General features: G+C 40.4%; 2 protein-coding genes across 8 annotated transcripts; both read left to right on the top strand.

Annotated features, from left to right (window-relative positions):
• Positions 1-29,270: 29,270 nt before the first annotated feature.
• Positions 29,271-30,326, top strand: LOC110007560 (uncharacterized). Its single transcript, XM_020669123.1, has one exon. It carries the CDS (start codon positions 29,271-29,273, stop codon positions 30,324-30,326), a length of 1,056 nt encoding a protein of 351 aa, XP_020524782.1.
• A 21,146-nt stretch (positions 30,327-51,472) lies between these two features.
• Positions 51,473-62,520, top strand: LOC18437359 (uncharacterized). Of its 7 annotated transcripts, none has more exons than XM_011626225.3 (4): positions 51,473-51,791; positions 52,380-53,438; positions 61,056-61,099; positions 61,594-62,520. In XM_011626225.3, exons 2-4 carry the CDS (start codon positions 53,084-53,086, stop codon positions 62,389-62,391), a joined length of 1,197 nt encoding a protein of 398 aa, XP_011624527.1. In that variant the 5' UTR covers positions 51,473-51,791; positions 52,380-53,083; the 3' UTR covers positions 62,392-62,520. The 7 variants fall into 7 exon arrangements, with proteins under 7 accessions (XP_011624527.1, XP_088718447.1, XP_088718445.1 ...); XM_088862321.1 differs by having other exon boundaries at positions 51,478-51,791; positions 61,056-61,122; XM_011626226.3 differs by lacking the exon at positions 51,473-51,791 and adding an exon at positions 51,817-52,029.
• Positions 62,521-72,089: the final 9,569 nt, after the last annotated feature.

The following is a 72,089-nucleotide window of genomic DNA, read 5'->3' as shown; positions in this document are numbered from 1 at the left end:
TAGTTGAAAACTGATATTTTTGCACTTGTAGTTTTGCCTATGAAATGATTATTTGTGAATTGGCAATTCCGTAAATTGTGACAATTCCGTATTTAATTTTGGATTCCCATAAATGGTTCTTCTATTGATATTAGACTGTTATCATGTTAGATTTCAAGAATGTCCTTCAGAACTGTTACCTTTCATAAATTATTGTCAAAATGTTTGACTGATTACTTACAAATATTTTAATGAAAGTGATTGTTTAAATTGCTTCAAGTGAAGTTCTATTAATGATTTCAATGATACTTTACATATATGATGTTGCAGCTTTATGATGTTTAAAGAATTTCAGAGATAATTTGAGTATAAGTGGACCTGCAGGGATCGTTAGGACCTATCCGATTATGCTGGTAGGGACTATTTGGACTCATCCGAGAGGCCGGTGAGGTATGATCGGACATGTAGGGATTGTTAAGACCTATCTGGTTACGCCGGTAGGGACTATTTGGACTCATCCGGGATGCCGGTTAGGTATGTTTGGACCTGCAGGGATTGTTTAGACCTATCCATTAGGGACTATTTGGACTCATCTGGTATGCCAGTGAGGTATGTTTGGACCTGCAGGGATTGTTTGCACCCATCAGGACGTTGTTGGGGTCTATATGTGACCTACTTGGGACGCTAGTAGGGTATTTTGTGAAATCCTTTGAGTTATGCATTTCTGTTAAAATGTTTACATGCATTTCAATCATTTGGATTATGTTTAAATGTGTATTTGTGAAAGAGAAATTGTTATCCATAAATGCTTTTGCTTGCATCATTGTTTTAATAGATATTTTTTCGAAAGTATTGATATCTTCCAACCATGATTATTTTTTAGGACTGTGATGATCACTTACTGAGTAGCCAAACTCACCAAACTATGGTAAATATTTTTCAGGGTAATTGCAGTCTCATAGTTAAATGCACAACAGGACCAGCTTGTGAAGAAGATGCAGTCATGTCATAACTAAACTCTCCTTCGTAACATTTGTTTTACTTCACCATTGTAAATTTTTGTTCTATCAACAGATGTATATTTAAACTTTCATGTTAATATTAGTCATGAGTAGACTTTGTAGACTCATAGAAATGGAAAACTGTTTTAGCGCAATAAATGGTAAAGTTTAAGAATTTTTTTTTGTTATCAAGGATTCTAGTATCTTAAAACTTGTGGTGTGACATATACCCTCCTCGAAGGTGATGTTCACTTTAGACGGTCATTTGATGACATTCTTTTGAGATGTGTCGACATCCAAGAGGCAAATAAGGTGTTAGAAGAAGTCCACTCAGGCATTTGTAGGCTGCACCAGTCCGGTCCTAAGTTCTATGAACGAATATGCAGGTTGTGATACTATTGGCCTTCTATGATTGTCGATTCCTTAAGCTACGATAAAAAGTGCTAGGTATGCCAAATACACTTCAGCCTGGTTCACCAACCTCTAGAGCCCTTGCACCCTACGGTTGAATCATGGCCCTTCTCGTAATGGGGTATGGATATCGTAGGGCCCATTGACCCCCCTTCTGTAATGGGCCATGTTTTCATCCTAGCTGCAACAGATTATTTCTCTAAGTGGGCTGAAGCTGTCCCCCTTAAGCAAGTTCTTGGGACAGTGGTGGCCTACTTTGTTCGACATCATATCATATACCGCTTCGGAGCGCCCGACCAGATCATATCTGACAATGGCCCTCAATTTAGAAGTCATCACATCGATCGCCTAGTTAATCATTTCGGCTTCGTATGGAGGTACTCAACTATGTACCACCCTCGAGCGAATGGATTAGCTGAGGCTTTCAATAAGACTCTATGCAATGTTCTAAGAAAGTCAGTATCAAAAAAAAGGAAGAAATGGCATGAGAGGCTTCCCGAAGTACTGTGGGCTTATTGCATTAATATACGAAATGCTACTGATTCCACTCCTTATTCTCTGGTTTATGGGGGTGAAGCAGTTTTACCTCTTGAAATACAAATCCCTTCATTGCGAGTAGTTATTCACCAGGGAATAATCGAAGATGAGAAAGTCAAGCTCCGGTATTAAGAACTGGATGGACTCGATCGAAAAAGGCTAGAGGTTAGCAGAACGTTGAACTCAACCAAGGGAGAATGAAGAGGGCTATTGACAAATCTGTCAAGATCCGCTCATTCACCCGTGGTGATTTAGTCTTAGCCATCAAGAGGCCTATTGTTATGCATGGCCGGTGTAAAGGGAAGTTTGAGCCTAAGAGGGAAGGTCCCTTTCGCCCAATGGGGCCTACATACTAGCACATCCTAGTGGAGAAGAGGCGATGCCCCCTATCAACGAACAATACCTAAAGAAGTACTACCCGTAATGCGTAAGGACTCAATGCGAGAACAAGCAAGATAGTCCAAACAAAATGCTAACCTTTTTCTTTTATATTGTAGTAAAAATGAGTTACAAGTTACAAGAACCCATTACTAAGGAGGTTACAAGTCTCTTGCGTTTGAGGATAAGAAGACGGTTACAAACCAAAACTTGTGCTTTTTCTCTTGCATCTGAGAGTAAGAGGACGGTTACAGGCCAAAACAAATGCATGTCCCATGAGGAAGAAGCAAACCCACAAAAGGAAGGACCTCCTCATAAAGAAGAAGTGAAACCACTTAGAGAGTTCGCTTTAATTCATCTAATGAGTTAGAGGATGGTTATAGGCCAGAAGACAAAGTAGAGCCACTTCAAGAAGTTAGCCTTAGTCCATCCGATGTGCATGTCAAACATACAGGCCAGATACCTCGTCTGATGTGTATGTCAAACATACGATGTAGGATCCATTCGACTTGTATATCAAACATACAAGAGGGCCTGCCCTGGCAAGGACTTGGCCTATGATGAGAAACACATCCTATTCACAGTGGATGCCCTTCCACAGAAAAACGAAGACCTCACTGCTGTCCTAGAGGGTTTGGCTTCTTTGGCTTCCAACAGATACCACAAACCATGCCTCATCCTTTGTCACTTTTTGCTAGCCCATGGACATCGACGTATGTAGCTTATCACCGAGTGCCACGAATCTCGCACATGACTTACTGACACATGCGAACATCTTTCTTTGCACCGTGATAAGCCACATGTGCTGACGAGCGCCGACTGACGTCAGCGCCGATTGCGTTCTCCAAAGGCCAGCACCAATTGTACTCCAAACCCTTAGCGCTGGCTATTTTGCTTGAGGGTCGGCACCAGTTGTATTAGCACTCCAAATCACCAGTGCCGGCTACCTTAGCGCCAATTGGACTTCTGTTAATGTCGACCCTGTCAGGACTGCTTCGCCTCCCAAGACTCCTCGTTTTCACACCTCCTTAAAAGGTCATAGGATTTCCAAGGATAACGGTTCACCTCCAGCAACCAAACGCCTTCCTCGCGACGGTTCACCTCTAGCAACTGTACACCTTCCTCACAACGATTCACCTCCAGAATCCGTACGCCTTCCCCACGACGTTTCACCTCCTACAACCGTACAACCCACCTTTGGACCAGAATTTCTCTCACACGGCTGGAAACTCATAGAAAACTTTCCCGCCTATCGTTTTAGCCTGAACTTCACCAGAACCTCACCGGGAAACCTTTGCGACACCATGAAAGTGCCGAAAAACTTCCACAACAGCTGGGAAGCCCTTAAAAGCCCCCGGAAAGCCCTCAAGACATGCGAAAATACTCTCAAATGTGTTTTGCTCCTCTTCCCGAAAGAAAAACAATAGCTGGAACCTGCTCTGCTTCCCGAAAAGATCCTAAAAAAGCTCTCCTTTCCCTGCTACTCTTTGTACAACTTCAACAAATTCTAGACAAAGTACGCACGCCGAAGGTCTTCTCGACAAAACCCTTGCCGGAATCCTACTGCCTACCAAAGAACCTTCCCTACGGAGGCTATTGCTGAAGTCCTACTGCCCGCTGTAAACTTCAAATGAGCACTCTCTCCTCGCAGTTAAAGAAAACTTGCTTATGTTTTTACCCTTGGTGGAAAATAAGGGAGAAAGGGGTTTTACCCCCTTATATAGACTACACTGCCCTCAAAAGCCCTTCACAAACTTGGAATACCAGTTGCGTCCAAGGGAAGCCAAGCGACAACAAGATGGGTCGGGTTTCGACACGAGGCCCGAGGAACTCTCATCAATCCATCCCTAGTTCCAGTTTATGAAGTGCCAGGTAAATTTCTAAACAAACCTAGCGCTAGTTGACGTAGCATCGGGTGTGTTTTCAAATACAGCCTAGCACCAATTGACTTAGCACCGGGTGTGTTTTCAAATACAACTTAGCGTCAGTTGACTTAGCGCTAGGTGTGTTTTCAAATACAACCTTAGCGTCGGTTGACGTAGTGCTAGGTGTGTCTCGAAATAACCCCAGCATCAGTTAACTCAGCACCAGTTGACTTCAGATGATATCCCCGGTCATTCACAATGCCAGCTGAACACGCCGATTGTGTTACAACGCAGCGCCGATTGTGTTGTGAGAACTCAGCGCCGGTTGCATTGTGAGAACTTAACGCCAGTTGTGTTGTGAGAACTCAGCACTGGTTGAAAATTCACAACAAACCATCAGCGTTACACATGGCGCCGGTCGTATTTCAAGTAGTATATGCCCTACCACTATCCCTAGTGGACGTGCGCCCAGGCCATTGCACCTAAACTGTGACCTTCCCAATGGAGTCATGAGTTGTCCCTCATCCCCCACTAGAAGTCATACCCATACTGCGACCCATCGTCCTCAATGAAGATAGGGTCATTCTTGCCTCCCCAATCCCCAGGGAGTCGGGTTACCAGTCATAAAGTCTCATCTCTCACCCCAGAGAGTGCCTTACCCCTTTAAAAACCACAACAAGGTCCACTTCTATTGGTCATCCTTCATCAGGTCACCATTCCACCTTGCCCTCAATTTGTGAATGGTCTCATGTTATCCCCATGGAGTCAGATTACCGTCCACAGGCCTATTCCCCATGGAGCTCCACCTACATGGAGACCCACACCACGGTCCGTGCTACATGACCCTAAACTGCACAGCCTTGGTCTAGACGCACGACCTTGAAGTCCACAATCTAAACTATATGACCTTAAACTGTAGCAGAGATCTTGCACGACCTTAAACTGCATGGTCCAAACTATATGACCTTAAACTATAGTCTACATCCCGGTCGCACGACGTTAAAATGCATAACACCACGGTCCAAACTATACGACCTTAAACTGTAGTGGAGGTCAAGTTGCACGATCTTAAATTGCATGGTCCTAATTGTATGACTGTAAACGCATAACTATGGTCCAAACTATACGACCTTAAATTGTAGCGGAGCATGGTCCAAACTATATGACCTTAAAACATAGTCTATGTCCCGGTGACACGACATTAAACTGCACAACACCATGGTCCGAACCATATGACTTTAAACTGTAGAAAAGGTCAAGTTGCACGAGCTTAAACTGCATAGTCCTAGTTGTACGACTTTAAAACTGCATAACCACGGTCCCACTATATGACCTTAAACCATAGTACACGTCCTAGCCGCATGACGATAAATTGCTTTGCCCAGGTCAATGAGGCATGACTATAAACTTGCCCCCACATACACACACACGCCTTTATGTGCACTTTCACGCACACCTTTCCTAACCTACCTGTTAATGTGTGCATATCACCTTCATTACCTCCCTGTGAGTTCATCACCCTACATCATTCCTCAGTAAGTCTCACCCATGCTCACAAAACGGTGAACCATCCCATCATCCATACTCATTGTAAGTTAGTGGGTGACCATCGTCCACTCACCTTTCATTCATCACCCATATCTCATGAGTAGCCTCGAGCCATCTCCCCAAGAGAGCCAAACCACCACCATACTCATTCCATAGCTTTCATAAACTGCCATCCATCACCATTGCAATCCAGCTATATGACCTTAAAACCATAGCGCACGTCGCATGACGTTAAACTCCTTCGCACGGGTCAAGTAAGCATGACCATAAACTCGCCCTCACAAAAAAAAATTAAATAAATAAATAAATAAATAATGGCCATGGTGTATACTTGAACAAGGGAATGCTATGAGTAAAAATGACGGACGGGCATGGTCACGAAACCATGGGTAAAAGAGTTTTGTGAATAAAAATTAGGCACGGTGAAAACCCGAAAGGGCATTGTGAGTAAAAATGGACAAAAAGGGTGGACATGGCCAAAAGGTCATGGGTAAAAGAGCCCCAAATAAAAAGAAGTTGGTGAAAACCATCTCTACAGTGCCGCTTCCCCAGTCTAAGTGAAAAACCGCAAGGGACGCTTGGACCAATAAACAGGCAACTTCAGCCAGCACTCCCTTCATCGTCAAGACATCGAATAGGGTGTAGACGTTAAAATCATCTCTGGACATTTCTTCTTTAGTCCTGGGTGAATAGGTAGCCCAGTCGACACCCCTCTTCAGTCTGGGTGAACAGGTAGCCCTGTTGACGTCCTTTTCCAGTCCTGGGTGAACAGGTAGCCCAGTCAATGTCCTTCTCCAACCTTGAGTGAACAGGTAGCACAGCCGATGTCCTTCTTCAGACCTGGGTGAATAGGTAGCCCAGTCGATGGCCCTCTTAAGTTCTGGGTGAATAGGTATCCCAGTCGATGTCTTTCTCCAGTCTTAGGTGAACAGGTAGACGAGTCGACATCCTTCTCTAGTCCTGAGTGAATAGGTAGCCCAGTAGACATCCTTCTTCAGGGCTGGGTAACGACGTAGCTCAGCCATTGTCCCTTCTCTTACAAGAAGTCCTCCCCATGCATGGAGTGTGCATGCCTTCGCCTTCTCTTACAAGACCTCCTCCTCATGGATGGAGTGTGCATGCCTTCTCCATCTCTTACAAGACCTCCTCCCCATGCACAGAGTCTGCATGCCTTCTCCTTCTCTTACAAGACGTCCTCCCCATGCACGGAGTCTGCATGCCTTCTCCTTCTCTTATAAGACCTCCTCACCATGCACGGAGTGTGCATGGCATCTCCTTCTCTTACAAGACCACCTCCCCATGCACGGAGTGTGCATGCCTTCTCCTTCTCTTACAATACCTCCCCAAGCACGGAGTGTGCATGCCTTCTCCTTCTCTTACAATACCTCCTTCCCATGCATGGAGTGTGCATGCCTTCTCCTTCTCTTACAAGACCCCCTCCCCATGCACGGAGTGTGCATGCCTTCTTCTTCTCTTATAGACCTCCCCCCATGCATGGAGTGTGCATGCCTTCTCCTTCTCTTATAGACCCCCCTCTCCATGAGGCTAACTGATAAAGTAGCCCAGTCATCATCCCTTCAAGGCAGAAATTGACAAAGTCAGGGCACAACCTGCTAGATACTTCAGCTCGCCTAGCTGGCACGATCAGACCTCAAGGATCGGCTAATAGAACCTACCCCTGACCGGACTCGATAGACGAGACCAATAGTGGTACTCTGATCGTCAAAAGCAAACCTGGTGTAGCAACAAACAAACAGAGCCAAAAATTCTCCTCTCCCCCTAAAGTCTCCATGGATGGACCCGTGAACAATGCATCCCTACGTATGAGCAGCCTAGTTACACCATTATGTAAATCTCCTCGACGTTCACGTGGTCTTATGGCTAGGAAAGAAAAAATTAAAAGCTAAAGGAAACTCTCCGAATGATTGTCCTAGTCTCTTCTCTTGAAGATCAACTTTCGACGAGGCAAGCTGTTTGAACGAATTTTTCATCGCCTTGGTCCCTAGTATGAAGCAGATTAATAAAGCCTATGAAACAGTGGAAAATTCTCGACAGTCTCAGAATGGCCCCAGAATTGTTCAAGATTGTCATTAGAACTTCAAAAGACCACCTGCCAAGTTTCGTCACTATCAGACATGTCTCAGGCAGTGACCACAAGGAAACAGTTTTCGAAAAATTGGCCTCTAACGCCTTGAAACGGACCCTACAACTGGAGCTACATTTTTGGTATCTTAAATTACTGTTGGATCACTGCCATTGGATCAAGCACAGTTGGAAACCCCTATGGGCTAAGTTTCGGCTTGATCAGATACTTCAGAACAAAGATATGAGCAAACCATTGAAACAAGAGAGGTGGCACACTATTCCCGTATGGCCTCACTGCACCAAAACACCATTAAAGGTGGTTGTTTTTACAGTCAAGGGCAGTCAATTTCAGGGCCCGTAACTTACTCGTTTCAAGTCGGATCGCTCCCAAATTTGATGAGCATATTCGTCTCATCAAGACGAACAATTCGATATGTGGCACGCCCCTAGACGATATCCAAGCAAGGAGAAAAGCTCGAGAGAAGTTGACGATCCATGAAGAAATTGCAGAAAATTCAATAGGGACATTCCTCGCTCGATGAACCAAATCACGACTCCTGCTTAACAGATCGACATAAAACTAATTCCATTGTTTGTGTAAGGTTCAGAGCTACCATTGGACCGAACCACACACGTTATGGACGGTCATATTTCATGCATGAAGCCGACGAAGTTACTGAAATTCCAACATCCAAGATTCTAGATTCCGGCCAAAACTCAAAAGTTGTGAAATCTTTGTTCGACATCCAAATCGCGTTTCGATTGTTGCCAAGCGATCATGATGACATGCTTAGTGCGCTACGATGAAGAAATCATATAAAAAAATTAAGGAAAGACCGCACTATCGATTCGAAGTTTCTAAGATTCAAACAAATTTCAAGTCTCGTGATCATGACTCAAAAACATGATTTATGGCTTGAAGTTGATATCAAAACAATCACCATGTCGAGCCCTACAAGAAAACAATAATCTTTCGATTAAACGGGCATCAGAACAACCCCGAGTCAGCTACGAAAGATCACGCAAGTTCTCGAGTAGTCACAGGGACTATTCTGAAATTCTACACATTATTAGGTAGGGGTAAAACAGTCTTTTTGTACCCATTTTTAGAATTTCTTTTACTCAATTAAATCTTAATTTTCAGTAATTAGGTTTAATTTTGATCAATCTACCCATGTTTGTGCACAACTCTATATAAACAGGCACTGCCTCATTGTTAAAGGATAGCACGCAAACCCCCCACCACCTCTCGATCTTGAGTGGATTCTTTAAAGATTCAATAAAAATTTTGATTCCTTCCTTGAGCCTGTGAGTACGTCTTGAAGAAAGAGAGAGGAGAGAGAAGAAAAGGGCTAGTACCCTTCGGGCAGGTAACTTTCTCTCTCCTTCCCTCTTTCTCTTCTCTCTCTTCTCTCTCTCTATTCTCTCTCTATCAACTGGAGAGACCCAACACCAGTTGGCCTTCTCTCTCTTCTTCTGTCAACTGGCGAGACCTAGTGTCGGTTGGTTTCCTCTCTCTTTGTCTATCAGTCGGCGAGACCTAGCACCGGTTGGTCCCTCTCTCTTCGTCTATCAGTCAGCGATATCTAATGTCAGTTGGTCCCCTCTCTCTTCTTCTATCAGTCGGCGAGACCTAGCGTCGGTTGGTGCCCTCTCTCTTCGTCTATCAGTTGGCAAGACCTAGCGTCTGTTGGTTTCCTCTCTCTTCTTCTACCAAACGGTGAGATCTAGCAACAATTGGTCTCCTCTCTCGCCTTTTATCAATTGGCGAGACCTAGCGTCGATTGGTCTCCTCTCTCTTCGTCTATCAGTCGGCAAGGCCTAGAGCCAACTGGTTTTCCCCCTCTTCTTCTTTCAGTTGGCGAGACTAAGTGTCAGTTGGCTCCGTTTCCCTTTTCTCATCTGACACAGTCGGTGAAGCTTAGCGCCGACTGCTTCCTCTCTTTCCTATCTCCTAAAATACTCGGCGATGTCTAGCGCCGACTGCATCTCCTCTTCCTTCTTCTCTCTTCTTTCGTCTATCCCCTTCCTATCTTTAACCATTCCTCTGCTGCTCTCTCATTCGACGAAGGGAGATTGAGGTTAGCATCTCATGGCAGTCCTGTCATCTAGTTGTAATGTTGTCGCGTCAGGTTCGCTTGGCCCGCTTTACTGCCACGACAGACTAACCATCCTGCCTAGCTAGTCGATATCAGTAGTAACGTCTAGCAGCGATCTTGTGAGCCTGTCTCAGTTACGGAGCCCATTTCACCACCATGCTATGTCAATTATCCACTAGTCTAGTGCCTGCCTTAACCTTCTTGCCTGGTTGAACTCTTCTCTCCCCCCCTCTTTCTTTCTTCTTCTTGAATGCGCATGCTTGTGTATGCTCATCAAAGAGGAAAAAGGTGACGTCTGACCCACCTGTCCCATAACTTTTGTCATATATGTGTGTGATTGCAAAAAGTAGAAAATAAGAAGAATACGAGCCAAGGGACGCGATTCCGAACCAATTTCATTACTGGGGACTTTCTTAGTGATCTAAGAGGGCGCCCACGCGCGTCAGCCCAAGTAAGTCCCGAACCCACCTTTTAAAATTCCTCTCTTACCGATTAGTAACACCTGCCCCCGTTTTCGAACGAGGTTCCCGAGAGAGCAATCTCATGAACGTCATGGTCTTCCCCGAAACCCGAGACGTGAGCCGCCCGATTCCCCAGGGATCTGGAGGGCGAGATCCAGGTCCCTAACCAAGGACCGCTCTTGCCTCAGAGCTAAGCTGCTCCAGTCTGCAAGAATTCATGACCATCACCTCTCGATATCGCTGTCAACGGTCTTTCAAATCAGCCGCATAGGCTTGCAATAAATCAAACTCATCTTCTGCATTCAGAATCTCTCAAGAAATGGTCGCTTCTTCCTACACGAGGCAAGCTTGGTAAGAAGCGAGCCGCTCTTGCCTTTTCTCGTGCCTGTTCATGAGAGCTTGCTGGTTAGCCAGCCTCGCGCTCATAGAAGCCAAGCGTGTCTCATAAGCTGCCTGCACTGAAGTCTCGTATAGAAGAGCCTCGGCTCCCCAACTTGAGAGATTCTGCAGCAACTCTTTCAAGCGAACATAGGTCCCTTCATCATCATACATGGTTTGTAATCTTGCCACGCAATCCTCAACAGCCTCGATATCCCCTTTGAGATCAGAAAGAGGATACTCCCTAACCCCTTGGAGTCCAAACCGAAGCATGCACTTCATGATGAGCACCTTAAAATTTGATGCTGATGAAGACTGGGTCGAAGAACCAATAGAAGCAAGCGGCAGAATATCAAGCGTTGAATCCCCCTACACGAGGCCCAAGGATTCGAGGAGGACGGTACGATGACCAGCCGAGGGCTCTCCAGCCTCCATCCATGGAGCAGATATCTCCGGACCCAATGGCGTTACTGACATCAAAGAAGGCGCCTCCGAGCTAAGCCTCCCCTCAGCTCCGTTTCTAAAGCAACTAGGGCAGGAGCTGCTAAAGTTGTTGCACCAACACTCGGGACCCCATCCACGGTTTCGACATCAATCAGTATCGACATCGCGGGGGGTGAAGCTAAAATCACAACAGCCTCCACTTTCACGCGTTTGGTGGAAGAAGCTGTCAGCAACGCACCCATAGCAAACGAACCCCTCCTTTTTGATTGGGCGCTCTTCTTCAAAACTAAGGGGACCGACTGGGGACCCTTAGTTCCTTTATTCCTTTCTCCCTCTCTCCTCTTCTCCCCCCCTTTCAAGGGAACACTCCTCGACCCTGCACTCGCAAAAGTCCTCTGGCCATGCTCGAGCCTAACATCTGCACCCTAGATCGATCTTCCCTCATGGCCCGAGGCCGCTTCCTCCCTGACACATTCGGAGATGGACCTGACATCATAAGAAAGGGACGTTGCCTTGCCCTAAAGAGACAAGTGTCCCAGGCCAGCACCTACACGACTACTAGGCTGAGCAGGTCCTCCAGCATGAGTAGTGCTCAAGAGCAGCGCTATCTCACAAGAGGGTGAGAGGGCCTCAAGAGAAGTCCCACCGACAAAAGAAATGTCAATGTTAGGATCAGCTCTCAATTCCTTTTCACGAGGTAGACAACCCACGTCCAGGATTTCCACTGCAAAGAAGAGCCAGAAAGAGCGAGAGGAAAAGTTAATCTCAAAAGGAAACAATGCCATGGTCAGACCAAAAGCAAGCTAGATAAAGTGAGTGAACAAGTAAACACTACCTGGAGTAGGAATCGAACTGGTGCCAGCCATTGTCGTCAATGAAAGCACTGGAAGGTAGCAAGAGACTCTACTCAAAAGAGCGATGACGTAGTAGGGCGCAGGCAGAAGACAGAAATAAAATTAAGGCTTTCACTCTGGATAAAAATCCCCGTTAAAAATAAAAAACTATTCCTGTGTACCCTTTTTATGGGCCCAAAAAGATGATGGCTTGTCGCGTAAAATCGGTAGAGTGATGCGTGGCCCAATCAAGAGGGAGCGCGAGAGGCACGCGAAGCGAAACGTTGTGTAAAAATAGGAGCACGGGAGCGCAACGGACATGCGAACTGAAGCACTGCACAAGCGACATGTCACATGAATTAGAGGTACGGAAGTACAAACGGCACGAGAAAGTGACTTGTCACACGTGTAAAAGAGCATGCTCCATCTCGAGGAGGCATAGAGGACAAATAATCAAGACGTCATGCAATGCCGACACAATCCCCTCATTCAGCATTTAGTTCCCCACATGTGTGACTCTGTTCAACAAGGACAATGCACCCACTGCAGGCAAAATGCCACTCGGGTACGTAATACTTCCCCTCAGCCCACACATGCCTCGAGCACACTCAAGAGCTCAACGTACACTCACGCACCACTACACTGGGTAGGCAAGAGAACCATGTTCCTTGCGCCATCCTCACACAGTGCTCCAAAACAAAGAAAAAAGAAAAAAAAAAAGGTTCCTTGCAAAAATCAGAAATGACGCATACCCCAAGGGTTAGGATGAAAACCCGAAAGAGCATCCCAACCATCCAAACAAAGGCGAGCGAAAGTTGTGCCATGGGCAAAATGAACATCCTATATACCATTTCTTATCCTCACCATCAGTGGGGACAAGAACGAAACCAAGGAAAGAAAAGGCGAGCAGGCAGACCATGGACGACAAAAGAAAGGCAAATACATGGTGTAATAAGGAGAATTCAAATCAAATGAGGATTTATTTCATGAACAAAAAAGGATTACAAGATTGTTGTTTTAATGAAATATGTAACTCCCAAAAATACATCCATTCTGGAAGAAGTCTCTCAACGAGAGATACCGCCTCCAAACGCATCGCCGCCTTCTAAGGTAGCAATATTCTCCTAGAGGCATTCTCATTCCCTTCAAAGGGAACTTGAAAATAATGAGAATGACCTCTCGCTCTTTCTCGTGCCCCCCCCCCACAAAGGTGAAGAGTCAGATGCTAGTTAAAAGGAGCAAACGTGAGTGAAAGCTTGACCAAAGCGCTTCTACTAGCCAAACCAACAGTTCACCCTAGTATTGAACAGTGAAACTGACTAAATCACCCGATTGGTCAACCGGCACGATGAGGATGTTGGGCCAGCAAAGGCCATCACAATCTGTCATCATGGCTAGATGAACGAGATTGGGTTCAGGCCTGACAAAAACATCACGCACAACCTTGGACCTTACGCTCTAGAGCCCAAGCAAGCAGAAGGGACTAGAAGGCATGGACCCTCCATCTAGCATGGGTCCGTCAGCACTCTCGCACGATTGAACACCTTCGCCCAGAAGCTCAATGGTCAGACTCACTCCTGGATCCAGGACTCAAGAGCCCGCGTCAACAAAGGACATGGCCTCTCAGATAGATGCCTCAGGAAAGCGATTCTCTCTTCACTCACTACAAAGAAAGCGGAAAGAAGAAGTTTCTTAAAACAACAGGGGAAATTGCCTTCCCACTCACTCTGCCTGACCTTCTTATAGGCTCGCCATCAAAGAACTTCGCTTCCCGAGCACCACCTCGTCCAACCACATGGACACATGTCATTGCAACGACACCTCGTTTGACCGCCATTCAAGTCTTCTGCTGCCTCAGCTTCCAGGCGTCATTTTTTAAGAATCACCTGTCAAATCTTCAGCCAGTTCACCTCCCAAGCGTCATCATCAACAGATCACAACACAGATCTCTCGTCGCTTTGCCTTCCAAGCGTCAATTTCTCTGACGACGTGTCAGTCTCTAGACGCCTCATCTTCCAAGTGCCATCTTCCCATCCATGCATTAATCCCTAGGCAATCCCACCATTCGAGCGACATTCCCCATGTACGCATGCCAGTCATCAGAACGACCCACCTTCCCAGTGTCAAGGGACCTCCCTGCAGATCCATTCCACCTCCACCAAAGGCCGTCTTCAGCAGTCAGTGGGTAACAAAGACATGCACTATGCGCGCCCGCACGGTAGTGTGACCAAGTTGCTTTCACCTCCCCCATTGCCAAACAAAAATCTCCGGCCCCAACGCCAACTTCAAAACTTTGACCCCATCACCAAAACCCAAAAATTTCTGGACCTAGCGCCAATAAAACATTTTCAGCCCCAGCGCAAACACAAAAATCTCTAGCCCTAGCTCCAACATAAAAATGTCAAGCCCTAGTGCCAACACAAAAGTTTATGGCCCTATCGCCAATACAAAAATCTCTGGCCCCAGCGCCAACACAAAAATCTCTGGCCCCAGCGTCAAACAAAAATCTTCGACCCCAACACCAACTTCAAATCTCTGGCCCCCGTGCCAAAACACAAAAATCTCTCACCCTAGTGCTAAAACATAAAAATCACTGGCCCTAGCGCCAACAAAACATTTTGGCCCCAACGTCAACATAAAAATCTCTGACCTCAGTGCCAACAAAAAAAATCTCTAGCCCCAGTGCCAAAACAAATTTCTAGCCCCAGCGCCAACACAAAAATTTCTGACCTCAACACCAAAAATAAATAAAAAAAAATCTCTGGCCCTAGCGCCAACATAAAAATCTTCAGCCCCAACACCAACACAAAATCTTCGACCCCAATGCCAACACAAAAATCCTTGGCCCCAATGCCAATAAAAAAATATCTCACCCCAGCACCAACACAAAAATCTCTGGCCCCAGCACCAACACAAAAATATCCAGCTCCAATGCCAACACAAAAATCTTTGGCCCAGTGCCAACAAAAAGTCTCTGGCCTCATCACCAAAACACAAAAATCTCCAGCCTCAGTACCAACTTCAAATCTCCGGCCTCAGTGCCAAACAAAAATCTCCGGCTCTAGTGCCAACTTCAAATCTCCGACTTCAGTGCCAACAAAAAATTTATGGCCCCAGCACCAACAAAACATTTTCAGCCTCAGCGCCAAAAAACAAAAAAAAATCTCTGACCCCAGCACCAACAAAACATTTCAGCCCCAGCATCAGAACAAAAAATTTTCGGGCCCAACGCCAACACAAAAATCTCCGCCCCCAGCGCCAACTTCAATTCTCTAGCCCCAGTGCCAAAACACAAAACTCTCTAGCCCTAGCGCCAACAAAATATTTCTGGCCCCAATGCCAATCCAAAAATCTCCATCCTCAATCCCAACAAAAAGAAAATCTCTGGCCCCAATGCTAAACAAAAATCTTCAGCCCCAGCGTCAAACACAAATCTCCGGCCCAATGGCCAAAACAAATTATCTTTTCATACCAACTAGATTGAACTCCAGCAGAATTTGAAAAGAGCCCCTAAGAGCAGCTCCAAGCCGCTAGAGACCACTTTGATCATCCCTCAGGGAAAAGCTCAGCAAGGTCTACCCCTCAAAGATTGTGCGGATACCAGTGATCAAGAAGAAAAACATCTATTGAGAGGCAATAAACATGTCTTAGTGAGGATTCAAAAGATGAACTTTGACGATACAGTTTTCATTTCGAATGTTGCACTTCTCGCTTCTCTCGAAGTGCAACATCTGTTAGGGCAAGTTGTTGTACGTCATTTTTTACGTACTTATGTTCCTCACATGAATAAGGAGAGATCCAGTGATAACTCGGACCTACTAGTATTCGAAACACTAACATACCAAAATTGTACTATGAAATAGGCTTCAAACTAGACAACTTGGGAGGAGTACTATAGTACCAAGGAAATATTGTACAAATGTAGCCCTGTGCTAGCAGCTTCATAGCAGCACCAGACCACCGCCATCGCATTCAGAACATCAAAAACCCTCTAATGACCAATTTTGGGCTCAATCGGACCACCCAAAAGGGATCTACACTTGAATTGCCTCAAAATCGGTAGGTTTTACACTATCGCGGTACCGCTTCACTGAATCAGTTTCCAATCATGGAGACTGCAATGTTACATCTCGAGAGGGAGGACAAACAAAACCTTCATCTGGAATCAGAAAAAGCTAAAACTTGGACATGTTCTAGATCACGGCAACCACGTCATTTTTACCTAGAGCATGCACCATACTGCGACCCAGAGTCAAACTTCTTCTAATTAGAAGATGAGCGGAAAACCAGAAAAATCAGGCTTTTAACAAGAAGGCATCTCGAACGTCATGAAGCACAGCTCGAAATCACGCATCGGATCATCACGAAACCGAGTTCAATGCAACCACCTTACGAAGAGGTACAAACTGGTATAACTGTTGTTTAATCCAAGATCGGATAAGCACAAATCCCAAGGTTACAGAAGAAGTACGACTGCTCGATTGCCGAAATCCCTTTTTCGGTGACCTCCCAAATTAGGAAATGTTGCAGATATAGACTAAAATAGACCAAACTTGGCGCAAAACGACTGTGACAGTTTCCTCTTTCATCTACAAACAAAATAAAGACTCAGGGCATCACTGGTCGAATAACATTGGTGACCAAAGTTCACGAATCTAGCTGGACTTCTGCCTCATTGAAAAAGGCTACCTCAGCACGATTAAAGGGCATAAAAATGCTCTGAATCGAGCAAACATTGAATATATAATAGAAAATCATCTGAACCATCGCTACAAGTTTCCAAAACCAAGCCCAACTCAATGCATATGCACCAAAACTCAGGAGTGCGTAAGATGCCTCGTGTAGTCATTTCTGGCTAAGAACGAGGTCTGCTCATCGCTAATCTCGTTGAACCAAGGCAAGACTTGACTGGAAAGCCCACAACACACGAATACAGGTATAACCACACCCGAACATTATCAATGAGGACACACATGGCCGCAACAATAGGCAGTGAAGGGCTTTGGGTGAAGGGACTCATGCTTGCAGAACTCAACAGACAATGAGAATGGCTCCAAAAGAAGCAATGACATAGTTGACCAAGCACTCGAAACTCAATAGAAGAATTGGAGAAAAATAGAGATTTATGGCTGAGAGGAAAATGAAGCAAAGAGATGAGTAAGACCAAATTGAAGAGAAAAGACTATACCTTGAGGTGGGGCAGAGCTTGTACTAGCCATTGCTATCAATGACACTCTATGGTGAGAGATTTTAGTCGAGGATGGTGGTGAAAAGGGGCGCAAAAAGAAAAAAAAAATTAGGGCTTTTTATCTTGGGTAAGAACTTAAGTTAAAAATGAGGAAAAGGAACCTCTACGCATCATTTTATATGGATGGGGGGAATGACGTGTCATGCAAGCAAACGAAACATCACACGACCATGTCGCAGGAAAACGTGGGTAACGTGCAAGCGAAGCATCACGCGAAATGATGTGTGGCCCCATTCCAAAGAAATGCAGATACCGTGCAAGTGAATCATCACGCAGTTCTGACCCAGGGAAAAGCAAACACCGCGTGGTTTCGTCACTTCGATGCGAAGGCCACGCCGCTTCGTCACTCTGCGCACACAACTTTGTTCTCCTAACAGTACGCGTGTCTCCAGCAAAATACCACTCATTTTAAGTGCACAATACTCCCTCATGAGTTCATTGTCACTGCCACCCTCAGGCATGCAAACATATGGGTTCAATCATAGACCCACACAAACCCCCCAGCCTAGGCAGGGGCTTAGCACACACTTGTGCACAATCCCACTCAGTAGTCAAGTTAGCCATATTCCTTTCCCTATCTACATACACTAGGCCATCAACTAGGAAGCCTCGAAAAAAAAAAACCCGGGGTCTTGTGAAAACCTGAAAAAGGCGCACACCCCAAAGGCTTGGATGAAAACCCGAAAGGGCATTCAAACCATTCAAGCCAGACAGCAGGCATGTCCCCCCGGCAAAACGAGTCTCCTGGCCCATTTCTTATCCCCACGATCAAGAGGGATAAGAACTGAACACAGGAAGAAGAAAGGCGAGCAAAACATGAAAAAGAAGAGACACAAACCACAAAGCAAGAAGGATGATTCAAACTAAAAAAAGATTTATTTCATGAAAAAAAAGGATTACAAAACCGTGGTTACAACTATCGATAGCTATAAAAAGATAGATCCATTCTGAAATAAGTTTCCCATTCAGAGGTACAAGCTCCAAATGCATCGCTTAAAGCAACGATCATTTCAAAGGGGCATTATCATTGTCTTCAAAGGGAACTTGAAAAGAATGAAAATGACCCCTTTCTTCTTCTCACCATCGACTAAAGGCAAAGAACCAAATGGTGGTTAAGGGAGCAGCAATGAGCACAGATCCGAGTAGAAGATCATCTGCTCGACATGTTGGTAGTTCGCCCAAACACTAAACATTGAAGTCGACCAAATCATTCAAGAGGACAACAACCATGAAAGGGATTACAGGCCAGCAAGAATCACCATAAGCCGTCATCATTTTTTGATGGACGAGATCGGGTTCAGGCCTGATGACCTTCAAGATCTTGTGCACAACCTTGAGCTTTGTTTTCATAATCTCAAACAAACCCTACAGATCTTGGCACACAAGCTCACCATTGATTACAAGATCCTCATGAGAAACTTTTAAGGCTCGAACACTGGCACTAAAAATCATGGTATCACAAAGGAATTCTTCAAGAGGGAAAGCTCTCTTTCTCTCTCTATAAAAGGAAGAAGGTCGAAAAAGAAGGGCATGGAAAATACCCCACTCTCCCTTTAGCCCCGCTCTTATATACGCATATCCATGTGATATATGAAGGAACAGATATGGCTTAATACTGGCATTCACTGTTAGTTATGCGCATACGCTATAACTAATGGTCTATGATAAGAGATCATGAAGATATTTCTATTTGAGACAGAACTCTGGAATGCATATATTCCTTGGCACATAAATGTCTCTCCACTAGATACCGGAGGAGTTCTGGGTGAGATATGATATGACTCTTTAGAAGATCCATCATATGTTGAAATAATGAGGTTTTAACTGATGGAGCTTAAGGGAGACCTCGACATAAATTGAGGTGAATTCCTCAAATATATATATTAATGCCTCAGATACCTTAAAGTCCAAGGGTGATATGACTTGAGTGATATTTGGATCTGGCTTAACCCATGTCTGTATCCATCGTTAGTTTGGATATGCCCTAACTGACACCCGAAGCTCGATGCCATCAGGATTAAATTGAGACTCTCAGGAAACCATTGATCAAGGCATTGTGACCTTATCACTAAAGTTTCATATTAGTTAGAGGTTGGATAGCTCATTGACCATATAGCTCGACAGTTGGAGCCTTAATGCCCATGTCTCATGCGTTCCAGACATAATAACATTCGACTACTGATATTATAATTTCTTCCTTAAATATGAGGAATTTTTCAAGAAATCGGAACTATTGGATTCTCGGTTCAATGTATTATCCCTTCACAGGTGCGGAAATTTTTTATACAAGTGAAGAAAGAGTATATTCAATGGGATGAATGGAAAGGTGAACCAACGAGAAATGAAGGGGAACACTACCCTAGTTTTTCTCACCAGACAGCTTGATTGACTCGCAAGACTGCACATTCAAAATTCAAAGAGGGATGATTGGTCGCATGAGATAAGCGTGAATTCAAATTTTCATAGGGTTGATGATTAACGGCACAAGATAAAAATAGATTCAAGTCTATGTGTGATTAGGATTGGGCCCAAAAGATTTGCCCTCATATTTAAATTCACGCGAAGTCTTGAGTTTGAATTCAAATCCATGAAATCTGCTCGTTTATACTAAAAGATCAGCTCACTTATTCAAATTCGTATAAAGGATAAGGACAGAAGTGAGGATTCAGCGTGAAGGTTAAGAGGATAAGTATCATCAAGAAATCACTGATAGAGATTAAAGATGATATTTGGTGGTTATCAAAGAGAAATTGAAGTTTATCACCTGAAAAGGATTATAAAAGCCCAGCGAGTAGATGAGAAAGGGGTTCGCATATTTTTCTTTGAGATAGGAAATCCCTGAGAGGACATGTCTCATTGCCATAGGTTGATCAAGTATCGATTGCAGTGCTAAGATAGAGTGAGAAAAAGAGAAAGAGAGAGAGAAAGAAATTGATTTCGTACTCTGAAATGCCCACTTGAGGCTCATTCTCTAAAAAGGGACAGAGAAGTAGGATTAGCATCACTGCTATAGATCATGTATATGGGTTGATATCCCATTTGATGTTATCTCATTTTATGTAATATGTCTGTGCATCTTGTTTTGTTAGAAACGAATGTATAGGTCTTGTATAATCAAGGGTAATTGGCCTTATTTGATGTTATTGTATTATTTGGTCAACGTAAATCATAATAAGGGATTAAACTCTTGGAACTCTTTTGTTCCTAGTATATGATATAAAAACCTATGTTTTTATGATATGGAATGCATGACCGAATTTGGCCCCTAGTATAATGTCCTCTAATAAAAATTAAACTCCTGGAACTATTATGTTCCCATTATACGATATAAAAACCTGTGTTTCTATGATATGGAATGCATGGGCGAATTTGGCCCTTAGTATAATGTCCTCTAATAAAGCATTTAATTGGAGTCTCGACATGTTTTAAATTATATTGTCATATAAAAAATCAATATCCTCTTCTTATGGCATTTACATTTTGGAGCATCCAACATAATAAATAAAGATATTTGGTCTATTGGATGGTTAGGTTAAGGTGACTTTATCAAAGTGATTTTGGCCCCTAACGATAAATGTTAGCCTTTCAAATATCTAACTTTATATTAGCTCTTTTCACCACTTGGTCCCAGTGAAGCTGAAGCTTTTATAAGATAACTGCGAGACGAGCTTTGCATTATGGAACAAAATATTGGGCGGTCAAGAAACAACATACCCATATGATGAGTTGCAGCTAAGATGAGGATCTTGAGATGGATAAGTGGCAAGACAATAAGGAATAGAATTCAAAATGAATACATTCGAGAGAACTTAGGTGTGGCTCCAAGAAACGATAACATGAGAGAAAGCAGACTTAGGTGGGCTAGCTACGTGCAGTGTAGACCCATTATAGCATTTATTAGGATGTGCGGGTGAGTTCAAATGGAAAGCTAAAAAAATGAAAGGAGTAGCCCAAAAAGACATGGTTGGAAGCAACAGTTTAAAAAACGGATTGGTGTCTTAGATCGGCGAATCGACGAGTCAGATCGAGAATCGACCGAATCGATCTGATTCAGCCTTAAACAAATCCCAAAAATTATTAAAATTCATTATAAATGTTCTTTTTAAGAATCCAATAAGAAATGGGGGTACTCCATTAACAACTTTCATTTTTTTGCATCAATATGTCAATATTGAGATGTTCTTTCCTTGTATGAACTACTGTTAACCATTAATTTTATATCACACAAAAGGAGAAGCATAAAATTATCATGAATGAGGTATATCATCATATATAGACTACAATAAGGCACATAATTCGTAAAATATGACCTAATAATAAAATGAAAGACGACGACGTTCTTCATCTTGGTCACGTTGGTGCCATTGATTGAATTCGTGTGACAATTTATTGACTCGATCTAAGAACGAATCATCCAAATTAGTGGGTACTTGACTATACCCAAATCCCAGAGTGTTAGTGTTTTGTTACGCTCCTAATCAAAAGTCCCCGAAACTTGTCCATCCTTCATACTCACCTACACTGTCATGCTCGTCCCTACCCTCTTGTTGTTGGGGCTCGGTATGTGACTAATTTGGTTGGAATAAGGTGGCCTTAGAATCATCATCTCTCTCATTTTCTCTTATACCCTCTTCCCACTCTCCCTCATTAGATGCAACACCATCAACATCTTCAATGAATTATGGATATGTTGGCAGGCTGCTTCCTCTTTCATGATGTTCATCACCTTTTTCACAATCTTCCTCATCGATAGCCTCAAGGAATGCTCTATTATGCAACACTGGCTCCTCTTCCTCTACTACCCATTGTTCTATTGTATCTGTGACAAATATTGTGTCCAAGTCTATTGACCTGTAGTCTTCAAACTTCCTTCTTATTTGTCACTCTCAGAGCTTTAAGTTATAATGAACGTAGACTAGCTTATGAAGCCTCTCCGAAGCGAGTCGATTCCTCCTAGCAGTGTGAAACTATTGGAACGTGCTCCAGTTTCGCTCCCACCCAATAGCAGAATATGTCTGGGAGAGTACCTTGATTGCTATCCTCTTTAGGTGAGGTGCATCAATATCATATATCTCTCGCCATTCAGCTGGATTAAAAAGGGCAAGAACAATTTATAAGATTAAAGATATGATAGAATAAAATATTAGTTAGGGGTTAACCTGAATCCATCATAGTTCGAAAATTCTTAGCAAGTCTAGTTCCGAAGGATCCTACAACATCCCTATAAAATATTTCGTTTTAGTGCATCAGTTATTATTCACAAATATAACAACTGAATGAAGCTTTTACCCAAATATTAAATATTTCCTCTTGTATCACCGCTACCTGGTTTCTATGGCTTCTCTCCAACCTAGTAATAATGTAGCTGACCCCTTCTATAATCTTGTTGGGATATTTAAGTGTCAAATAGAAACAACTTTGGGTTGAAGTAGTAACCTAGAAAATACATAGATAGAGAAATGACATTTAAATGCACATTGAAAATATATTTTGGAATTAAACATTCTAAGGATATAAATATATATGTACCTGCATAATGAATTGGATGACCCAATTTAGTGTTTCACCTTCTTTTTATGATCTCGACCACTTTACTAGCAAAACTACACTTCTCCCCAATTGTTGATTTGGCCCTCTCGATACCTTCGTAAAGGATGCCCATAGTAGCTTTCTTGTCAACATCCACCATTTTTAACACCATGACCAAAGCGGCAGTGGCCTCTACGACACTAGAACACCAAGACCAGAACCTCTTAGTGACTATTCCCTCCACTTTTACGCCATTTCTAAACTTCGAGAGGTTGCCATTTAACCACTCTTCGTTGGTAAACAACCTCTTTAATGCAGCTTGGGTTTCCCGAATGGAGTCTACAACCAAGTAATCTGTCGCAAAATGGGTTATAGCAGACCTAATTATCCCTTTTTTCTCAGATTGTTCTTTGAACAAATATAAGATTTTAGAGTGGTTATATATAAATCTTGACACAAACCTCATTACCTTTAGAGTCTCATTCACAATTTTGATATTGCTGATCTCCTCTAACATAAGATCGATGTTATGTGCAGCACACAAGGTCCTTACTAGATGCTTCCTCTTATCCATTAACTTACTACTCGTAGAAACACAAGCACCCGCATTTACCATAAAAAACTAGACCACATGTTTATCTCCCACTTCCTCCACTATTTGGTCATACAGTCGTATCAAGAAGTGTGCATCCTTCTTTTTCCCTGAGACATCTTTTCTAGACAAAAGGCAGCACCTTTTGGGGAATAGGCCAAGAAGTTAATATAATCCTTTTTACTAACTTTATTCAACCAGCCATCATTTAGAAGAGTAATGCATATTCTTGGCCAACCCTATTTATATTCTTCAATCCACTTCCTAACTTCCTTCATCTCTTAATTAAAGATCGACCCACTGAGCTCATATGCAATCGGGGGCTTTACCTCAGGCCTGACTCTCTTGATTGCAATGACCATAGGTAAGAAATATGGGTTATTGGTTGCATCAAAGAGGATTCCTTTATCATAGAATCATTTACCAACATATATGTCCAACATGTTCCTTGTACCCTTCACCAAGCCTTTGAGAGAAATGAGTCTATGTGATCATAATCTGCAATACTGGTTCTCTTAGATAAGTCAGGAAAATTTCCTCGACATCTAGTGCCTCTGGATACATATTCCACTAACCCCTCTATACATATTCGAGCTGGGCCCGTCATACATGCTTGAGTTGGGCTTGCCATGCATGCTCAAGCTGAGCCTGCCATGCATGCTCGAGCTGAGCCCACCATTCATGCTTGGGTTGGGCCTACTATGCATGCCCATGTCATAACCACTAGCCATTTCAATCCCCCTTTCCCTCTGGTACGTTTGTGCAAGCTCATTCTTGTGGCCATCTCCAAGTCATGATTATATTGCTCTTCTGGATCCATCCCGCTCGATGGTGTATATAAGCCAGCTATTTCCTCATTCATCCTCTGCTTTGCAACTTTTTTACCCTTGATAGCCTTGAGAATGGCCGCCATTTGTTTACTTACATTGCTAGGGACACTATTGCAAGCAGAAACATCTCCCTTAACCCCTACCAAGTATTGCTTGAACCTAAATACCCCATTACTAGTCACTTTTTTTACAGTAATTACAAATAATTTTATCTTTTTTGTTGGGATCAAGTCTGACCCCATGTTGCCATGCAAGGTCTGCCTTGGAATTTGTCATGGTTCAACTATTTTAAGATGTAAATGGTTAAAAATGAACCTGACAATTCAGCATAAAAACTAATCACCATATGTACTGATAATGTGTAGGGGTAGTTCATGAAGTTATCATTGTTGTTCATGCAAAATACTTCTACTGACAAAAATGTTTTAGTTCTTACTGGCAAAAATAATGGAACATTATAGATAAAAATAGTCTATATCAGCCAAACCTAGAATCAAGAAAAAATAATAATTACAATGCTATAGTATCAATAAAAAAAAAAAATACAACGATATAGTCATTCATAATGCCACCAACTCACCACATATCTTCTTCTTGAAGAAAAAATTAACAAATAAAAGTTTTTATTGCATAATAATTATACATTCATGACTTACTTAATTATGTATCAAACAAAATTGAATTATATATCTAGATCAAGAACATAGATTTTAGTGCATTAATAAAATTGACAATAAATTAAAAAATAAATATGCATACCTAAAATTCGAATTTATTTTATTTATGCAACATTATAGATAAAAATAGTGCGTATCAGCCAAACCTAGAATCAAGAAAAAAAATTATTTACAATGATATAGTCATTCATAATGCCACTACATGTAGACTTGCCACATATCTTCTTTTTTATGATAAAATTAAAAAATACAAGTTTTTATTGCATGATAATTATACTTTCATGACATACTTAATTATGTATCAATCAAACTTGAATTATATATCTACATTGAAGAACAAACATTTTAGTGCATTAATAAAATTGATAATAACATTAAAAAATACATATGCATACCTAAAAATTTGAAGCTAATTTATTTATGCAACATTATAGATAAAAATAGTCTGTATAAGCCAAACCTAGAATCAAAAAAAAAAACATACAGTCATTCATAATGGAACTACATGTACTGTAAGGACCACAAATTTTTCCCCCATCATGCGGCGCTCAAGACGATAGAGGCCGTGGAGGGGCAGCGCCATGTGTCTAGTGGAGGAGGCCCGCACCAGGCGATAAGATTGGACTATCGCTGCGAGTGTAAGGGACTATCGTCGCGAACGTAAGGGACTATCGTCGCGCGCATAAGGGACTTTTGCCGTGCGCGTAATGGACTACCACCGTGCGTGTAAGGGACTATCGCCGCACACATAAAAGACTACCGCCGCGCGGATAAGGGACTATCACCACGCGTGTAAAGGACTATCATCGCGCGTGTAAGGGACTATCGCTGCCCGTGTAAGGGACTATCGCCACGCGTTTAAGGGGCTATGAACACGCGAGAATTGGAGCATCGCCGCTCGAGAATGAAGAATAGGGTTGACACCGTGCATGAAATAGGAAGATGTGACCGCTACCATCGTCGCACTTGTCTGCGTCGTACGTGTCAGTGCCACTCCTGTCAGAACCATACCCATCAGCTACAGTTACCTTCACCTAACCCCTGAGTACTTAAGCTCTCCCCCTCCCTTATTTCCACCTCCTCCCTCATTTTCTCAACTCTCCCAACTCTCACTTTCTCTCTCTAAAGCTCAAGCGTGAGCCCTCTGCTATTGTTGTATCTTTGAAAAGCCTCTGCTTGGGGTTAAGGAAAACCATCAAAAGCCATGACGGAAGGTTAAGGGCACCGTGAGAGGCAATGTCAGTGGGTTTAACTCTTATGCATCCATGATGGGTAGAATGATAGAATGAAGATGCATTGTATGAATGGGTTGATGGAAGATTGAAATTTTAGATTCGTGCTTCTCAATGCCATGATTGATTCAACAATGTAAATGATCGAAATCTCATGAAATAGTTCATTGTGAGACTTGATAACAGGAACAAGGTCCCACGCCGTAAGGGTACCTTGGCCATGAAACATTTAAGTGTTCTTTAAATGAATGTTAACTTGAGAATAAGAATTTCCAATACAGTGACTATTTTTGCATCAAATGTTCAATGACCAAATGGTATACAAATAGGACCAAATCAGTCTCAAATAGAATGTCTACTTCAAGTTTTCTTTTTATGTCATGATAAAATCTCACACATATTGAAAGATATAGCCCAAAATGTAGAGACATGTCACTGCTCACAGTCGTCATAAATTCCAGAAACCGTGACCCTTGTTGGGCCGTGCTTTTGGCCTAGAAAATGATGCCCAAAAACCTTCAAATTTCCACCATTGGGAAGATCTTTGAATGTACTCAAAGTTGCATATTGAACCCATTTTAAAATTCCCCATAGAATGAGAGTTATGCCCCAAAATATGATGATTTGTCATGGTTCACTGTTGCAGAAAGCTTAGCGCCATGTCCGCAACACTGTGTTCGTAGAGTCGTACGTGCAATGCCTTGCGCTTAACAACATGCGTGTAACACTATGCTCGTAATGCCGTGCACAAAGCGTCATGAGCGCAATGCCGTGCACGTAGCGCCGTGCGTGTAGCCCCGTACGAGTAGCGCCGTCTATGTAACGCCGCCTGTGTAAAGTCTTCAGTGTTATCTTTGATAGGTAATAAGCATGAATGTTATGTGAAAATTTTCATGTGATGAATACTAAATGCGACAAGATCATGTAAATGGTGCTATGCGGCTATGCATTATGTGAAAATTGATAAATTTCATGCCTCTGTGATAGCTCCATGACAAATGTTACATGACAAGTGACGTAATGCTAATGTTGATTGTTAAATATAAACGCAATGTGATGGCCCTCATAGAATGGGTGTTTTATGATAAGTGTCATGACATTATGTGACTTTTAGATAGTTTTGAGTAAGACACAAATATTGCATGATGAAATTTGGAATTATCTATCATAAGGCACTGATTTAGTATGAATGAATTAAATGTTTGAGCATGTTATGATGTTGTGATATTGGCCACTACGTAGTGGGACGCTCACCGGTAGTGCGTATTGTTATGAAATTGTGTTGAATGGCCACTACTCATGCGGATATTGGCCACTACATAGTACGACACTCACCAGTAGCGGTTACTGTTATAAATCGCCTGCTATGTGATGGGGCACTTATCAGTAGTAAGGAAAGTGATGTCAGCATATTCCCCAACCTGCATAATGATAGGAACGGTTTAGGTGAGAGGATAGAGGATAGGGGGTTGCACCCTAAATTCATAAAATGAAATGAAATGAGATAAGATATACGATTGATGCCTTGCAAGGTAAGGGTCTATCGAACCCTCAATGCGCACTTGTGACTATGTGCATGTGTTGAGGGTATTACGAAGTGGATTACCCCACTTATCATTACCACCCCCTCCTATGAGATGGTAGAGGTCTTTCTTAAGCAATGGGATTGGCTTAGTCTGATGGATAGGGCCTCTACTGTGGGAGTAAATGGTTTTGGGAGTGAGAGGGTAATGGTTGAATTTTCTGAATAAGGAATGTTTTATAATTGCACTGCTGGAATGTTAATGATTACACTGATTGAATGCTCATGATTGCACTGATTTAATGTTGACTGTCATTTAAATGTAATGTTCATATTCGATGTCTTGACCTGATATTCATACTAAACTATGACTTCATATTGAGGGGTTGAATGGTTATCCCACGTGAATATAATTTCTATAGATGCATAACGCTAGACCTTCTTACTGGGCTTTCGAGCTCATCCCATTATTTTTCTTTCCCCTCCTTGTAGACTGAGAGCAACAGGTCCAGAGTCGGGAGCACGAGTTGCAGTTGGGGAATCAGAGCAGCCACCTCGAGAGGGAGTTAGTGCTTGTACGAGGTCGGGCTCTTAGCCCAATTTGTAATTGTTTTATGTAAACTCTATAATCACGGGCATCGGTGCCTAGAACTTTATTATAGAAATTTTGGAGAGGATTTTAATGTAATATCTTTTTAATTTTTGGGTTTTCCAAGTTTTTAAATTGTTTGTAGTATTTCCATGGTTTGCTCGATTATCGAAATTAAAGGCGCTAAGTCCACTCTGGCATGAGTGACAGACGTTACATTGGGATCACGAACCCGCACTCAATCACTTGTCGCAAAGTAAGGTATGGTGGTTGAGGGCAGGGTCGTGACAGTTATGGTATCAGAGCAGCTATGATAGGATTTTTGGCCAAGGGAGTTAGGAGAGTCCTTAGATTAGCTTTGAGGTAGACTAGTGTCTAGGTGTTCTTGTGACTAGGTTAAAAGATGTTGAGAACTCGTAACCACAATGCGAATTCCAGTAATGAAAATATTGAGGCACTCAACAAGTTCTACAGGACTCTGGGGACTATGACCCAAATGATGAAGGAATCGATGTCAACCCATTTTACCCCTACTCCAGAGCAGAATGACAGTAGCCTCATGGAGAGGTTGAGGAGAATGGCAACCCCAACCTTTTGGGGCAGGGAGGAGTGGAGAAGGCTGATAGGTGGAAGACGTGAATAGAGAAAATTTTAGAGGTGTTACACTGCTCGGATGAGCAAACGGTTAGGCTAGGGGGCTTTATGCTAGAAGGGGAAGAAAAATACTGATGGGACTCGGTGAAGCAGACTTGGAGGGAGGCAGGGATCGAGGTCACCTGAGAGAACTTTTTGGCAGCATTTGACGAGAAGTATTTCCCCGATTTAGTCAAGGAAATGAAAGAAGTAGAATTTATTGAACTCCAGCAAGGGAATATGAATGTCAAACAATACACCGCCCTGTTTGTAGAGCTCTCTAGGTATGCGTCCCACATCATAAATATCGAGAAGTAGAAGGTGGCTAAATTTGAAAGGGGCTTACAACCAAATATCAAAAGTAGAGTGATGTCGGTCAATATAAATTCGCACTCCCCGATGGTAGACCATGCCCTAAAGATTGAGGCAGACTACGAGGATCGCAGGTCAAGGAATGAAGGAAAAATAAAAGTCGTGCAGTCGGGAAGGTTTGGGAAGAAATCCCAACAGTTTACAAGAAGAAACACCAGAGGAAGGCCATACCCACCTAATCTGAGGATCCCAAAGAGTCTCCCAGGCATTATGGACACAGATCAACGCCTGAATTGTACTTATTGTGGGAGAGACAACCACACTACCGCGAAATGTTATCGAAAGAAGAATGTGTGTATGAAATGTGGCAAGCCTGGCCACTGGGTGAGGGATTGCCCAATGATTAAGCCCGAGGATTGCCCGAAGACCCAAGGTCAAGTGTTCGCACTCACCAAACAAGAGGCCAAGGCATTCACCTCGGTAATCAGAGGTACGATCTCAATTTGTGATATTAATGTTAAAGTCTTAATTGACCCTAGATCCTCTCATTCATTTGTCGTACCCCATTTTGTCTGTTACATGAATGTTGCACCTACATGTCTCAATTATACTTTAGTAGTATGCACTCCTGTGGGAGGCTCTATGGAAACTGATATAGTATATAGACGGTGTAAGCTTACAATTGATGGGTGCGACCTACCTATGGATCTAATCCCCCTAGACATTCAAGACTTTGATGTGATTCTAGGCATGGATTGGTTGTTTACACATCATGCCACTGTCAACTACCATGAAAAGTGGGTAACCTTTAAATGTCCCGACCAAGCAGAAATACACTTCAGGGGCATTAGAGGCAAATCCACAATGCTCCTCATCTCTGCCATCTGGGCCTCTCACCTTCTAGCTAATGAGTGTGAAGGGTACCTAGCTTATGTGGTAGAGAATCGGGGTGTCCAGACCCAGTTGGAAGGGATACCAGTAGTAAAGGAATACCGTGAGGTGTTCCCAGAGGAATTGTTGTCCCTACCGCCAGGAAGAGAAATCAAATTTGAGATAAAAGTAGTACCTGGCACTGCTTCCATCTTCAAGGCCTCGTATAGAATGGCTCCAGTAGAATTGAAAGAGCTAAAAGAGCAGTTGTAGGAATTATTGGATAAGGGATTCATTCGACCTAGTGTGTCACCTTGGGGTGCACCGGTTTTGTTTGTGAAGAAGAAGGATGGGTCCTTAAGACTGTGTATTGACTATAGGCAGTTGAACCTAGTGATGGTGAAAAACAAGTACCCTTTGCCTAGAATTGATGACCTATTTGATCAACTCCAAGGGCCCAGATGTTTCCAAAGATCGACCTCCATTCGGGGTATCACCAGCTGCGAATCAAGGAGGGACTCATCCCAAAGACTGCTTTCAGAACTCGATATGGTCATTATGAGTTCTTAGTGATGACGTTCACGTTAACCAATGCCCCCACTGTAATTATGGATTTGATGAATAGGATGTTCAGACCTTTCCTAGACGATTTTGTAGTGGTATTTATTAATTATATTTTGATTCATTCAAAAAACCAAGAACTACATGAGCAGTATTTGAGAAGTGTCTTGCAAACTCTGAAGTCAAAAAGATTGTATGCTAAATTAAGCAAGAGTGAGTTTTGGCTCCCTAGTGTGTCTTTCCTTGGACACACCATTTCCAAAGATGGGATCACGATCGAACCCACCAAGATTGAAGCCATACTTAAGTGGGAGAGACAGATAAATGTGACCAAAATTCGTAGCTTTCTAGGGTTAGCAGGATATTACAGGCGCTTTGTGGAGGGATTCTCAGAGATAACACTCCCCCTTACTTGGCTGACCTAGAAGAATGTGAGTGGTCAAAGGGTTGTGAAGAGAGTTTCCAGGAACTCAAGAGAAGATTAAACCCAATGGAAATGAAGCTTTTATGGTTTCTACCGATGCATCCCATAAAGGGCTTGGGTGCATACTAATACAAAGACATACGGTTATTGTGTATGCCTCCAGGCAGCTAAAGCTGTACGAGCAAAACTATCCGACTCATGACTTGGAGCTCACGATCGTAGTGTTCACATTGAAAATCTGGAGGTACAACCTTTATGGGGCCCAGTTTAAAGTGTTCACAGACCACAAGAGCCTCAAGTACCTATTTTCCCAGAAGGAATTGAACATCAGGCAAAGAAGATGGATAGACTTATTGAATGATTATGACTGTACAATCGAGTACCACCCAGGCAAAACTAATGTAGTAGCAGATGCCTTGAGTCGCAAAAGTTGTGGTCTCAGTGGCACACTTGATGGTCAGGGAGATGACATTACTAGAAGCTGCAGTGGAATGGCACCGAACTCCACCCCTTGATGATGCGACAGGGATGCTTTCGTGTATGAGGATAGAGCCTCAGCTCTTTCAACAGATCCGGGTGGCGCAAAAAGAAGACACTCAACTTATGAAGATCCTTGAAGAAATAAAAATGTGAGGAAGAGAGGATTTCACTATGAGTTGTTAAGGTTTAAGGGCCGAGTATGTGTCCCTAATGTTGAAAGTATAAAAAGGCCTGTTCTGAATGAAGCACGTCACTCCCGCTACACGGTACACCCAGGGAGTACAAAAATGTATCAGGATCTAAAAAAGACCTTCTGGTGGAACAACATGAAGAGAGAGGTAGCACAATTTGTCGCTAAGTGCTTGACGTGTCAGCAAGTGAATGCGGAACATCAGAAACCCACTGCATTGTTGTAGCCCTTGCCCATACCAATACCAGAGTGAAAATGGGAACACATTACGATGGATTTTGTTTCTGGATTGCCAAGGTCAAGTGCAAGGCATGATAGTATTTGGGTAGTTGTGGACAGACTAATTAAAGGTTCTCATTTATTGCCGGTACGCATGACCTATACCCTGGATAAGCTAGCCCATTTATACATTAGAGAAATTGTGATGTTGCATGGAATACCTATCTGCATCGTGTTCGACAGGGACACCAGGTTCACCTTTAGGTCTTGGGAAAGTTTGCAGTCTGCCTTGCGAATCGGGCTTACCTTTAGCACCGCCTTTCACGCCAAACAAATAGGCAATCAGAGAGAACCATTTAGATTTTGGAAGACATGTTAAGGGCGTGTGTCACTGAATTTAAGGGAAACTGGAGAGACCATTTGCCTCTAATAGAATTTTCCTACAACAATAGCTTCCAAGCCAGTATTCAAATGGCACCTTTTGAGGCCCTGTATGGAAGAAAGTTTAGGTCGCCCATCTATTGGGATGAAGTGGGCAAGAGAAAATTATTGGGGCCCAAAATCGTTCAAATGACCTTTAAGAAGATTGCCTTAATTTGAGAGCAGCTCAAGACAACTCAAAGTCAGCAAAAGAGTTACGTCGACAACCGCAGGAGAGACCTTGAGTTTGATGTAGGTGATAGTGTCTTCCTGAATGTATCACCGACGAAAGGCATAATGAGATTTGGCAAAAAGGGAAAATTGAGCCCACGATTCATTGGGCCTTTTTAAATCCTGGAAGGAATTGGGAGTGTGGCATACCGACTTGCCATGCCACCCGATTTGGTCAATGTTCACAATGTCTTCTATGTATCCCTATTAAGGACGTATCAGCCCGACCCATCTCATGTTTTGGAGTACGAACCAATCTCGATCAGGGAAGACTTTACCTATGTTGAGCAACCAATTGGGATAATAGACAGAAGAGTACAGGTTTTATGCAATAAAGAAATCCCCCTAGTCCGGGTATAATGGCAATATCATTCAAGAGAAGAATCAACATGGGAATGGGAGGATGAAATCCGGGAGACGTAACCGCCACCTTTTATATTAATAACGGTTTCATTTTGAGAACAAACTCTTTTTTTAGGGGGGAATGATGCAAGGACCACAAACTTTTCCTCAGTCATGAGGTGCTCACGACGATAGAGGCCGTGGAGGGGCAGCGTTGTGTGTGTAGTAGAGGAGGCACATGCTCGGTGATAAGATTGGACTATTGCCTTGCGCGTAAGGGACAGTCACCATGCACATAAGGGACTATCGCAACGCACGTAAGGGACTATCGTCACGTGTGTAAGGCACTATTGTCCAGCGTGTAAGCGACTATCATCACGTGCATAAGGGACTAACGCCGCTCGCATAAGGGACTATCGCCGCGCTTGTAAAGGGCTATCGTCGCGCCCGAGAAGGCAAAAGAGGGTTGATGCCGCGCATGAAAAACGAAGATGTGACCACTGCTAGCACCGTATATGTCAACGCCGCGCCTATCAGAACCATACCCGTCAGCTACAGTGACCTTCACCTAAACCTAACCCCTAAGTACTTAAGCCCTCCCCCTCCCATCTTGCCGCTGCCTCCCTCATTTTCTCAACTCTTATTTTCTCTCTCTAAAGCTCAAGCGTGAGCCCTCTGCTGCTGCTGTATCTTTGGAAAGCCTTTGCTTGAGGTTAAGGAAAACCATCAAAGTCCATGAGGGAAGGTTAACGGCACCATGAGAGGCAATGTAAGTAGGTTTAACTCTTATGCATCCATGGTGGGTAGGATGATAGAATGAAATTGTATGAATGGGTTGATGGAAGATTGAAATTTTAGATTCATGCTTCCCAATACCATGACAGATTCAACAATATAAATGATCTTGTTATTCACGAAAACTCGTGAAATAGTTCATTGTGAGATTAGTTAACATGAACAAGGTCCCACGCCTCAAGGGTACCTTGGCCATGAAACATTTAAGTGTTCTTTAAAAGCATTTTAACTTGAGAATAATAATTTTCAGGACTGTGACTATTTTTGCATCAAAATGTTCAGTGACCAAATGGCGTCCAAATGGGACTAAATTAGTCTCAAATAGAAGATACATATGTCTACTTTAAGTTTTCTTTTTATGTCATGATAAAATATCGCACATATTGAAAGATATAGCCTAAAATGTAGAGACATGTCACTGCTCACAGTCGCTGTAAATTCCAACAACAGTGACCCTTGTTGGGACGTGCTTTTGCCCTAGCAAACGATGCCCAAAAACCTTCAAATCGCCACCATTGGGAAGATCTTTGAATGCAATCAAAGTTGCATACTCATTTTAAAATTCCCCATTGAGAGTTATGCCCCGAAATATGATGATATGTCATGGTTCACTGTAGCAGAAAGCTTAGCATCGTGTGTGCAATGCCGTGCATGCAACGCCGTGCGTGCAATGCCATGAGTGCAACGTCATGCACGTAGTGTTGTGCGGGCAACACCTTGCGCGTAATGCCAAGCACATAACGCTGTACACGTAGAGCCATGCGCACAACGTCGTCCGCGTAGTGCCGTGAGCGTAACGTAGTGCATGCAACACCGTGCGTGTAGCACCATGCGAGTAGCGCTATCTATGTAACGCCGCCGGTGTTATCTTTGATAGGTAATAAGCATGAATGCTATGTGAAAATTTTCATGTGATGAATACTAAATGTGACAGTATCATGTAAACGGTGTTATGCGGCTATGCGTTATGTGAAAATTGATAAATGTCATGCCTCTGTGATAGCTTCATGACGAATGTTACATGACAAGTGTCGTAATGCTAATGTTGATTGTTAAGGATAACCGCAATGTGATGGCTCTCATAAAATGAGTGTTTTATGATAAGTGTCATGACATTATGTGACTGCTAGATAGTTTTGAGTAAGACACAAACATTGCATGATGAAACTATTATCTATCATAAGGCACTGATTTAGCATGAATGAATTAAATGCTTGAGCATGTTATGATGTTGTGATATTGGCCACCACACAGTGGGACACTCACAGGTAGTGGGTACTGTTATGATATTGTGTTGAATGGCCACTGCTCATGTGGATATTGGCCACTACAAGGTGGGGCACTCATCGGTAGTGGTTACTGTTATGATATTGCCTGCTAAGCAATGGGACACTCATCGGTAGTAAGGAAAGTGATACTGGCATATTCCCTAACCTGCATAATTATAGGAACAGGTTAGGGGAGAGGATAGAGGGTCGCACCCTAAATTCATAAAATGAAATGAAATGAGATGAGATATACAATTGATGGCTTGCAAGATAAGGGTCTATCAAACCCCTAATGCGCATTGGGAACTGTGTGCGTGTGTTGAGGGTATTACGAAGTGGATTACCCCACTTGTCATTACACTCCCTCATATGAGATGGTAGAGGTCTTAAGCAATGGGATTGGCTTAGCCTGATGGATAGGGCCTCTACTACGGGAGTAATGGTTTAGGGAGTGAGTGGGTAATGGTCGAATTTTCTAATAAGGAATGTTTTATGATTGCATTGCTAGAATGTTAATGATTACACTGATTGAATGCTCATGATTGCACTGATTTAATGTTGACTGTCGTTTAAATGTAATGTTCGTATTCACTATCTTGACTTTATATTCATATATGCTAAACTATGACTTCCTATTGAGTGGTTGAACTATTATCCCACATGAATAGAATTGTTATAGATGCATAGCGCTAAACCTACTTACTGGGCTTTCGAGCGCATCTCATTATTTTTCTTTCCCCTTGTTGTAGACTGAGAGCAACAGGTCCAGAGTCGGGAGCACGGGTTGCAGTTGGGGAATCATAGCAGCCACCTCGAGAAGGAGTTAGTGCTTGTACGAGGATGGGCTCTTAGCCATTGTAACTGTTTTCTGTAAACTCTGCAATCACGGGCCTTGGTCCCTAGACCTTTATTGTAGAAATTTTGGAGAGGATTTTAATATAATATATTTTTTATTTTAGGGTTCGCTAAGTTCTTAAGTATTTTATAGTATTTCCATGGTTTGCTCGATTATCGAAACTAAAGGCGTTGAGTCTGCTCCGGCATGAGTGATAGACGTTGCATTGGGATCACGAACCTGCGCTCGATCCCTTGTCGCCATGTAAGGTATGGTCGTCGGGGGCGGGTAGTGACATGTAGACTCGCCACATATCTTCTTTTTGATGATAAAATTAAAAAATAAAAGTTTTTATTGCATGATAAATATACGTTCTTGACATAATTATGTATCAATAAAAATTTAATTATATATCTAGCTTCAAGAACACATATTTTAGTGCATTAATAAAATTGACAATAAAATTGAAAAATACATATGCATACCTAAAAATTCGAAGCTATTTTTTTTATGTAACATTATAAATAAAAATAGTTTGCATCAGCCAAACCTATAATCAGGAAAAAAAAATTTACAATGGTATAGTATCAATAAAAAAAATATTGAAAATGATATAGTCATTCATAATGCCACTACATCTTGACAATAAAATTAAAAAATACAGGTTTTTAATTTGTATCAATCAAAATTTAAAAAATACAAGTTTTTAACTTTCACCACATTCATATATCATTCATAATGCCACTACATCTTTAAAATAAATTAAAAAAATACAAGTTTTTAATTTCGTATCAATCAAAAATTTAAAAAAGACAAGTTTTTAACTTTAACCTCATTCAAAATTCATGATAATTATACATTCATGAATGTAGACACCCCTTTGATCTTCTGGCTAAGGGAGCTCCTAAAAACCTCGATTTTTGTCTTCAATGACCACACAAACCTTAGTAGACCATAGGTAATCCAAACCCTATTTAATTGCTCCAAAACTACTCAAATACTATCTCAACTTGAAGTAGAGCCCGAGGTCTTTCCAACGGTTCAAGAATCGCCTGAATCGGACTTACAGATAAAAATGTATAACAAATGACTATTTAGTCCCTATGAGACCCAAGTGTCCCGTCGTGGGCTGGTTTGTAACGCGGCCTAGTGGGCCCATAAGTCGTTTGATGACACAGTAAATGCATTTTATGATGCAATAAAGGTGTTTTCTTGAATTAGATCAGGTTCAAACTCCAAGATAAATCCAAACAATTCCAAAAAAATTCCAAAAAATCAAGAAAAATCACCTATTGAATCTTATAAATGCCCCCTTTCCCTAACCCAAAAGGAGGATTAAAAAGAGACCCAAAAAAGAAAGAAACTCCTTAGAACTTAGAAAAATTACCCAAAAATACCCAAAATAGGAGAAACCCTTAGAAAATTCCTAAAAAATTTGAAACAAAAATCCCCAAAAATCAGAGAAAATCTCTGAATTCATATTCAACCTCTTGAGATCCCAAAAACTTTAAGAAACTAAGAGAAATTCTTCTCCAATACCAATAAAAGCTCAGGTAGACCATACCTAAATCCCCAGCTTTTTCCCTTGCCTTAGGAACTCTAGGTCAAAGGACCTTAGATCTACCCATTCCAGCAAGCAAAGGTATCAGAAAAAGGAGATGGTGGCGCAAATTGGAAGAGTGGCCGGATCCAAGCCTGAAACTCTAGGTTTCGGGTCGCTAGAGGTAAGTATCATTTTTTTTTGCTTAATTTAGTTTGTTTTTATTTATTTAATTCTTTGTTTTATTTTATTATATTTTTGAAAATTAAATTATTATTAGATTTGATTAAATTTAGAACCTTTTTTAGGTCAAAATATAGATTTCGAGCTGGTGCTGCCAGTGGATTCATAAAAATACTGGATTTGTATAGATTTGAGATTTTTTCTTAGCCCATAATTCAAGAGACCCCACTTTCTCTACTTTTTAAAAAATAACTCAGTTTTTGCTAAGATTTGAGCAGACCTCACTACAGAGATCGGTATAGATCGGAGCGTAAACAGTTTGGCGCCCACCATGGGGTACCTTGAGCTTCAGATCCGCATTTTAAACTTAAGAAAGCTTCTTCTTTTTTTTTCTTTTCATATTTAATTTTCTAGAAAAAATAAAAATCAAAAAGAAGAAAAACGAGGTAGATTTAAAAAAAAAAAAAATTTTATTAGATTATATCTTTTCTTTCTAGATCTTTTTTTTTTTTTCCTCTCTCCATAAAAAATTTAAGATATTTTTCCTCCCAATTTTTAGATCATCTTTATTTTTATTTTTTAGATCATCTTTCTTTTAGATCCTATCTTGATCATCTTTATCTTTAGATCTTCTTTAGATTCATCTTTTAGATTATCTTTATTTTTTTAAATCATCTTTGTTTTAAATCCATCTTGATCATCTTTGTCATTAGATCTTTCGTTTATATTCACCTTTTAGATTATCTTTTTAAATAATCTTTTAGATCATCTTTGTTTTTTATAGAACATCTTTAGATTCATATTGATAACATTTATATCATCTTTACCATATCGTCTTTCATTCATGCTTATTATCTTTATAACATTTTTTATCTTCTTTAGATCATAATTATCTTCTTTAAGTGCATCTTTATCTTTTAAAAATAATCTTTATCTCTTTTCGAAAAAATAATAATAATAATAAAATTTCTCTTTTGATAAAATAAATTTTTTTAAAAAAATATAATAAATGAAAGATATGGGCTTTCTTTGCTTTATCTGTTTAGATTAGAAATAGATCTCATCTTTTTTTATTTTATCTTTTGCTTTTAACCCTTATCTGCATAACTTAAAATTTCTTGACTTTATTTCTTTTTTAGAAGCATCCTTTATTCTCTCTAAAAAATAAAAATTCTTTAAGAAGTATCTTTGTCTTATTTCTTAGATCGAAAAAAAAAAAAAAAGGATAAAATTCATAAAATAAAAGAAGAAAAGATAAGATTTTTGTTGCATAATTTTTTAGTCATGTCTATAGTTCGTGATGACTCAGATATTGAGTCTACTGCGTCATCTAGGTCCCCAAGGATGACTAGACCCATAGGACTTTATGGCTCAGTTCCCTAGACCTACCCTGTCTCAGGTCAATCATGATCAGGCTCTAGTGGGTTTATTGTCCCACACTCAAGGTTAAACATAACTAACACACAATCGAGTTGTGGAGTCCAACAAGTATGTATGGCCCGAGGCACCCTCAATAGTTAAGGTATTCGACCTAGGTCTAAAGAACCAGAGTTGAACCCACCTTCATCTTCTAGGTCTAAGTCTAAGGGAGATGCTACTCAACCAAGGGCACATTTGCCACAAAACTCTAGTTTTAAGGGACATGCCATCAATCAGTAGCTAAAACCCCTATATCTTCCAAATCTAGGGGAGATGCTGCCCAACTAAGGTCACATCGCCCACAAGTGCCTAAGGGAAGTCTCGCTAAATTGGCAGCTCACCCCACATCATCATCGAAGTCTAAGAGTGCTACTGCCCAACTAGGGGCACACCACCCATATCTGTCTAGCTCCAGAGTTGATGCTACCCAACTAGGGGCGCGCCATCCACCTCTACACAAGTCCAAGTCAAAGGTGCTAGGGTGCTAGGCAACACCCCAGCACCCCCTAAGTTGCTTGACTCACAAGGTCAAGTAGACCAGAGTCTACCTCCTCAAGGTAAGAGTTTGGTCAAATCACATCCGGATCCTCAAAAGACCCATTCTAAGGGCTCTAATAATCAGAATCCGAGCCATCATAGTTCATCCACCAAGGGCATGAACCCTGAGATCCATCAATTTGATCAAGAACTCCTCGATTTCTATGACACCTTTGAAAGGCTCAAGAACTTACCCAAGGTCAATGATTTTTTGAAGCATGCTGACCTTGTTGAGCTACATGCCTCACCTAGGGCATCAAGTCATCAGTCGGGTCAGAATCAGAGGATCTCTTTAGCCCATGACCAACAAAGTCATGTGAGTTCCACCTCGTCAGCAAGTCGGCATCGACAGTCTTCTCATCCTCCAACTCCTGTAGATCCAACTCGACCACATGACCATCCATCCCATAGTCAGTCCAGACCTAACCCTCCATAAGTTTTGTATAGTCATCCACCAATGCAGCCTCTTCAGGCCGCCCCAGTTCCATACCATCAGCCACAGACGCCCTATTCAGCTCTTATTCCAACTCAGTATACCTCAAGTCAGCAATATCAGTCGACTTCATACCCTCCGGCTGAAGTCCCAGTCTGTAGTCACCTATACCTAGGTTATCCTGTGCACCAGACCCCGACTGTCCATTTCCAGGCCCTGACACCGGCTTTTCAACCTCTGGCTCCTCCAGTCCAAGTCATTCCTCAGACTTACCCATACCATCCTGCAACCATCTCATAAGCCCCCCATATGTCTAGTCTAGTGCAGCCCATATTAGCAGCATCCCTTGCACCACAAATTATGCCATCAGCTTGGGGCAACCAATTGACTCCTGATTCGATTGATCTTGCTCTGCTAAAAGGTAAATTAGCTACGTTTAAAGAGACCCTGACTAAGATCGGAGTCCAAATATACTCCATCCACAATCTTATGTCAAGGATGTTCTCGGGGATGTCGAACCCCTTCCTCCACGTTTTGTGTTCCTAAAGTTTGAAAACAAGTTCAATGGGAAGCATGACTCTGATAATAACATCACCGCTTACTTGTTGATTGTTTCAACATTAGAAGACAAACCACACCGTCTGAAGGCCATGTTTCAATACACGCTCTCCGGACCACCTCTAACGTGGTTCCAAGAAATAATATGCAAGTACCCTGAGCAGACTGCTAAGGAATTGTTTTGGCGATTCTTTGAACAATATCAAGGGACCAAGCAATAACCAATGACCCTCAGGGAGTTGGTTGCAACCAAATGAAACATTGGCGAGTTGTTCCCTAACTTTGCTCATCAATTCCGAGAAGCTGCATCAAAGGTCATTGATTACGCACTTCCCAAGACCTCTCAGATGAGCATGTGCTTAGAGAATTCTCTATCAGAGTACATGAATTTCTTCAGTCATGGGTCGCAACCTTTCTCATTTCAATAGATGATAGATCAAGTTGCTTTCTATGAAAGGTCAAATGTCACCGCTTCCAATGCAAAGTTTGAGAACTTGACAGTGGATGTACCCTCACAGACTAAAACAAGGGGCAATTATAACAACGATCACAAAAAGAATAATACTACTGCCCAGGTAGGCCAAATTGTCATTGCACTAGTGTCACCCCAAGCTCAAAAGATAAATGATCAGCCCAGGGACACCAGTAGAACCAATCACTTCAAGTTCAGTTATAATGCAAACAATTAATACAGGAGTGCCTTTCTAGAAGTTAACCTTCTACTACTGTAGGAACCTCTCTCCGTGATATTAACTAAGATCTTACAAGCGGGGCTCATTGTTCTTCCAGACCTTGTTCAACCAAAGTATGAGGTTAAAGACAAATCCAGATGGTGTGGATACCATAGAAATCACACCCATAGCACTCAAGACTATTATAACTTAAAGCACATCATCTGGGAGCTCCTAGATAAGGGCGCTATCAACTACACTCCCACCGATGCACCGGTGGAGGCCTCTAATCAGAAGATGGGAATATTTGTCAATCGACTCTCGAATAATGGCAAGAAAGGCGTAAATGAATCCCCAAGGAGGTTAGTTCAGTTGTCATTACAATAATTGAAGATAGGTTACTCAGAGGAGACCTTAAAGTGCAAAACCATAAGGATACCCAAAAAAATCTCCCTGTTTCTCATTGGGATCATTCCATCTTCAAAAGCAAACAAGCCATAGTCAACAAAGATCCACTCATAAACATGATTTCAATTAACCGAGACTACACTCCATCACAAGATGAGAAAGCTAAAAATCAAGGAGAATCTAGACCAGGTGGCATCGTCGTGGCCAATAAAAACCCTCAAGAGGTTGACCACCTCATGAGGAGAGGAAGCCACCTCAATTGATGATCGACACTTTAGAGGAAAGGCTCTGATATCTTCTCAAAGTTGATCAAAATCCCAGCATGCCTAATGAAACAACAAAGGAACAAGAAATGGACACTGCTGAGCCTATCACACAATACAACTTGCCAACTCATCTCAGTAAAATTCCAGCATCCATTTCTGTCATGGATCTACTGAAGAACTTACCCATTCATTAGGTCCAAATTGAGGAAGTACTCGGAAGGACTCATGTCCCTGCCCATACAAGACCTAAAGAGCTAAGCAACATGATCAAGCTTTTAATGGCACCGACCCCCATTACATTACTAATGATGAGATACCTTCGGGGTTTGATTGTTTTCACACCCATCCACTTTATATCACTGCTTTCTTGAGCGGTTATGAAATCAGGAGAGTGATGGTTGATAATGGGGTATCTCTGAACATCTGTCCCTTGAAAAATATTCTATGAGTAGGGTTATCACGTACAAACCTTGAGGTCTCAAACATCTCAATTGCATCCTATGATGGAGCTCAAAGAGAAACCTTAGGGATCATCCCTCTCACGCTTAAGATTTGGTCGGTGGTCCAAATAGTAAGGTTTTATGTCCTTGACATTGAACCTTCCTTTAATCTACTCAATGACAGGTCGTGGCTACATGAAAATCTTGTTGTGCCTCCACTTTGCACCAATGCCTGAAGTTCCCAACTGCTGGAGGAGTGGCTCACGAACGATTAGATGCAGTCAAAGCAGAAAATAAAAACTCTCCAAAAATTTAAAAATCCAAGAGATCTCACTTCTAACATATAAGGAAAATTGCACCGTGATCCATGAAACGCATGAAGTGTCTCAGAAATTGAAAATTTATTGTAGTCATTACGATTTCAGTTCGTGCACAGCATGGAATATGTTATTGGCTCAAGGGTACTGCCCCGGCTCTAGCCTTGAAAAAAATGGGCAAGGTGTTGCTGAGATAATTACTTAGTCCCCTCATGCTAAAGTAGACACTGAAAATCGAAGAGGGTTGGGTTGCACACTTTCTAAGCTTCAATGCAAACTCAAATCTTCTCGGCATCCAGGCTTTATTCTTGGAGGAATTCAAGATCTTGACCACCGAAAAACTGAATCTCTTACAAAATCGAAGATCATAATGAAATTCCTCTAAAAGAAGAGCTGTTAGAATGATAACTTTCTCGGCTTATGCTTGGAGCCCATATTGTGGCTACCACCTCCTCAGCTCCCAAGCAAACTACGACAATTATTGAAAATTGGAGCATTACTCCCCTATCTATTGAATCCATCAAGGGGATACAATGACACTTTCAAGTCCCTGTGCCAAAAAACGGGGTTGGTGCAGGATGCCTAAACAAGCATCCTGTACGAAGCCTCTCTAACATCATTACTTTTCCAATTGTAGAAAATGCAATCAAAACCCTTGACAAACCCAATGAAAACTTAAATGAAGTCAAGGAACAAAATGAAAATGAAACAAATGAAGACTCATCTACCGATGATAATTTCGAGGCAGATGAAGAACCTCCCACTCATGTTCTAAGTTGAGCAGTTTAAGACAAGATTTGATAGTAGTCCTACTGCTATTGTCGAGAAGACCTTAGACATTAATCTAGGAACTGAGAAAGATCTGAAGATCACAAGAATTGAAAGCTCTCTATAACCAAAAGAACAAGGCAAGATACTCTTCCTCTTAAAAGAATACATTGATATATTTGCTTGGTCCTATGAAGATATGCCCAACTTAAATCCCGAATTGGTACGACACATCTTATACTCCATGAAGGGGCAAGGGCCATCAAACATAAACTATGCCGACAAAAGCCTCACTTGGAGCTGAAGATAAAAGAAGAGATTGACAAACTTTTAAATGCAAAGTTCATCTTACTTGTCGACTATCCGAATTGGTTAGACAATATCATAGTAGTACCTAAGAAAGTTGTGAGTATTAGAGTGTGTATTGACTATAGGGACCTAAACAAAGCATGTCCGAAGGATGACTTTCCTCTTCCAAATATAAATGCTCTAGTTGACAACACTAGTGGACACCAGATGCTATCCTTCATGACCAGTTTCTCTGGCTACAATCAAATCCTCATGGCGAAAGAAGACCAAAAAGAGACTTCCTTCATCACGCAATGAGGGACTTACTACTATAGATTCATGCCTTTCAATCTTAAAAATGTTGGGGCAACCTACTAGAGGGTCATGACTGCTATATTTCATGACTTGATGCATGACATTATGGAAGATTATGTGGATGACATCCTCGTCAAATCCAAAACTCGGGATGCCCACCTTCCCAATTTGAAAAGAGTATTTGTCTGACTTCGAGAACACTAATTAAAGCTAAATCCTCAGAAGTGCGCCTTCGGTGTTGAGTTTAGCAAGCTACTTGGCTTCATTGTGAGACAAAGAGGAATAGAAGTGGACCTAATGAAAATTAAGGCTATCTCAGAAATGCCACGTCCAAAGAATATTTGAGAAATTCATGGGTTGCAAGAGAGAATATAGGCTATCTGAAGATTTATATCCCAATTAGCTGAGAAATGTGGTCCATTCAATCGTCTATTAAAGAAAGGACACCCCGTTTATCTGGGATGAGACATGTCAAAAAGCCTTTGACCATATAAGGGAGTACCTTTCTAATCCACCGATCTTGAGTCCACCTAATCCCAATAAACCTCTATTCCTTTACCTTGCTGTGACAGATAAGACAATGGGGGCGATGTTAGGGCAATATAATGACCAAGGAAAAGAGAAGATCATCTACTACATCAGTAAGACAATGATCGACTATGAAATACAATGCTCGGATGTGAAAAAATATTGTCTAACCTTGGCGTGGGCAGCTCAAAAGTTGAGGCATTATGTGCTTTCTCATACCATCAAGCTGATATCCAAGATAGATCCACTCATGTACTTGTTAGAAAGACATGTTCTAAATAGATGGTTAGCCAAATGGAAAAAGCTCCTAAGTGAATTTGACATCGAATATGTTACTCAGAAATCAGTCAAGGGGCAAACAATTGCCGATCACTTAGCGAGCATGCCTTACTTGACTGCGTCCCCATCAAAACGGATCTGAGGACCTCTCTATCATTAAGGATCTCACTTGGGAGTTGTACTTTGACGTGGCTAGGAATGAATACGGCACTGGTGTCGGAGTTATCGTATGCTCTTCAGATAAAATAATGTTTCCAACTGCTGTAAGGCTCAATTTTTTATGCACAAGCAACGTTGCAGAATATGAAGCCTTAATAGCTGGTCTCAAGAATGCCCGTGAACTTCAAATTGAACAATTACGGGTCATGGGAGATTCTAATAAATCAAATTAATGAAGAATGGAAGATTATAGACAAAAAACTCCAGCTCTACCAGGACTCAGTTGTAAAGTTGTCAAAATGCTTCAAAAGAGTAACCTTTCAACATGTGACTCGGGAAAACAACTGGTTCACTTATTCCTTGGCCACTCTCGCATCAATGGTGGACATTCCTCTCCTAATGAGTGTCCAACCATTCTACATTAGACACAAGAGTGATATTTCTCCTCCCAATATGGAGTCGGAAGAGGAAGATCAAGAACCAGAGAGGGAAGAAGAAGTGTTCACCCTCAGGGTCAACCAGATAGTCAAAACTACGCCCTGGTATCATGATGTATCAGTCTTACTCGAAGATGGAATGTAACCCGAATGAGCCTCAAAGAGAGACAAGGATACCTAAAGAAGATTCCCAATCAACTTCTTTATCAAAGATGACATCCTCTACAAGAAGTCATTTGAAGGAATCCTCCTAAGGTGTATTGACTAACCAGAGGTCGACACAGTGCTCAAAACACTACAAAACGAAGGAGGACACGCAGGGGCAGCACTCCTTGCTCAAAAAGTCAGAAGACAAAGATACTACTAGACCACTATGGCCGAAGATTGCTGAAAATATGTCAAGAGATATCCTAAATGTCAAGTTTATGGGGATCTCAGACATGCTCCTTCCATGCTACTCAATTCAACACCTCTACAAGAGTTAAAAGACAAAATCATTTAGAAATTCTAAGGGGACCACTTGGGCCACTTTCACAGGATTTTTTGAATAACTCGCTTATATGGGATGAAGAACTAAACATTAAAGATACAATCATATTATTCCCTAAAGAGAAATTATCCAAAGAAAATGATAGGGGCAGGGGCATGATTCCACTACATGGGGCACCCCACATTCAAGGAAAAAAAGAAGATCCCACAGGGTAAGTCTTATCCATCAGTTTGATAGGGATCACCCCATCTAATGAACATACTATAGAGGCGGTCTCATCCAAAAAACTGATTGTCTCAGCAAATGGAGATGACCACACAGGGGCAGCCCTGCCAAACCACTTGATAAGGGCACTTTCACTTGATGTTGAAAATAAAGCAAGGCCAACCAGTGAGGCCCACGCCTTATCTAACGACTCCCAACATGCCTTGAGGCGAAATACTCCTCAAGAGAAACTTGAAGTTGCAACTGAAAAATATTACTGAAAAGGCGTGGGGTGATCACTTACTCCTCCCTTTTAAATAAGCCAAGTGGGGCATCCATACTTTGCTTCGGCATTCTACTCCATGGTATTGACAACATAAGAAGTTAAAAATAAAAGGAAAAAAAAGAGAGGAAGAAAATGACCTTAGTCAACCCAATAAGAGATTGAAGGATTAGGAAATTCAGAGTAACTCTGAGTTTGAAAATCAAGCTCGAATGAAGCAGTCCAAGGAAGAAATATTCTATAAAGATTCCACAACATTTGTCAAGGAAGTCTCAAATACAAACAAGGGACAAGGAAAGTCTAAGGATAACCAAGACTAGGACCTCCCTGCCACTTGGAAGAAGGAAGGATGATTGAGTTCTTATCTATTTTTTATAAGACGAAGTACTAAAAGAAGGAAAAAAAATGCCACCAATTCTTCTCCTTCTCCTCCTTTATTTCCATCTTCAAGAGAGAAGAAAAAAAAAATATGCTGAGATGAAAATCGAAAAGAATCTTGAGCGTTGAAAAAACAAAAATCCACTGGGCTGAACACCCGAAATGGACCCTAGCGGCAAAGAAAAAAAAAAAAAAAAAATCCGCCGGGCTAAAAATTCGAAAAGAACCTCGAGCGTTGAAAAGAAGCTACCGGGCTGAACACTCGAAAGGGACCCCGGGGATATAGAAAAATATAACTTCTCTATCTTTCCGTCTCTTCTCTAAAATCTCCAGAAATTCTTCTCTTCTCAAGTTAGAATGTCGATAGAAAGCAAAGGAAGGCATCAATCCAAGTAAAACCTAAAGAGGCTCGACTATCTGAACTTCAAAAGAGTGGTAGTAGAAGAACAAAATTGGAATTTCAAGGATATTCTGAGCACTCTGAGGCACATCCCATATTTTTCAAGACACTGGTTTGCTCAGAAAAATAAGAAAAAACCTTCCTTGAATTGTGACATAAGAGCCAAGATTGGAAGATGAGGAAGTACTTAGTGATTCCTCGTCCAGAAAGTCCCAAGTAGAGGCTCGACAAGCTCAATAAAAAAATTTAAAATAAAAAAAAGAGAGACAACTCCATGGTAGCATGAGCCTAAACTATTTACCACAAATTGTTTTTAAAAATTTCTCATCCATCTTCAAAATTTCCCTTATGTGTTTCGTGAGTTTTCAAAAACCTTAATTCATTTGGTTAAAACGTAGCACAAAACTCTGTTTATATTTCAAATTTAATCTACCTTCAAAACCTTCTAAAATGTTTTAAAAAATGAGGAGTTTCATGTAGGCTTGGATATGGGTCCGCCGCCACCAAATCCTGAATTGCCATGCTTGCAAACCCTTAAGAAAATAAAGACCAACCCATAAGTTCCCATACCAAAAAAAGACCTGAACTTGCGGACCTTAAGAATCAGAATCGAAGGTAAACAAGAAATTCAATTAGCCAGAAATTCATCATCTCAACATTTTTTCTAAATCAAAATCCCATTCAATTCGAGAATCAGACCCTAAGAAAGAGGTCTAAAGTAGAAGATGATTACACTGACTGCTTCCTAGGTAGCATTGGAGTGACTACAACAAGAAGTGTCATCGGCTTAAAGATAACACGATTCATGTTGACTGTCACTTCGGATCCCGATTGTCAAAGATCTCTCAACCGCACTTATTCAAAGATAGTAGTGCCAGTTCGATGTCTTACGGATCAAAAGCATCCATTGACGTACAGCTTACCCAAAGGGTATTGATCGTTCAAAAGAATGATCCCTCGAAAAGGGTTTTCATTCCCACCATGTCTCACTTCTTTGTCATTCACCTGGTGTCCCAGGTGAATGGAAAAGAGGGGCAACTGTAGACACCCCCTCTAAATTATGGCTAAGGGAGCTCTTAAAAACCTCGATTTTGGTATTAAATGACTACACAAACCTTAGTAGACCATAAGAAACCTAAACCCAATCTAATTGCTTCAAAATTATCCAAATCCTATCCCAAATTGAAGTAGAGCTCGAGGTCTTTCCAACGGTCGAAGAATCACCTGAATCGGACTATGGATAAAAAGATACAACAAATGACAATTTAGTCTCTCTCAAACCCAAGTGTCGGGACACAGGCCGGGCTGTAACACGGCTTGACATGCCCATACACGGTGTGATGATGCAGACGCAACCTAATGATGCAGTTAACGCGTTTTATGATGCAGTAAGGTGTTGTCTTGAAATAGATAAGGCTAAAATTTCAAGATAAATCTAAAATATTCCAAAAAAATCAAGAAAAATTATCAATTGAATCTTATAAATACCCCATCTCCCTAACCCAAAAATAGGATGAAAAATAGACCAAGAAAGAAAGAAATCCCTGAGAAATTTTTGAAATTAGAAAATTACCCAAAAATACAAAAAACTAGAAAAAACCTTTAGAAAATTCCAAAAAAATTAGGAAAATTCCCAAAAAATTCCAAAAAATATGAGAAAATCTCATAATTAATATTAACCTTTGGAGATCCCAAAATCCTTTAAAACTAAGGAAATTCTATTCTGATCCTAAGAAAAGCCTTGGTAGACCCTACCTAAAATTCTCAGTTTTTCCTCCTGCTTTAGGAACCTCAGATCTAGGTCAAAGAACCTTAGATCTACCAATTCCAATAGGCAAAGACATCCAAAAAAAGAGATGGTGGCGGAAATCGGAAGAGCGGCCTGATCCAAGCACGAAACTCTAGGTTTCAGGATTCTAAAGGTAAGTATATCTTTGTTTGCTTAATTTAACTTGTTTTTCTTCATTTAATTCTCTAATTTGTTTTATTTTTCTATAAATTAATTCATCATTAGATTTAATTAAATTTAGAATCATTTTTTTTAGGACAGAATACGGATTTGGAGCTAGTGATGCCACTGGATTCAGAAAAAGACCGGATCTGTATAGATCTGGGACTTTTCTGAGTTCATAATTCAAGCGACTCCACTCTATCTACCTTTTCAAAAGTAACTCAGTTTTTGCTAAGATTTGAGCAGATCTCATCCCAGAGATCGGCGCCGATCGGAGCGTAAACAATGACCTACATAATTATGTATCAATTAAAATGATTTTATTGCATTAATAAAATTGACAATAAAATATAGATATGCATACCTAAAAATTTGAGCAACCTTCGATTTCTTGCAAATTCGAGCAACTAGTATTGCTTAATCGCAAAAAAAGCCTGCAATAGCTTATGAAGATCAGGATTACAAGCAAACCCCCTCTGTTTTCAATAAAAAATTCGGCCTATATCGACTCAGATATCAAGATTGGCATAATCAATTGTTCTTCACAAAATCCCTCTGATTTCTTGAAAATTTGACCAAATTAAGAAAAAAGGCTATTATGACATATGAAGATCAGGATTTCTAACAAAAACCTCTATTTTCAAGAAAAAATTCTGCCCATATCGGTTCAAATCTCAATATTGGCATAATTTCTTTTTCAGTCAACTGATCTTCACAAAACCTCTGATTTCTTAAAAAATCGGCCTATTATATTTGCTGAATCACATAAAAAATTACTACAATCTTCTGTAAAAGAACAATTCCCTTCAAAACCCATTTGATTCGAACAAAAAACAATCAATATTTCTGGCGAAATTGACAGAATGGCGAATTTAGGGTGTTTGTGAAAAACACGAAAAAACATTGTGATTCAATTGTCTAAATTTGTTGTTTTATAATAAAAACGAATAATTTCGAACAATAATGCAATGGAAAGGCTGAAATTGATCAATAATTGTAGAAAACCTACAATCTACAGCAATATCGTGACTTTCTTTTGGCTATGCATTATTCATAGATTTTTTCAAACAACTCGGACAATTCACTGTTACAACCATCTTTTTCACCAAAACGGTGCGTCCCATGCGATTACGCCATTCTGGATCGACTCGTCATTTTTTAAATTGCTGGTTGGAAGTAATGAGAAAAGATAGGGGACTTGTGGTCTCACTAAAAGTATGGCCCTTGATAAAGTAGAATGGCAAACTAGGATTCCTGTAGCTGGCCTCAAATAATTAGGAAAATGATTAGAAGATGATCATGTGATAAAAGAAGAGTACCTATTTTATATATAATGTTCTTTGATGAACTCATCCAACCCTATTCTAGTATATTAATCCAAGAGCGGTTGTATGTTTTATTTTGGATAAAAAATTAGGTGGAAACATTATTATAAAAGTTGATATGCATCTGTGTTTTATTTTGGATAAAAAATTCGGTGGAAACATTATTCTGAAAGTTGATATGCATCGAGAAGGTTATAGAGTAACGACCCTTAAAAGGGATATCCTTAGAGACGTGGAAGATTGTTCGAAGAGAAGACTGTTAGGGTGCATGTCCTCCAATATAACTCCTTTCCAACTGACTTTGCATCTTCTCACCTCCTGTTGTTCTACCTCCCTATGCGTGTAACCTCCTTTATATTAAAAAACATAAAATAAAAATTCCCTTTGTTCTCTATGTTCTTTGTGTTTTTCTGTATTTCTTATTTCTAGTTCCAAATAAAAAATCTCAATGTTTAGTATTTATGTCTCTATAAGTTTTTTTTCTTGCTAAGCAAGTTTTGGGTCAAATTTTGAGCTCTCTGTCGGTGCTCCAAAAAACTTCGGGCGGAGCCTAGGCAGTCGAGGGATCTAAGATACCCAGCACCTAGCGGCTGCCCTTAACCTTGACAGTCGACATTCAAAAGGGGGAAAGGCGTATACACTAATCATGTTTTAAGTTCAGACTTTGCATAAAAATGCATATTCATGTATTTTTTATAACCTAAACAAAAGAAAACACTAAAACTAACCACTTGATGGGTATTTTTGCACCTTAGTGAGCGCAATTACCTAGGCGCTCATCGAGGTACCCTAAGTGCCCACTTAGGATACATTTTAGGCGGGCGCCTAGGGTCCTTAGGTGGGCGCCGAGGAACAACCCACCTATTTGGTCCGTCTACGGTGTGACCAAGTCCCATATCCGCCTGGGGGTTAGGTACACCGCTTTTTGAATGAATGCTCTCTTTTTTAGGCGCTTCACCCATCCCTTTTTTATGGGTTTGATTTTCAATAATTACCCTCTCGATTGCGGCTAACCAAAGTTAGAGTGGAAATATCAAAATTTTCCCTACTAAGAGATATCGGTTTCTCAGCCCATTCCATTTTATTTAGAAAGTGTTTCTATAGAACTCCCAATGAAAATGAAAGTTTTTAACTTCATGTTTTAAAAAATAAGGAATATTGACACCATTTCAAGTTTTTAACTTCATGTTTTAAAAAATAAGGAATATTGACACCATTTCGGATCAGCACCGGAAAGTCTTCGGTGAAAGAGGATATTTCGGCGAATAATATGAAGCGCTGAGATTATTTTTGGGTAAGTCATATGAAGCGCCGAGATGATAGTGTAAGTCGCGACGTTCTCTGCGTGTTCCCACTTCGCATTCTTCAGCCCATTTATTTCTCGCAGTAAATAAAGGTGAACTTAATTATTAGTTTCAGTTACAAGAAAGTCGAAATTCATTCATTCACGTCTCTCTTTTTCTTCGTTCTTTTCTTTTATTTGGAAGACGACTTTTTGTCTTTCAGATGATGTCATCTTCCCCTTAAACTCCCTCCCTTGAAAACCCTAATATAAAAAGTTCTTCTTCAATTTCAGTGTAAAGACTCCCCCCCTCTTTGTTGAAAAACCAGAACCCTAGTTCTTGAATTTCAGTGTACAGTGCCTCTTCTTTCAACTCTCTCTCTTCCCCTACCTCTTTCCTAATTCTAACTATAATCTGTTTCTCTCTCTAACCATCGCAATAGGAAAGAATTAGAGTTTTTCCTGGGTTAGGGTGTCGCGGGTTAGACACTTGTTGCCCTAGAATCATCGTTTTTGCAGCTTTGTGGCCTTTCTCTGACGGTTGTCGCTTGGTCCTGATTATTTGATATTGTTGCAGAATTGCCTAGTTGAAGTTTTAGCTTTGTTTTTTAGGAAAGCAATTTTCCCGGAGTTGTATGAAATGATTTAGATTCTCGGCTGAGTGTGATATATTTGATCATTTTGTGCTTTTTTTTTTAACAGATGGGTTATGGGGCTCTTGCAGCAATTGGATTGGACTCTAGGTACTCCATTGATGGGTATTATTTATTAAGGAAGTGCAAGTGATTGATCATATTTGTTGGGGGAATAGTTAGTCGCTTACGATCATTTTGATGGGAATTTTTTTTGGTTAATCAGCGCTTCTAATGGGGATTTATTGGTGGTTTAAGATCATTTAAGGGCTTAAAAGTTGATTAAGATGGATTATTCAGAATGGACCCATGGCTCATGACGGTTTACAGGGGAAGGGGTTTTGAATAAATTCTATCCAATTCTAGTGCTTGTTGGCATCTTGAAGGATTCATGCATGTAAGAACATTAATTGATTCCTTGGTGCCTTATTTCGTAATGCAACTGGTGACAATTTGAAGGATTTTTGCGCGGCTGAAGATCATCTTTCAGGGAATTGCAAGTGATTTATGGACCTTTGAGGGTTTTTGAGTGACACAACCAATTGAAGTGATCATCCATGTGATTTATGATCATCTTGTTGATATTGTAAATGGTTTATCACGTCTCTTGATCGACATGTCAACAACAAGATATTCTCTGTGAGTTATAAGGGTCAACAACAAGATATTCCCTGTGAGTTATAAGGGGCCGAAACGGTTGTTTTATAATCCTTGTCATTGGATTTTTAGTTGGGTTATGCTACTGTAGAACAGTCCTTCTATAACACACTCACCATGGGTTCGATTTGTTGTGTTGCTGCAAGAGAGAAAACCTTAACCCAATCAAATAATGCACCATCTCCTGTTCCTTATATGCAATATAATCAAGTAAACTCCATGCATTCTCCTTCATGGAGCTTTCAATGGGATGGAAGGTCACATGTTGAGACTAGTGTGGACAGTTCGGTGCAGGCTCATCGAGATATGTCTGGTCGTAGCAGTGGGAACATGGCTTCTGAATTCAAGGGTGAGTTTGGTTCCGGAACGATTTCAAATGGTGAGAGTCCTATGGAGAGTTATAGAACACCCACATGGACGAAGTCTCCGGTTCACCCTCATGATAGTGATGACTTCAACACTAGTGTTTCAGGTAGGTTTAATTATGAGTAATCTGATTAATTCTATGTTTTGGTTCTCTTGTCGCGGATGGTTCATCACAAAAAAGACTATCTTGGGGCCTAACGTGCTTTTGTTGAGTTTCATTCTATGGTTCAGGTGCTTTGTTAAACTTGTTATGATTTGGAGTGCTTGCAATTTCATTTCAAAGTTATGTTTTCCATTGGGAATGTTTTGACATTTAAAAAGAAAACTGAACCGACACAAGCTACTTTGTAAAAGACTTGGATTTAAAGAAAACCCTATTCTCATAATCATGAGAAGTTACCCATCTTTAAAAAGTTAGTAGAAAAGTTTTCAGTCAGGTGCAAGAACCGAAAACTTAGCCCTGATTGAATTATATAAGATGAGGCTAGCAAGTGAAATGTCACCATTTCTTGTTTAAGTCCACATTCTATCTTCTATAGAAGCTTTTTATTTTATCACCAACATTTCTTTGAAAGAGACTATAAATCTAGTCCTATGATACAAAGAAACAAAGATAACTACAAAGAAAAACAAAGTGGGGTGACCACCGGAGGCGAAAACAGGACTCTTCCCCATAACCCACTATCCCATCCCCTTCAACCTTTTAAAACCAAGCTATAATAAGCTATTGAGGGAACCTTGTTTTTGAGTGCTTGTGCCCTTTCCTTTCATGTTTCCGGTATGCTAGCACCCCTTCACCCAATTGGAATTGTTCCTTCTATCCAATTTATGGAACAATTTTGTTATCTTCCCTGGACAAGTATTGAGAATGACACTTAACATATTCTTACTTCTACATTAAAAAAACATTCAGTAAAAATTGATACTAAAAAGAAAAACATATTCCCAATTCGACAAATTTGCTTTATACTCTTTATTTACTTATCCGTACTTCCAGGTACCTCTTCCTGGTAGAGGCTGGCTCTCTGTTTCCTTCGTTTGTTAGGTATTACTTTTGCAGGTGGGGAAATTTTTCTTTTGGCAACTAAGCCTGTAATTATTTTGATCCTACTGCCTAGTCTGGGTTATATGGCAACCTCCTAGATGCTGATCTTTGAGTCGCTCAGTTTCCTTGATATCTAAACCCAACATTTGTTCCTTGCACAAACTAAATGCCTAGTTGGTTGACCCCTCTTTGCAGATGCACTGTACCATAGTTATTGAGACATGGTCCTTCATAGTTATTTTAAAACGTAAGTACTCCCTCCATTTTGTGACCTCTTATCCAGCTGTTTTTCTCTCTTTTTTTCGGAAACTTTTCCAGCTGGTCTTTTCCTCCTGATGCCATTGAGAGGTAAGATCGCATCTTGGCGAATATTTGGGGCATGTGGATTAGCCGCATCTTTGATGGGCTACCATATTAATTGGCTCTGCCTAACGGAGAAAATCAGGGTGAACATCTTCTCATGGGTGACATGTAGAGCACAAATTTGGGTTATCTCTGCAGCTGAACCTCAACATAATATAACAATGATTGCCAGCAATGCTATTTTTCACATATCCAGCAACTGCTGGTGTTGTGGAGGCCTTAAGTCTAAGGTTTGATGCAGCTTTTGTACCCTGGCTTGACTGGTGTTTGGATGATTTGGGTGATACCTTTTTGATGTTCATGAACCTCATCAGGGTAGGTGGCCCTAGCGAAGCTGAAGTTAGAGCTCTTGTTACTGGCTTCCATTGTTTTTAGCAGGAGCAGGGACTTGCTGGTAGAGGGTGATTCCTTTTATGCGATCCTGTGGCCATCATGCTAATTCCCCATCCTTGGTGATTTGCCTACCTCGTTGAAGCGGTGTTTAATCGATTCATGGGAGGAAGTTATCCTTAAAGCTTTTGTTATGTGCTGCTAATGAGCGAGCTGATTCTTTGGCTAAGAAGGGTATTTGTATTGAAAATTCTATTCCTTTCTGTCTCCATTCAAGGGTTTCGACCTTGTAGTGATTTTTTCTGTGTTTACACTTTCTAATAGCATTTTTTCTTTTTCACCTTTTTTATTTTTTTTTATTTTTTATTTTTTTTTATTTTTATTTTTCTTCTTCCTTTTTTTCGTTTTTTAGAGTTCGTTGATGTTTGTATTAAGAGGAAAGTATCAAGGTACAAAAAAATTTGCCAACCCACAGACTGGGTGCTCTATGACAAAAACTCCCCTGTTGGGTGGGCTATAAACAAAGGGGGGAAGCGGTAGATCAAAAAATTCTATATCCAGTGTAGGTCCAACAAAAAAGAAAAGGACAAAGGAACTAGGAGCTCAAAAAGGTTCCATGTGAGTCATCTCAAATTGCTTCACTTTAGCGAGTTCGTCGGCTGCTAAGTTGGTCTCGCTCCAGAAAGGTCTCCATAAGACATGCAAAGCCCTGCAAATATGGCATATTTTGTCAAAACCATACCCTAGTCTCTAAGGGTAACTGAGGATCCTGAGGCCTAGGTAATGATGTTTTTAGAGCGATCGAAGTTCTTGAGACCTTCGAGGAGGGTAGGGGCCAAGAGCCACAGTGGTGTTGAATCAGCATGCCCGAAGAATTTAGAGAAAGAGAATAGAGTGCATCCATTGTAGTCTCTGATGATGGTCCCAATGCCTACTGCGCCTGGGTTGCCTAGAAAGCAGCCATCAAAGTTTAGTGAGTCACTGTTACTATTCTTAAAAGAAACGTTTTGAGGATAAAAGGGATCTAAAGACCCAATAAGCTGGGGGATAGAAGGAAGAATGAAGGGGGAGAAATGAGAGTGCAATGGGGAATGTCACAATGAGTGATGAGACCCTTAAATCTGGAATGAGTCTTTATGGACTCCCTCACAAGCCAACAAGTTGGCCTTTGAAAAGGCCTACCTCAATTTATGATGACATGGGATAATTAACCTAGCATGAAGAAAGGATATGCTGGATATCCTCCACATATTCCAGCCTCCAAGGTTACTCAAAAACTACCTGTAGCATGCATGGTTATAGGTTATTTTGGTCCTTTGAATTATTGCAAGTAAAGCTAGGGCTGTCTTTTATAATCAACTGTTGTCAATATGAAGTTCAGTTTTGGTTCTTGAAGTTTTTCTTTCATTGGATGATATAAATTGGCTCTCAATCTGCTGTGCATAATCAGTCCCTTTGTTTTTATGATCTTTTTAAGTTTACATGTGAGATTTGGTTTCTTCTGCAAGCTATTTTCTAGAATATTAGATATGCCTTTAAAAGTCAACAATGGTCTGGAATGAGGAGAGCATTAAAATATTTTTGTGCAAGTTGCTCTGAATCTAGACCATTAAAGATTTCTGCTGATTACTACTGCTGGTGCTGTGTTCAAGAAAAGGTTGTGCAATATAGTGAATAAATCTGGTAAGATTAGGGGAAAGCTTTGTGACAGTTAACTTTCTTTCTTCAGTTATACATTTGCCATGATGTAGGATAACACATGGTCTAATGAAATTAAATATTCGATCAGGAGTAAGATACTATGTTTATCCCACATTTTTATCCTCAAAGACTATAGTATGCCATTTAGAAATTGCAAGCGAATGAATAATTGGCAATAACATTGAGTTGTTCTTAAAACTAAATTCACAATAAACATAAGAATAGGTGTGGGTGCTTGAGAGCATATTAGGGGCATCGTTGGGTGGAAGTAGTGGTATGTTTCATGCCATGAGGAAATACACAATGAAGACCAGATTTTTTATTGATTGTTATAAAAGTAAATTAAGAGGCCATGCAGGGCATATGAGATGTAACAAAGGGAAGGGATGACATGTAGGGAATATTTTACGTGAAAGGAAGAATACCAAGCATAAAACCTATATTTTAGCATTGTAAGATTCAGAAGAAAACACAAGAGGTTTTGCAGAGGGCTAACGTGCGTATGTGGGACTCGCACAAGGTATGCTAGTGTCGGCCTCAATCTCCCTTGCTACGAGTAGAGATTACTTAATGGCACCAAATTATGTGGATTGGATGCTTGAGAGCTTCTTTTCAAGCCACGGGAAGGAACAAGGGTATAAGGGTTATGGTGGTAGAACATCAATGAAGAGTATTAGTTGGTAGGTGACATCAGGGAGGACATGGGGTAAGTAGGAGATAGCTTCTGGTAGATTGGATCGGAAAGAAATGGTATGTGATTATGTGTGCAACAAGGGCATGTTGTGGTCATAGTGAGGATTGAGTGTTGCAGTGCTTCTTAGAAGCAAAGTTTAAAATCTTGCCCTTGAGCTCTGATATATCAGGCAATATGATGGTGCCTGGCAATGAGCGAAATCTGAAATATTAGGCTTGTACGCTTTAAGGGCTCTCCTGGTGGATGGTGGGTGCAGAAGAGGGTTGAAGCTTGGAGAATACTGGTAGTTATATTGTAGGTAGAGGTTTTTCTTGAAGTTGAGCTTCGGGAAGTGAGAGGCATGGGGTATGGGCACCTGACTTGATCATTAGGGAATTGACAACATCAACACCACATTCCAGGTTTGAATGCCACTGCTGACATACCCAAAAGAAAGAAAAAGAAGTCGGGGTCTTGGGTTTTTGAGCATGGGCATAGTTTTGGGGGATTGCTAGAATGAAGTACCAATAATTTCAAAATGGCCAAAATATTTCTGTTTTTTTCCTATTTTTTTTGCGATTTTGTTAATGGGTACAATACGTAGGAATGGAAACCATAACTTTACTTCCTGAAGCTAATATTTCTAACCATTCTCCGATCACACAAATAACAACTTGCAATTTGAACATAATAATTAAGCCATGAATTATTGGACTTAATATAGTCCTCTTATTGTTAATAGGGGTATCATTGGGGTCGGGGCTGGTCCTACTTAGGTCCAGGTTTGGATCCAGATGCTGGACCAGACTGGTCGTGTCTGGGTCCATTTGACTTGGCTCCAACCCAAATCAGATCTGGTCCTGGGTCCATCTCTTACATTGCCGGGCGGGATGGGGTCTGGGTTAGGGTTGACTTGACCTGACCTGGATATATATATATATATAGGGAGCAGTTTGCATACGGATGCATCCGTAGGTGTAGCGGTAAGGTGCACCTTCAAATTTTATCATGGTATATAAATTTGAGGTAAAATGTTCTTAGGATTATCTCAAAATCTATTTTTATATCTAATTATAAAAGTTTAAATTTCAAAAATGGTTAAAATCAAGTAGAAGCTGATGTATGGAACAGACTCACAGGTTCTGCCAAAGGTTTATGCGCAAACTGTTCTGAAGATATGCCGAACATAAAGATGGTTTTTAGTGGTCCATAATATTAACATAGCAGTTGCATTGGGTGATAGGTGCATTGGAGTGAAGTTGTGCTCCTTCCTCATTAAGGAGTGAAGGCTTGATGCAGAGCCCACTGATGTCTGCTTTAATGACCAGTGGGCAGCTTGATAAAGAATCCATTGTGCACATAGAATCAGTCCAGCTATCTAAAACGACTAGTGAGATCCAAATATTAGACAAGAGAGAGAGAGAGACAGCTCTATGCTATACAGAAAGTAAAAGCCAGCTAGCACAGAAGAGAGGGAATGCCCATGATCAGATCACGAACAGGTTCACAGACCACCCTCGTCTTTTCCACCAAAGGGAAACACACATTGCGGTACGGCTGAGTCACTGAGTATTAGATTGAGGAAAGATATTGCTGTTAACAAAAGAAGGGCTGTGTGTGGGTGTGTCGTTCTATGCTGCAAAACTTTTTCATTTATAGACTGCTAGAACCCGTACATTATAAATCATAGATGAATTGGCATGTCCCATATGTGTGACACCTGTTGTGTGCCATTTCCACAGCTGGACGACATATCTTTGGTGGCTTTGGCAAAGTGATGTTGTCAATAAACATTATTTACGTAAAGAATTGTAGTTTGGGTCATTACTGTGGACCGTGGGTCATGACATGGCATGGCATGCGTTGTGCACACACATTCAGGTACTGATTATGACCTTTGCCAAAGGAAAAAAGCCTCTTTATCTTTCCAGGAGAACTTTAAAAGCGAAGAATCTCAGTTTAAACTTGGAAAACCTTTCCAGATCCTCTAATGTGGAACTATACAGGTTCATTTGCAAATTTGGGATTAATACTCTACAGGAACTCCTCCTCTCATATGAGCCACAGACTCCAGAAAGGCCTCACGGGGGCTATGTGCTTCAATAAGCTAATGACCTTCAAGTGAAGGACATGCAATTGACGGATAGTTACCTATTGACGACATGAAATCCCATTTCTGCAAACTTAGTTATACCCGTATTGGCTATGTTGTTTGCCATGTGTTATAGCATTTGTTGGAATATGGACAATCTGCAATATGAGGTTACATTTGTGGAGGATGACACCTTTAACCATTCTCAGACTCTTATTTTTCTTTTTGATGGATTTGGTTGCTCGGCTGACTTGTAGGGCTACGTAATATTGATGACCTTCCAGTTTACCATTCGCTTCACTTGGCTCCTATGACTTAAGAGATAAGCTATCCTCAAAGCATCAGCCATTCCTCTTCCAGAGCATGTTCTTCTGAATGCAACCTACCATTTTAATTGCCACATTATCAGTTAAAACTAACCATGGGTTGCTACATCTGTGAATGCAGTTTCACTTCATTTTGAAGAGTAGCTGCACCAACGACCTGTTCCTTTTACTAACAAATTCTCTGTATGACTGTATATTCTGTAAATCTTCATTCCTTGTGATGACAAACAATTTACTGTTGCCCTCTTTTCTTCTTCGATATTGCCAGTTATATCCTTGGTGTTATCAGAGGCCCTCTATAAGTTGGTTAGTTGCCTGAATATCCCTCTTGCTCCTTATTCCTTGTCCACTACTTTGGAATTTCAGACAAGTCTGATGGTGCCTGCCGCCTAAAAGATTATTTTCCTCTGGTCTTCCATGTACGAGCCTCTTTTTTCTGGATCCAAGATTTTAGTTTCATTCTGAGCATTTAATATTGTTCTTTTAGGCACCTGATGTTCTATTCCCTGAATGAAGGGCAAAAGAACAAGTGTGAATCACATAGAACAAGAGCAAGATGTTCAAGGCAATTGATTTCCCACCAAAGTGTGCAGTGAAGGATGTGAAGAATGCGTGCAATGAGCAATGGAAAGTTAAATAGGAGAATTTTTATTACTGGAATTTACTATTTGGATGTTAAGTGCACCCATATTCTCTGTTTAAATTATTTAGTTAGTTTTGCATTATGAGAATTTGTATTTAGAATACATCCAGGAGGAGCTTGAAGTATGGAGTACTTTTTTTTGTATACATAAAATGATTGCTTTAAGCATGGAATGCTCAAGAACTCAAGCTATAAAATTAGTACATATATTCTTTTTATGTTGGCATGTAAACTGCACGCTTTCCCTCCTAAAGGTGAAATATTTTTAGCAAACCTTATTATTATTTTTTGTTGACTATCAAGCTTTACTAGCCCCAAATGCAAGCTTTGATTTGAAACAGATATTTGCTCCCATGTTAGTTTAGTGGATGGCTTTTGAAACATGACATGGCTGCATAACATTTAACCCTTGAATCTTATTTGATTGAGATGTACTTGACTCTCACATATTCTTCAATTGAGATATACTTGACTCTCACATATTCTTCAATCCAATTTGGATTATGTGTTTTCTCTAATACTGTTCTTTACTTCTTGCACATCTCAACAGACATAAATTCAAGTCCATCCTTGATGCAAAAATATCCTGCAGAGGTGAGCTGGAACCGGTTGCAATGGTACTTACCATTGTCATCTAAGTTTTGGTGACTTTCTCGAATTTTGGTTGAAATATTTCTGGCCCTCGCTTTGGCATCACATTGTTGGCTGTCATGCCTCCAGTTCTAGCTATATTGATTTACATCAATGCCTTTTGAGGCTGATTTTGGTCCTCTTTCTCTAATTTAGCCTTTTTTCTCTTATTTATGATTACCAAATTATAATATTCAATTTAGAATCTGGCCTCTTTAAGATCAGAAATGCCGAAATTAAATTCTGGACCCCATCCAAAACCATCCTAAGCTCTGAAAACTTATTTCTCTTCATATTTTAAAATATCTTACTGTTTCTTACTGGTCAAAGAACAAATTTCTTGTTTCTTATTTTGTCATTTTGCAACTGGCTATATTATATTGTTATAAAGAAGAAATCTCAGTACACTTTGGGATCCTTCTGTTGTTCCTAATATGCCCCATTCATTACTTTTCTAGGAGAAGATTTTCAACAGATCGCCAACTCTCTCAGACAATTCTAAGTCTAAACTCCTTCAGTTTGTTCCTTCAACGCCCTCTGCATCAAGGTCGAAGACCACCGACCCCTCATCATCTCGGAACTATTTGAACGATCATGGATCTCAAGGTGGGTCCTCCGATAGGTGGTCCATGCGTACCTTCTCCGAACTTGTGGCTTCTTCTCGAAGAGAGAGGTGGTCTTTTGACAGTGAGTGCTTGGTTGGAAAGATGACAAGATCAAACAGCCACCATCTCTCTTCGCCTTCAATGGATTTACAAGCTTGTGCAATCTGCTCAAAACCCTTAATCGATAGGTCCCCTTATAGCAGCCAAAACTTAATAACCAGTTACGATGCCCCTGTAGTTGGTGTTCTCTTTTGTGGTCATGTCTACCATGCTGATTGTTTAGAGCACACCACACCAGAGCCTAATCGTTATGACCCACCTTGTCCTCTATGCTTGGTTGGTGAGAAAGGTCTTAAGATTCGAATATCAAGGGAGAAAGCCTCGAGGCTGGATGCTAGTGATTCTAGAGTGAGAAACAAGATATCAAGAATTGGGGTTGCAGATATTGATTTAGATAATGAATCGCTTGTTCCTAATCGTCATAGAGATGGGAAGGATCCAAAGATGGTGGCTACCTCCAGTGCAAAAGGTTTTCTTGGAGGTCCATTCTTGAAAAGGCATTTCTCAATTGGGTCAAGGACCACGAGGTCTGTCTCAGAGAATGATTCTACAAGAAGAAAGAGTTTCTGGGGAAGGATCCGCAGGGATTGATTGATTGCCCTCTCAGGCTGGCAGAGGTCAGGATTACAAATTTGTTAACCATTGCTAAATGATATGTTAATACACATTGCTGAAAATATTATTATCTGCTGCCAATAAATCATATAGCTTTAGCATTGATATCAGTTGAATGCCAGATAGTTTTAGCATGGGTCAGATGCATGCCAAATATTGCGCAAATTTTCGATGTTATCATTATGTTTACATGGTCATACCTTGCTCATGGAAATGATAGTAATACAAATTATTATGTGCAGAAGATGACCTTGTATGTATAATAGTCATGACTCATGATGATTAGGTGTGAAACTTCCCACAAATTTTAGTTAATGACTAGGATACTGGGATACAAGCAACATAATGGATGCATTTCTTGGGAGAGATGGAGTTCCCATAGGTTAGCTTCCTCTAATTAACTCTTCTCAAGCTAGAGAACATGCCACCTGATATGTGTCCATCATTACATGATAGAGAAGTAGAAAAAGATATCTAGTCTGTTATTAGTCTCATTATACATCATCTCCATGGTAGCAACAGGCTCCCAAGGGCCTTCTCCCTCTCATATTGCTCGTCAACTTACATTTATGGAGTTACCCTTCACTGTGAAACGCCTTGGCGCGTGTTTAGAATACAAATATGGAACTTCTAGAAGCTCCCTTATTTCTTCCTTAATCCTAGTTGTCTGACAGTCTGAATTGGGAATCCAGGGCATTTGACTATTGACAACTCATTTCTACATTGTTTATTAGGACCAACTTGATAAAAAATACTCCATTGCTTACTCGAAACCCTGATCCCAACTTTCATTAATGTGATGTCTTTAAACCTAGCTAATAGTTCACTCATTTCTTCAATCTCATCCTTCCTTGACGCCCTCCTTTGACCCATCAATGACTCCCACGTCAAAAGAATCCTTAAACATTGGAGTCACAGCCTGACCTCAAAGAGTTTGTATTGTGTGCTACATGTCATTCCAAAGGTTTGTTGCTAAAAGCATTTTCAACTTTGAATTAATGAATCCTCTTCTTGTAATCTTAGCTGGTCTGTTATACGTCTCGAAGCTCCAGAAACACTGTTGTCCTAACATCTCTAATTGCCACTATGCACCTCTCTCTATAGTGCCATTAACCCTTGATGACCTCCAAAGCTGGTTCAACCTGCCTATTAGCCTTGACGCCATTTCATGTTCTTAATCGTGCATTTCCCTCTCTATTTGTTTAGGCTTGGCTCTCTTTCCACCCTCCACTATGGGCTTTCTATGAAACCTGAAATATGTAAAATTGGTGTGCAAGTACTTCAGCGAGTCAATGGTTGTCCTCTTTGGGTCCTCTTTGAGCGGGACCACTTGAAAAGGAATAGCTATTTATCTTTGCTCTTGCACCAATTTAGGAGTGAAAAACTGTGCAGCTTGTACCCTCTATTATATATGGCCGAGCCCATGTTGACAAAAAGAAAAGTAAATAAGGAGACCATTTACTTTTAATATCAAGAGGTTACAATCACTCTTGTCCATCTGATTTTAAATGGGTGCTGGTAAGTATCTTTTACTACACTCAAAGTTCAAAGAAAATTTTTTTGAACTTTGTGAAACTTCCTAAGCCATCAAATTTGATATCTAATGGTTAGGAATAATTGTGACGTCTTTGTAATAAAAATAAATGGTCTCATTGTATACAATCCCTTAACAAAATCATCTTTACTCTGCAATAAAAGAATGCTTAGCAAACATCAAATAAATCCTTGATCAATTTTTTGGGCTGTCCAAACAAGGTCTTAATGTCACAAATGTGGTTCAGTTTTCACTTTGTTTTTATATTTTTATTTTTGGTGGGGGGGTGGGTGGCTGGGTGGGTAGGTGGGTGGGGTGGGTGCGTGGGGTGGGGTGGAGTGGGTTGGGTGCGGTGGAGAGGTCTGATTTTTAATATTAAGACTCAAAATATTTTTAGTGCTGCTATCCTGACAGCAACGACTATGCCAAAAAAAGGCAAAAAGAGCTCCTCTTAATGACTGATCAACATTATTATTGTATTGGGAATGAATATGAAATAGATTCAAAGAAGCCTTTGGAACCACAAATAAGATTGTCATTATCAACTCTCTCATTAAAAGGAACACTCATTGCGAATGGTGAAAGCCAACCCTAAAATATCAATTAGTTACAATGCCCATATCTATCAACAATAGGAGCCGAGTCTGACACCGGACGCATGCATGGCCCTTACTGATCGTCTGATATGGTCAAAATAAATTTATATGATCAGTCATATGAAATGCATATTTTAAACAAGCGAGCAATATACCCATGACCACTATGATTGAAAAAAGATGGTTGTTTCAAAGTCCGTTTTGTTGTATATTTTCTAAAGGGAAAGGTTTCTATGCTTCTCCTTCAGCATAGAAGTTCTATCTTCTCTCTACCATCCAGCCATCCAATTTTGATCAAGAAAGCCACTCACCGTTTGATTTTAGATCCGATGTCTGAAAGTATTTTATTTTTAGTTTTTTTATACAAATTGTATGAATATGGAATTTGGTATGTGTCATCTTCTCATTGGGGCGCACCTATAAAAAAATATTAAAAATATTTTTTAGATAAAATATACTGATCAAATACCCCTTGAAACTTTTAGGGGTATTTTGGTCATTTTATTATTGAAAATTTTTTTTTTATATTTTTTGCTAGTGCGAGTTTAATAGAGGAATGAATGTCCAAAATTTGGTGTTAAAATAGTTTATAGAAAAAAATTAAAAATAAAAGTGTAGAGGTGTGACATTGTGAATGGGGCAATCTTAGCCCTCCATTCAAAATGGACGTTTGGATAGAGGGGAGGATAGAACTTCTATGATGCAGGGAAAGCATAGAAAGCTTGTCTTTTTCTTAAAGGGAAAAGTAGATTTTCTAAAAAAGAAGAGTTTATATAGAGCCTAGTCTCTAAACAATCAAATTAGAGCTTATCCCAAAAGTTTCACTAGATGAAGTTGTTGTGATGCCCAAGTATGGATTTCAAGTTTTGGAAATAGTGCATCTTGCAAACGCATTTTTGGACCATCAATTTTTTAAGTTATTCAACTTTTTATAGATTTGTTCAATCTACACTATTTTTTAAGCTTTAAATTTTATAATTAAAGATGAAAATATATTTTAAGGCTAGTCAAAGATTTCTAGTATTGAAACAATATTTCTCGACACTATTTAAGGTGGGCTCCAATTTGATTGTTGAGAGCCTCAGCTCTACACAAACCACGCCCTGTCTAAAATGCTTCTGGATAAGTTGTTCGTTTCACAAACCACTCCCTGTCTAAAATGCTTCTGGATAAGTTGTTCGTTTTTTTGTTGAGAAAATATGGATCTAAAATTTAGATCGGAATTGTAAGTTGGATCGAATTTGAGTACAGATGGATCTGATCCAGAGCAGTAGGAGCCTTGATAATACTAGCTGATACAGTGTTTTGTGAAGTATGGACCCATCCAGTCAAAATATTTGTCACTGGTTTTTGAACAATGATAGTTTTTTTTTTGGTTAAGTATTGAACTATGATAGCTGCAATTGGCATTTGGCACAAGAGTGCTGCTCTCCTACTGGGTTTTTAACGGCTGCAATGCCTATTATGCGCCTCATTCCCTTTTTGGTTTGTATTATAACATGTCTCGCCACCCATTGATTCTAATCGGGTTAAAAAAATAAATAAAGGACAAGAAGGAAAAATTTATCTGTGTTTGATGATATAAAATATGTGATTGTCTACAAAGAGGTGATTTATCTTTTGTACATAGAGCTCACACTTATTTTTGTCATTTAAATTTCAAATGAGTGGTTGTAACAGTGTCATTCAATAGACACAATTCAAAAAAAAAAAATTCTCAAACTTTATAACTCATCTCAAGGCATCCAATTTGACACCGCGAATAATAATGATTGTGACATCCATGTACAAAAGATAAATGGTTTCTTTACAAACAATCCCATGAGATATTCCAAATAAAAAAGGGTGAGATTTGCATAAGGTTACAACTCTAAAGAATTAAAATAAAGCACGGCTCCAAATTTTGTGTAAAGCATTTTTTAAAATGCGGCAGCATCATGCAGTTTGCATCAGGAGGCACATCGCAAAGTAGCACATATGCGCCTTGGTGGGATGTGCCGCATCCCAACGCATATGTAGCTGTATAGCGCATCGCACAACATATGTGCCACATTAGCATGACAAAAAAAACTCCCTCAAAAAGAAAGAAAAAACATCCACTTTCGTGGTTTTTTTTTATCAAATTGTTTTTTTTTAAAAAAAGAATGGCAAAAAAAGTTTTTGATGTTGAGCTAGCCGAAGGGGTTAATGAAGAAGTACGACTCAACACATGAACCCAAAAGAGTAAAAGGCCAGTCACATGTCAATTCCAAAGGTCGAGGAGGAGGATGTGTCCGAGGTCGAGGAGGCCGAGGAAGAAGAAGAAAAATATGTGGAGGCCGCCGAGGATGATATTGATGATGATGATGCACATGAAGAGACTCTAGATAACTTGTCTAATAAAGATTTGAGATTTAGACTTGAGATTTGAGAAATGATGATGATTTGTCTAGACTTTTGAACTCTTCAATCTTCATAGACCTTTAGTTTGTAACTTTCAAGTTTGCGATCATGAATATGTGATATAGTTTTTGAATGTTTATCAATTATGATAATATAATATCTTCTAAGTTCTATTGTCTTCTATAACATTAGTTTCAAGTTTTAGTTTCTACTTTCTAGTGTCTTCTATGATCTATCAAGGGGTAATGGATATAGAATCTCTGATAGATGATACTTTTGAAGTTAATGAATAAATTAAATACTTACTCTCACCTCCATAGTCTTTTTATACATTAACTCTTTTTTTTTTTTTTAGAATTTTTTATAATTTATTGACTGCATTGGGGTGATGCACCCGCATCTGAACCACATCGAGCTGCATTGGCCCCCCAACTGCATCGGGGCCGCATCCTGCAATTTAAAACACCAGTCTAAAGATGTAAGTTTGGTGCTGAAAATTCTTAGAATAGTCTGAAAATGTATTTTAATCTGTAATTGTAAAATTTAAAACTTCAAGCATGGTTTAGATCAGGTAGATCTATAAGTATGTGAAAATCTTGAAGAAGAACGGTCTAGATGATGCATTACAAGATGAGACTTAAAAATATGGTTTTTTCCATCTCCATACATTTAGATGGCGAGATGTTAAAGTAGAAGATTTTTCATTATCAAAAAACTACTTCTTCCGATGGATTTTTGATGTGCACCTTCAACATTTTAAGGTTGAGACCCTATATAGACATTTCCTAATGAAAAAATCGATTCAAGCCGTATCATATGTAAATTTTACATATATAAAGCCAATTCGCCAATTGAGTCCAAGAATTGGACCGGTGACCAACAATTTTCAATTTGGATTCGTGATTCTTGATTCAAATCAGGAATTTTTCAAACACAGCTTGTTGGACGTGCATTAGACTCCGTTTTTGCGTCTCAGTTTCCTACATCCCCTCCTCACTCGGAAATGCATCATTCCTTTTGATCACAATACATTGGATATTCTATTTTTTTTTGGATATTAGTTTGAGATTTTTTCATTATTGTATCTTCCTAATTACAGAACTTGTGGCTGCTGATAAAACGGAGCCAAATAAGTACACCATATATTTCGGAGTATATGTACTCCTTGCTTAGCCAAATAATACAATTTGAGAAAAAGGCTGGAATCGTGTTGGTAGCACCTTACACTCTAGTTACCATATTGTAGTTTTCATTCCCACCACTAACACCACCCTACTAACACCTTCAAAAAGTTTAACTCCTAATCTACTTGAAAAAATAGATACAGGCCTGTCTTCTCCGCTGAATTATCCAATTCCTCGTTCTCATTGTAAGTATGGACCCACGTCACTATTCTACCGAGCAAATATCACGATTCTCATTTTAATAGTTAAGAAGCAATCCACTGATATTGTTGCTTCTTCAACTACAGTATAAGAATTTGATAGAGAGAGAAGTTATCGACTTTAGACTCACTTGAAGTTCGATATTGAAGAAGGAGCGGACCATATAAATAGTACCCCTGCGTCTAGTTCAAGTATATGGGCTTGTGATGCCCTTGGTATTGATTTGTTTTATGTGCATCTATATATTTTCTTTTCCTAGAACCTTATATATAGGTTTCAAGAACTGAATTAAGAGTATTCGGCCTAGCTTTTAGGTTGATGTAAATTGTAACATATGATTAAACCGCTGGAACTCGTCTGTTTCCAGTAATATATGTAAAATGTTTATATAATATGGAATATATGGGCGAATTTGGCCCCACATGTGTTTCCCTTTGGTTGTTCATTTGGAGTCGTAATGTTTCTTTAAATATTTTAAATTTATGCGGCACATTTTTTGAAGCAACTAATAGGCCATTTGTGTTGTGTGTGCACAAGAATGTGTAGATATGAGCGAGTTTTGCTTGTATAACATATTTTAATTGGGATTCTAGAGAGAGAGAGATACCTGGCTTTTGGCCATGAGATGTTATAGGGGGGAGGAGGGTTCAGGGGCAGGGGCAGGGGCAGGGGCAGGGGGAGAGAGAGAGAGTTACCTAGTTTGACTAAGAGAAGCATTCCAAGGCATGAGAGAGAGAGGTTGGCGGGTGGAAAGAGAAGGTAGGAGAGAGAGTTATCTTGGCAAGTTGCAATGGAGAGCCAGAGAATAACTTTTGTGGTTTAAAGATTTCTTGATAAGTACAAATTCAATTATTAATCTTATCCACTGGATTTAATTCAAGCTAAGGGATGAGGTTAAGCCAGCATACTGTTTCACTATAGTATAATAAAACGATTGCATTAGATAACTTCTCTTTTTTTAGAGCAATGATTTTATGCAACTATTGTATAGTAATACGATGCAACAACCTTAAAAAACCATCTTATGCCCATTTGTTTGATCCAAAGTTTGAAATATACACTCCTTTTATTTTAATGAACAACTAGAAAAAAAAAAAAAACTTTGAAAACACAATTTAAAAAGTATTTTTTTAACCCAATTAACATAGACTGTTTATTTAGGTGAGATGCTTAGATTTAAACCCTAGAAAGATTTTTTTGGGAAGATTGATTATTGAGAGGAAGAAAGTGTGTCTGTAAAATTTGAAATCATACAAATACCACAAATATGGTTTTTTAGAAGTGTCATTGCATTATACTATGATACAATCGTTACATTAGATCATTGCTCCCCTTTTTATTATGTCTCTAGGAAGGTGATGCAATGGGAACATGTTTAATAGGTAGGGGTCTTATATATAAAGATAAAGATAGGAGGTCTATGGAATGCGAAAAGGGTTGTTTCTTCGTTAATGAAACAAAGACATCTTAGTTGTGCATCACACGTGGTCTTTCTCTCTTTAAAAAACTTGGTCTTTCTCTCTCGAAAAGGTATTCCTTGCTTCCAGGTTTGTACGCAGCATGCTTGTGATGTTTGATTAGACGTAAAGGCAGGGAGTAATCTCATGATCCATTGGAGTGTTTGTCTGTGCTGGATACTTTCACTGGTAACTCCGCAAGTGTTGTCGGAGCCATCCCACCCCCAAAGATCTCTTTGCTCTTGAAATATAGGGGAAGAGATTTTGGTTGTGAGATTCAATTCAATGGAAGGAAACTCTGCCTCCACATGTTTTTTAACTTCATGTGATACTTGTTGAATTTCGAGATTAGAGACTCGATACAATGAAATATTCGCATCCAAGTAACATTCATTTTGGTTGAAACTTTCCGAAATATCGGGAGTTGAGATTCGTTATAATTAAAAGAAACATAACCGCCATGACAGAAAACAGGAGCTAGATGATCGGGATCGAGAAGCTTAGAAACCACAATTACATTGATCGGTGATCTTATATGGTATCGTACTTGTAGATGCAAGAATTCTAGGAAACGGTGAATTGCAACAACACTGCTGCAATGATAGCGAAAGTTGGGAACAAAGAGACCTTACGGTACAGAAGTGGAAGATCTAAGCATGTAAGGCAATATGATGGTGCCTTTCGTGTGTACAGTTGTTTTTATTGGATTTTTTGTACCTTCATTTTAGATAAAACAAAATTTTAAATTAAACATAGCCTAAATTTCTCCCAAATGGGGGGCAATTTTTTTGCCAAACATCGACTAGTGCCGAAGGTTTTAAGCATTGAGTGGAGAGAGGTACCCTAGCATCATACACTCTTTAGAGTCTTTAGAAGGTGGGTAGGCTTGTCTTCATTTTGTTTGTCTAAGGGTAATTTGAGTAATTTCACCAAACTAGGGTAAGTGTTTGGGGTGGAGCATGACCCAAGTTAAGGATGGGGAATTAGGGTTTCTCTCATTAGGGAAAGATTTTCTCTCTCTAGAACTCTTAAGCGCTGCTAAATGATTTTCTCCCTCTAAAATAAGGTGATTATGAGTTTATATTGTAAGAGTTCTAAACTTGTGTGAATTATTACGTTGTAGATAGGTGAGTAGATCATTAACTTCAATTCCTATCCAAACTCAATAAGGGCAGTAAAACTAGGCTAAAAATCTGAAATTCCACCAATTGCCCAATTCATACATATGCTATGGGGCATTCGTTTCTTTATTTCTAGAGTAGAAACCGGTGATCTATTCACGGTAAATTACAAATCAAAGTTTTATGATCATTTTTCACAAAATTTGAGACAAAACACCTAGATTTGGCGGAGTTTTAGGCCAGACTTTATGCATTTTTTCGTGCACAAATTCCCCTTATTTGACATGATTCATGCCAGTTTTTCATCACTCCGGCATAAAAAAATTGTAGGCCTTGATCCTATGATCATTTTGAACCAAGAGTTGCTTAAAAGCTCCATAGATTGAGGGATTATGAGCATTTGAAGAGGCAAAGATATTATTTCAGTTGGGTTTCAAAATCGGAAGCTAATCATTGCATTTCTCTCTCTCTCTCTCTCTCTCTCTAGTTGATTATTGGTTACGTACCTCGATCTCGCCCTCCGGATCTAGGTGATCTGGTGGCACATGTCTTGCATCTCTGGTGGACCCATGACTCGAGATTGCTCTATCGAAACTTTGCTCAAGGGCAAGGGCAGGTATACTAACCAATGAGCGGTAGCAAGACGGACATGTTTCAAGGACCAGCACGGCGGCAATTCTACTCAAAACCAAGGTCAATGCGATAGTGCTAATCTAAGTCCACCCTTAGTCAAGTGAGAAGAGAAAGAGGTGGAGAGAAAAGAATGAGACGGCAAAAAGAAGGGGAAAACCGGACGTCTATAGACATCACAGTTGGCATTGCAAGGAGGCAGCGCATCCCTTGTGGACGGCGCTAGCTCTTGACAAGGCACACGTCGATGGTTTCTCCTAGGTCGCACAACGATAGGCGTGGGACGCAGGGGGAACGACGATAGGCATCGGACGTACGGAGGAAACTCGCAGACGGCGATGGATATTACCAGGGCCTCTAGCGGGGGGTGATAAGCACCGGACTCATGAAGGAATCTCACTGACAGCGATGGGTGTTGCCAAGGCCTCTAGCGGACGGCGATAGGCACCGGACGTATGGAGGAATCTCGCGGAGGGCGATGGGTGTTACCAAGGCCTCTAGCAAGCTGCGATAGGTATCGCCATCTACGTTAGATGCACAGCAGAGGAAGACTCCTGTAGGCGGCAACA

This window comes from Amborella trichopoda, chromosome 3 (assembly GCF_054954075.1).
Source record: "Amborella trichopoda isolate Santa Cruz 75 chromosome 3, AtrichopodaSantaCruz75HAP2 v2.0, whole genome shotgun sequence".
Taxonomy (NCBI): Eukaryota; Viridiplantae; Streptophyta; class Magnoliopsida; order Amborellales; family Amborellaceae; genus Amborella; species Amborella trichopoda.
This window is presented reverse-complemented; position numbering and strand designations above follow the sequence as displayed.

Bases quoted from the DNA above. Each gene is read 5' to 3' on its own strand.
- LOC110007560 (XM_020669123.1), top strand. From the start codon at position 29,271: ATGGTAGACCATGCCCTAAAGATTGAGGCAGACTACGAGGATCGCAGG.
- LOC18437359 (XM_011626225.3), top strand. From the start codon at position 53,084: ATGGGTTCGATTTGTTGTGTTGCTGCAAGAGAGAAAACCTTAACCCAA. The intron at 53,439-61,055 runs GTAGGTTTAATT...ACATCTCAACAG, and splicing joins CTTCAACACTAGTGTTTCAG to ACATAAATTCAAGTCCATCC. The intron at 61,100-61,593 runs GTGAGCTGGAAC...TTACTTTTCTAG, and splicing joins TGCAAAAATATCCTGCAGAG to GAGAAGATTTTCAACAGATC.